The 72089-nt window shown below is 32.7% G+C and overlaps 1 protein-coding gene across 3 annotated transcripts; it reads left to right on the top strand.

Moving 5' to 3' along the window:
- The first annotated feature begins 12003 nt into the window (after positions 1-12003).
- Positions 12004-49604, top strand: LOC145247382 (uncharacterized). Of its 3 annotated transcripts, none has more exons than XM_080109067.1 (8): positions 12004-12382; positions 14753-15055; positions 15235-16957; positions 41452-41653; positions 43733-43822; positions 44346-44446; positions 45761-45889; positions 48914-49604. In XM_080109067.1, exons 2-8 carry the CDS (start codon positions 14993-14995, stop codon positions 49024-49026), a joined length of 2421 nt encoding a protein of 806 aa, XP_079965193.1. In that variant the 5' UTR covers positions 12004-12382; positions 14753-14992; the 3' UTR covers positions 49027-49604. The 3 variants fall into 3 exon arrangements, with proteins under 3 accessions (XP_079965193.1, XP_079965195.1, XP_079965194.1); XM_080109069.1 differs by lacking the exon at positions 12004-12382 and adding an exon at positions 12789-12913; XM_080109068.1 differs by lacking the exon at positions 12004-12382 and adding an exon at positions 13402-13751.
- The last annotated feature ends 22485 nt before the right edge of the window (positions 49605-72089 follow it).

Genomic DNA, 72089 nt, shown 5'->3' with positions numbered 1-72089 from the left:
TAATGCATGTGGATGTGTTATCGGCAGCTCCAGTAATTTTCGCTTCTCCTTTTTTGTCCTTCAGTCCTCATTTCCAATGAATGATTTTTCTGATAAAGGGTGAAGAAAAAGCTGCTTTCCAGGTCAGTAGTACTTTGTAAAGAGTAGCCTGAGATGTCAGAAAATTTCTGTTTCTATGTCTATCCTTGTGGTCATGTCACTAGTAAGGGTGCTGGAGGTAAACGTTTCATCTGGGCTGACGTTACCCGCCTGATAGTCAGGGACCCGAACCTTGGATTAACCACGAAGGAGGCTGTCATATCAGCAGGTGCAAAGTACCGGGGCTGCTGTATTGCCATTTGGTGAATGGATTCTGGACCATACAGTAGTTTCTGGTAGGGCCTCTCGAAGCCATACTAGTGGGTAATTGTTACGACTTTACCTTATCATGTGCTACAAAATAAAAAAAAACTTTCTTGTCTTTTTCTCTCTTATTTCCCTCTCTGTCCTGCTCCAACCAAGTCTACCGACCTGCTCCACAAACCCCTAAACCTCAACAATCATGAAAAATCTTCAAAAAAGAAACACGAATAAACCTAGAACCCCATCCTCCAACGTAGACCCCTACTACCAGGTCTCCTTCTCCAACATCAGCGGTCTATGTTTCAACCTTCCAGAGGTTGAAACACAATTACAGGAGACGAAAACGGACATATTTTTTCTAAGTGAAACTGGCATAGGGCCAACCACTTCTCTAAACGAATTCATAATTAAAGGATACTCTAACTTAACATCTAAATCTGACCCCCAAGATCGCCATGGACATGGAATATGTGCCTACATCAAAAATGGCTTTCCATGTGGTAGGGATATCTCCAGAGAAGAGCCTAATTTACCTTATATGTGCTTCTGGGTTGCACTAGCTTACACCACTGCATTTATATTTGCCCTCTATCACCCCCACAACAGTGGGGTTACTATCTTTAAGAGCATATCTGAGAAAATTGACCACATCCTGTCTGCTCATCCTTCGGCTAACATTCACATTTGCGGTGACTTCAATGTGCATAATGTGGAATGGCTGACCCACTCAAATAAAATCGATTACGAGGGGAGGTTTTTTGTCATGATTTTGCCATTGCCTATGACCTCACTCAGATTGTTCACAAACCCACTCGTGTGCCCGATACTACCGGTCAATATGCAAGCCTTCTAGACCTTTTCCTCACAACTTCCCCTGAGCTGTGTTCATGTTCCATTCTATCTCCTCTGGGATCCTCTGACCACTCTGTTGTAGCAGTTATGACAAAAATGAAGTGTAATAAGTCTTCAGACGTACCTCTCCACCGTACTGTATATCAATATTCTATGGCTGACTGGGATAGCTTCCGTACATTCATATCTGACCTACCTCTGCATTCCATGTTTAAAAAGGATGTGTCCTCTATAGTATCAGACCTGGCCGAATAGACCGATTCATACCATCCAAAAAATTCCAACAAAAACCTAACAGCCAGCCATGGTTCTCCCCTGAATGTGCTGCTGCCATCGCGCACAGAAATCACTTTTTTCATAGCTACCAACGTAGAACTGAGACTAAATGCTTTCAGGACTGCCAGCAACCACTGTAAAAGAGTAATAAAAAATGCAAGAGAGCTATATGCTCAGTCTGTTAAATCCAAAGTAACTGAGCAGTGGCTTGGTTCCCACCAGTTCTGCCAAATAGCAAACAGGATCTTGAACAGAAGCGTGCGTTCTATCCCAACTATCATCATTGGACCTGAGGTCATCTCGTCAGCATCAAGGCCAGACTATTTGCCAAGAACTTTGCAGCTAATTCTACCCTATGCGACAATGACCATCAACTCCCTGTATTTCCTCCTATAACAGACAACACACTATGCAACATACAAGTATCTGTGCGTGAGGTCGCCAAGCTAATCAAGAACCTTGATTCCAATAAAGCAACTGGACCTGACGGCATTCCAGTTATAGTGCTGAAAAAGCTCCAACCAGAACTTGCACTCATACTTACAAAACTGTTTAACCATTGCCTTAAGGAGAAGTGCCTGGAAAACCTCATCAGTATGCCCTGTATTTAAGAATTCGGGTGAAAAGTCATCTCCCTCTCAGTACAGACCAATAAGTCTCCTGTGTGTCATGAGTAAGTTGGAATTCATATTAAATAAAGAAGTAGTCAACCACCTCAAGAGAAACAACCTTCTTAGTGACATGCAATATGGTTTCCACTCTGCAAGATCTACAGCAGATGTGCCAACGATTATATCACATAGGATTAGTGAATCTCTTGACAAAGGTTTCCTTTCCAGGGCAATTGCTCTTGACATATCGAAGGCGTTCGATAAAGTATGGCATAAGGGCCTACTTCACAAAATTTCCAGCTACGGTATTACTGAAAATGTCTTCTCAAGCATTAAATCATTTCTCTCTGATAGGTTTATAAGAGTAGTGGTTGATGGGCAGAAATCAGAAACCCACAGTATTAATGCTGGAGTTCCCCAGGGGTCCATTCTGGGCCCAACTCTCTTCCTGATCTACATCAATGATCCCCCAAAACACATACTTAAATCATTCGTTGATATCTATGCTGATGACACGACCATCTATGGCAACACATCAAAGGCCGTAAATGACAAAGTTCTCTCTGATTCTCTCTTCCCTGATCTTGAGCGTGTGGTGCAATGGAAGAAGGGGTGGCTGGTCACTTTTAATGCATCCAAAACCAAGCTTCTATCTTTACATCATCAACGTTCTGATCCCCATCTGGCATCAATTGAAATGGATGGCTCTCATCTTGGGGGGGGGGGGCTCCATGTTTTGACAAGCTTCTGGGTTTGACCTTTACTCCTGATCTGAAATGGAACACGTACATCAAATCTGTTGCCAGCGACGCTGGGAAAATGGTGGGATCCTTCTACTGCTCCAGAAGATATCTCACTACTGATGTAATTCTCTATCTGTATAAAAGCCAGGTACGTCCAAGGATGGAGTACTGCTGCCACATATTTCACGAGAAACACCCGTCTGGCTAAAACTATTGTCAATAATTTTCCCCACTCTTTATCTGTGCCTAAATCCAAACGTAGATTCCATGAGCAGAGCTTCTTTCTTAGAAGTGTACGATTGTGGAACTCTCTTCCGTTTGCCTGTTTCCCACCTGACTACAACTTGGATGTCTTCAAATCTAACATAAACAAATTCCTGACAAACCGCCCCCTTAAGTAAGACACTCTATGAAATCTCCAATTTACTACAATACTATCTCATTGATTACTGTACACGCAATAATCCTTATCCCTGAGTGGCCTCCGGGCCTTGATAAGTGGTGACCCCCATGTAAAAAAAAAAAAAAAAAAGACATGTATCTAGGAGAAGGAAACTCTGATGTAAAACCTACAATCTACTGTATACTCTTTCCTGTGGCAGTCATCTGCACCGACAATGATTAGCAGTAATACCAAAAAGTCTGATTGGTTCTACACTATAAACAAAGCATCTGTTTGAACTTACGAGCAACTTAGTTGTTGTGGTGGAACCTCATACGTCGAAATTGACTGGAGAGTCCATCATATAACAATATATATATATATATATATATATATATATATATATATATATATATATATATATATATATATATAAGAGATCAACAAAATTATTATATGTAACATCAACAGAAATTCTTGAGTGCCTGTAAAAATATTTACTAATAAGTGACTTAATACTACTAATAAAAAAACTTATACAAATATTCTAAAATTAGTTTGGTGATGATGGATTCAAACAAATTTGAAAGTATTTGAATGAATGGAAATATGGCAGCTACATCAGTCAGTTCTTGCCTAAAGCAAGAAAATTAATAAGAACATTGGAAAGGATCCAAGCCAAAATATGTTGACAGGACAGGAATTATTTGTTATTTCATGAAATATGCCTAAAGGTAAGAATGTTGCCTAAATATACATATAGATGAATGTATGCATTTATATATATATATATATATATATATATATATATATATATATATATATATATATATATATATATATATATTAGTGGCCTAGCAAGGCCACAGGAGAGACAACCAAGCAAAAAACATCCAAAGCGAAATTCAGCTGAAAGCAGCAAAACAAAAGCTGGCCTGCCAGGACACTATATATATATATAAATATATGCTAATTTGGGCATATTTTATTGGTTTGAAAATATAGGTTCTTTTTTAGTAATTGTCATAAAATTTTAAGCATAGAATAGTATTATAATCTCATAAAAGCCTGTAAATTTTCCTGTAGTTTTGGCCCCATTGAACCAAAGATATGAGTATTTCAATATTCAATCTGGCGATGAGTATAGATATATCCATATAAAATTAAAAGATATGCAACCATGAAAACAAATTAAGATATGCGAAATTTTTAATCAAGGGCAATAAATAACTGCCAAGCTAAAAGAATCGCCTAACACCTCCCTGCTAATGACGGCTTAAACACGGGGGGGGGGGGAGAAACAGCATCCTCCTACCCCTCACCAAACTTCTGGCCTTGATGGAGGGAAGACTAAAACTTGCTGCTATGGTTTCAAATGATCTGAACTTGCTGCTATGGTTTCAAATGATCTGAAATAACAGTAAGAGGAGACTTCATTCCAAATATTTCTCATATGTTATATCCCCCCCTCTTTGGTTTTCATACATAAAGTAAATTTCACAGTGTATAAGGATTATTTGATATTGGAGATATTCATAATCGTACCCTATTTCCAAAAGAGGGGAGATATAACATATGAGAACTATTTGAAATCAAGTCTCCCCTTGCTCTTATTTCAGATGATTTGAAACCATAGCAGCAAGTTTTAGTCTCCCCTCCATCAAAGCCAGAGGTTTTGGGGAAATGCATATATATATATATATATATATATATATATATATATATATATATATATATATATATATATATATACACACACACACACACATATATATATATATATATATATATATATATATATATATATATATATATATGTTCTTGTAGAATATATTGGTTTTGTTGGGTGAATAAAAGTCCAATAGTGCTCAATCATTCTACAAGAACGTAATATTTATTAATAATTTTACAGAAGTATAGATTTCATGATGCCACATTCTTGTGATTAAAAAAAAACAAGCCTGGCGAAATATTTGCCAAGTCTAAGGAACATTCCAAAAGTAATGCCTCCTATTTTTTGTTCTGCCCAACTGGATCAAAAAGGATTGCAAATTGTATTATTATGCTGACTGAACACGCATTCATGGCCTGAAAGTTTCATCTTTCTATTACAGATATTGACGGTGTAAGATTCTAAGAGAGAAATCCTGTCATGGACGTGCGTCAGAAGTAAAAATGTCATTGAAACCATGCAGAAAAAATTGAACTGATTAACAACATTCACTTGTGCCTGTCGAACTGCACCTCAGGTTCTGTGACAAACCCCAGAGACACCGAAGACGCTCAAGGGTGGTGTCTGATAAGCATTCAAGTCCTCCCCCCCCTTTTTTTTTCAATTTTTATCATTTTGTTTTTTGCGGGAAATGAACATCCTACTAGATACCTGACATTCACCTTCTATTTTAGATACTCCAACCGGTGTCTTTTAAAGATATTAACTGTTCATTTAGGTGTAATTGCTTGTATCCCTCTTGCACTTGGTTCACCAGGTATATTCACCAGGTAGTTTTGGAAATTTTTCATGAGCCCAGTTAATTACTGGAATGATGAAGATCTTCCTAAGATTCCAGTTTCTTTTCATGCCGTACATAAGGTGTTGATTATCTTCTATCTCTAAGCTCTGTTCAATGCAAAATCATTGGGAACACTAACTTCTACTAAGGTTGCTTCTTTCTCCTTCTTGTCCCATATAACTATGTCAGGTTTAATAGTTCCATTTCCCATAGTCATAGTGGATGGTGTATAACTTATTTCCAACTGTTCTTTCTGATATATGTTCCCAGGATTTACTGCTATATTTGATATTCAACTACAGCTTCAACTATTTACAGATGGTCCAATGGAGATATTTACACACTCTACTGTGTTGCAATGTATAGTAACCGTCCCCCAGAAGAATCTTACAACTGGATGTCAAGTGGTTCACACTCTCTACTTTTGTCCAGCAGAACCGGCACTTGGTGTCATTGCTGAGACCACTCATTTTTTTTAAAAGCATTGGTCATCAAGCCTTAATCCTGAGCAACCATTATAATTCTGCCCTAGTGGATAACGGAGCTATCCTCTTTTTAGCCAGTCTATATAAAGCAGTGGTTTCCAACCACTATGCTGCAACACACCAATGTGCTGCGGAATGATTACTGGTGTGTCACAAAGAGATAATAGCTAGAAGTCATTTAACTTCATTTTGTTTAATAAAGACATTTGATTTCTTAACCATGATAATACCACTCAATTCAAAGCACCAAATTTCTGGAATCTAAACGTTTTGAACATAAATTTGGTAAACTTTAATGGTTTATATTAATGATGAGATGATTAATTGGAATAGCAGGAGTTTTTCCAAGTATCAGTAATCAGCATCAGAGTTGAATAATTCAGACCCAATTTCAGCACAGGATATGCTTAATTTATGGGAATAAAAAATCTCCTTAAACAAAAAATTGCATAATAAACACCTCCTCCTACGATTTATTGAAAAAACATCTCAATGAGATGTAACCACATATCCACTGATTTTCACAAAAGTATGGATCACGAGAAGTGTAATAATTTTGTTTAATTTACTTTTGTTTTAATAAAACAGGAAATGCTGTTATTATATATAATTACAATACTTTTAATGTACACAAGTAAAAATTTCTTTATTTTTCTCTAAAAAAGTTTCATATCTAACTTAGTATGAGTGTTTTATTCAATAAAACGCTAAAATTATTTATATTTGTATAAAAATGTTTTTCCTTAGATTTTGCAATAAAATGCTTGTAAAATGTTGCTTAAAAAGTCAATTGTAGCAATTACATACATTGATTTATTCTTAAATTGTATTATTCATTAAAATATAAGCTAAAACAATTCTTTATTAATGATTAAATAGAATTAAAATTTGAAAGAAAATGATTATTTACTCATGAAAGTTATAAACTTACTTTTTGTCCATCCATAATTTTTTTAAAATAAATTATTAGTACAACTTTTTGTGGTGTGCTAGCTAACCACTCCCATGTTTATAAACAAAAGCATGTCGTCAGCTAAAACCCGACAATTTCTAGAAATACATTAAGACCATATATGCTAAAAATAGCAACAACTGTTTTCAAACAACAAAGAGAAAATACAAAAAACGTCATCTTTCACAAATTAAACAAAAACAAAGAATTATTATTCCAAACCTAGATTAAAATAAATACGGTTAATAAATATCGAAGACACTTTTAACTGTAATACGGGGTGAAATTAATTATAGTCATTCGTTGTTTAGTGACACCATCAGTGGCCATGAAGCATGTAACATGAAAAGTTCTTCATAAAGTCCATGGCTTTCAAAGCAAATCCTCAGTTTAGCAGCACTCTCATCTCACTTGAGGAGAGTCAAGTCGGCGTTGGGACCATGGCAGCAGAACGCGATGCACACTCCACTGTTTATTGGTGCTTACCTCCTGGGTCTCCCCCTCACAACCTTCCACTCAAGTTCCTGAATTCCTGAACCTGCTTTAACTCCAGCTCACTTCTAGCGACTCTAGCTTACTTCTACAGCGCCTACAGCTCACTCCTGTGACTCCATATCTCACTCCTGCAGCTCACTTTCAGCCACCAGCTACCTGTTCCAGTGCACACTGACGCCAAGCTACCCGTACCAGTGCCCACTGACATCCTGCTATCCGTACCAGTACCCATTAACGTCCAGCTACTTATACCAGTGCCCACTAATGTCCAACTACAGTTCCCACTAACGTCCAGTTATCCATACCAGTGACCACTGACATCCAGCTACCCGTACCACCAGTGCTCACTGATGTCTGACTACCAATCAGATACAAGAATCTCAACCTCGCAAGATGCCTGTTCTCGCTCCAGCTAATCCTCTATTTTTTTTTTATTGCCGTACATTTTAGCTTTTTTTTTCTTGGTAAAAATAAAGCACGATACACATCGGCTTTAACTGATCATCCATGTTTGCTATCGTTGTTACCTGTTTGACTCATATCTACTTTATTAACTGTACAATCGGTTGGCACCTTACATCACTTCTTGGCCCTCTGCAACAAAAGTATACCATTTTATAAATTATTTTTTCTTAGTGATCCGAGATTTCAATTTTTTTTACAATTTATAAAATATTTTAAGATTATAAAAATAAATTCTCATGCTCAAGTTTCATGTGTGCAAGGGAAATATTATATTTAAAATTTCCGTGTTACAATTAAACAATTATTATTTCCATGATATTAAAACTACACAAAATATTTTTCTGCGATTATATTATTATTTATTTATTTATTTATTTATTGGTGAAAATATTGAATGCTTAATTCAATGATAATATTGTTAGTTCGAGAAATTAATTTATTTTTCGAGTTATATTGATTTCCTTAACACGGACTTAAAAATGGCTTTTTTGAAATATTCTGGAAGTATTTTTTTCTTCTTTTTAAATTAAAAAACAAAATAAATTCATGTTTTTAGGACTTAAAACAATAACTTTAGTAAAGGTGTTTTTTGACATAAAATAAATTTTCACTAAGACTTTAAAAATAATCAGTTCATTATATTCTGGTATCGTTAATTAATAAATACTGAATGTTTCATTAAAATTGTTTGATTCCCTGAACTTTGGTGAATTTTTAAGTGACGGGAAGAGTCAAAATAGTTATATATGTTAAGCGGCCATTCATTTCGAAATGTACCTATAATTTTATCTTCGTGTATCCGCTGTAACGAAATGTTTTTAAATAAAAAAAAAATAGGATCATTTGTACTTGAGATTTAAAGTTCCGTGAGCCGGATTGCTAAACTATTATTTTTTTCATTCAAAATGTCCAAATGAAAATGGTGAATGTTATGCCCTATTTTGGCTACCTTACATTTTGTCGACAAGACCGAGAAAGATATGTTTTTTAAGACGTTGAAGTAAGTTAACTGCTTTCATTTTAAATTCTCCGATTTAAAAGAGATTTGAAATATTTGAAGTAAATATGTCCCAGGTCGATTTTTATTGTAGGGAAAATTATAACGCCCCAAAAACTATTATTTTCAATCCTCTCATAATGTTTTTCATCATTGACCTATAATTTGTCTCAAGTGATTTTTTAGTACTTTTGGAACAAAATAAAGTTGCCTCAGTTTAGAAAGATTTCTCTTTCTTTGACCAGAACAGATATTACACTTTGACGTGTCTCCTAATATATTTTAAGTTTAATTAGTAATAGTGTTATTTATAGTTGAAATGCTAGTATTATTGCTAACATTAATAACCTAATAACCAATAAGTGTACGATCGTTTCTGAGATGATAAAGACGTTCGCTAGTCCGAACGAAACTGACGAAGCTCATTCTTGGTAGTTTATTCTTGTTTAATTTGTCTTTTTTTAAACGTTCTGTCTTCTCCACGACATCTCATTTTATGATATATCGTGTATTTTATCCTCATTATATATATATATATATATATATATATATATATATATATATATATATATATATATATATATATATATATATATATATATATATATATATATATATATTATTTGAAATTAATCCAACGAAAGTCTGGTTTGTTCTCTCACGCACACATGCACGCCGATCTCATCTCCAGAAGGTGACTCCTCCCAAGGCAGCACCCTCACAAGGGGGGGGGGACTCAGGGTCAATCCCTTGTGCTGATTTTTACCTCCACCCACATGAGAGGGTGTGCCAATATGGTGCTACGGCATTAAAAAAAAATAACCTATCCCTGTAGTGTCAAAGTGTAGTGCTCTAAGTAAATCGATCTTGTGTCGCATTTGTGTTTACCCGCCGACTCCGGCTGGAGACAAGCGCACCACGTGAATACTCTTTCGCGCTCTTTCGCGCGCTTATCCACGTGGGTTGTGCCAGTGAGAATCATCGCGCCTTCAAACGTACAAGTGTCTATTGTGTAAGGCATAGTATGACAATAAATTAACAAAACCAATTATTTGCCATATGGCATCCACATAATGATAAAAATGATCTATTATTTTTAGACTTAGCCTATAAAAGTTATCACAGATAGATATTTTCTCATATTAAACCTAAGAAGATAATAAGTCTGTTTGGTAAATGGAAATAGTAGCTAATTAATATTTTACATTTTTTTTTTTTTTTTTTTTTGTGAAAAAAATGAAACTCATCTCAACTGTGAAATAAAAATGAAAAATATTACTAATTCGACATTGCAAAACAAAAGCTAGGCATATTTTTTCTGGTTAGTCTTTATGAAAAAAGCAGTAAACGGTTTTTTTTTTTTGTGTTGTCTTTTTTTTTTTTTGAAAGTGCATTTAATAGAGAAATTTAAAAAATGAAATATGAATATTTAAATTAGTTTTAAAAATGTAAATTTTGTTGACATTTTTGGCATGAAATAACGTAAATTAAAATGTATAAACGTAGTCGTTACGACCACGTGGTTACAATTTAATTTGTTCTCAATAGTTAAGATTTAACATTACGGAATCGTCATAATTTAATTTAAATTAACGTTATAATATCGTCATAATTTAATTTAAATTAACATTATAATATCGTCATAATTTAATTAAATTAACGTTATAATATCGTCATAATTTAATTTAAATTAACGTTATGATATCGTCATAATTTAATTTAAATTAACATAATATCGTCATAATTTAAATTAAATTAACGTTATGATATCGTCATAATTTAATTTAAATTAACATTATAATATCGTCATAATTTAATTAAATTAACGTTATAATATCGTCATAATTTAATTTAAATTAACATTACCATGTCATTACAATATAACTTAACGTTACCATGTTTCAATTTAAATTGAAATATTTTTAGTCATGTTCTTTTGAAGTACATCCAAAACATTATAAAACAATATTCTTAATTTGCAATCATTAAGTGACTGCTGCTACACTCACTGTAAAAAGTAATGATAATCTAAAGTATTTAATATTGCAAAATTACCTAAAAAAATATTAAAGAATTATCTTTAAATTATTGCAGAAGTATCTAAAAATTATTTAATTATTATCTAAAAAATATCGCAGAATTATTAAAAAAATATTGCAGAATTATTTTTAAAAATTGCAATTATTTAAAAAATATTGCAGAATTATTTACTCATAAAATATTTTGTTTAATTTAAACAAAATTAGTTCAAATTCAATTTGTACAAAAGAAAAATTGTCCACTTGTATTTAAAAAAATAAATTTAGAATAAATAAACTGAAGTTTAATTGCAATCAATTATGCATAATATGAATTCATATTAATTATATTAATATGAATTCATATTAATTATATTAATATTCCTAAACCTCACTTTACTTGCCTTCCCACGAGGGTAGAGTTAGACACAAGGTCGGATAAAAGAAGAAGCACGTTTGATTGGGATATTAAAAAATACATCAGTCTAGAAGGATTTTTCCTTTATTGACCAACTACAGAAAGTGAATGTACTTATTTCTCTTCTTTTTTTCGCGAGAAATGTGACACTACGGTCGGGAGGTGGGATTGAAAAATTATATTTATATTTTAGACTTCAAAAGATCACAATTTGTCCCCTTTATTTCAAAATATTGTCAAAGCTAACAATGTAATAGGATTATTTAAAAATACTATTTTACTAAAAAACGGGTAAAAATTTTTTTTTTAAATCAAACAAACAAATATTAAGATATTTCTCCTAATTAAGTTAGGATATTTTTAAATTTTAAATATTGATTCAATTTTTCCCCCGTACTAAAAAAAAGATTCGGTTTTGTTTTCTTCTCCAATTGATTTTACGCTCCATGAGAGATCGAAGGGTGTGACAGGCAATAATCACCGAAATGAAATTGTTATATGGTTAAAAATTCATCTTGTAAGTTGATTAGTTTTGTAATCGATTTACTAAGAACAGCATACAAAACCCCCAATAATATCCTATTTCTTTGTGTTTAGCACCCCCTCCCCAATTTAAAACGTCGTGCATAGACTATGCACTGCATAGTTGAAGTCTACATATATAAGCGCACACACAATCATAACAGAAAACATGACGATGACGCTCTTTCTATCATCTTCCTTGTGACTTTGTCTTCCTACTACACAGCCATTAACTTCATTTACAACTACTACTACCACGACTACGACGGGCTTCTCACGATGGCCGATGAAAGAGTAGCGAGACGTGTTTAGTAAGTACCCGGTGGTATTTTGTTGTTTTATGGTTTTCGATGTCGACGATTTTGAGGGTTTATGTCTTAAAAGGTTTAATAATAAGTTTGAAGACAAGTGCGTGAAAAAGGCGGCCGAGTCCAACCCATATGACGGCCGTCTTGGGGTAGAGGAGTCTGCACCGCCTTTCGCTTGGCTAGCCACACCAAATGGGCGTTTTAGCATTTATGTGCCAGCCATACCATTTAATATTTGTAGTAAACTTCTAGAATCAAGACGCATTTTCTCAACTAATTAACAACTTCACACATTTTTTCACACCTCTAATCCATTTCCCTTAGTTGTTGTTTTCATGGCGTTAACTTGCCGCTACTCTCGAGTCTAGTCTCGAACTCAAATCACTTCCATTCTCAAGCAAGTCACACTCAAACTCCTAAATAGAAATTTACAATAGCTGTACCAACCACTCCTTTTTAGTTCGTGGGTATTAAAAAAAAAAAAAAAAAAAAAACACCGAGCGAGAAAAGGACGAGCGAAGGACTTGATTTAGAGTAAGTCTTTTCATACGCCCCTAGTCAAATAAGTTCGAAATTATTATGCAATACTATTCGTGTGTGTGTGTGTGTGTGTATATATATATATATATATATATATATATATATATATATATATATATATATAATCTCATTACATTCCATCATGATTAAAAAGACTACTAACATTTTGTTGTATCTCCTCTTTTTTATAAATAGTCACACTAGACACATTTTAGTGTGAAGTTCAATTCGGTGAGTTTGTGAATAATAAAATCGATCTATTGTGTCTGGCTAAAAGTTGGAAGAAAGAAATTCACTTTTAGCGCTGACATTTGTAAAGGGAAGTAAGAAATTCTAAAGGAGAAAAAAAGAGAGAGAGGAGGGGAGGGCTAACTTAATGGCGAGAAACGTATATTTAGTAAGAACAACAACAAAAAAAATAAATAAAACAATAAAAAAAAAAAAACCAGTCTGTGTCATGAGTGTGAAAACAGGCGGGGGACGTAAAATAAGGGAGGAGAGGAATGAGAAAGGGCGGTACACACGGAGAAACAGTTCGATTTTCTCCCTTGAGTTTTCCCATTTGTTCACAAAAAGCCAACATATGGTAGCCATTGTCTTATAAACACACTTGTTATTTCAATGTCCATTAAGCGAATTCTGGACTTTACCCCTCAACGATTTGTGGGATCAATACAAAATTGGAATATAAAATATCTACTCATCGTTGACTCGTTCCACCGAATGGTACATGTGTGATGGTATCGGAAAGGAAACGAACCCCCCTCCTGTTAGAATGCTTTTAGCAAGAGAAACTCCTACTAGGCCTGCCTTTTAATTTTGTACACCCTTGGTACTTATCTTAAAAATATTTCGTTCTTTGTTTTTCTTTGAATTTCAATACAATTTATGTTGAAAAGTATTCATGGCTGATATTAAATAGATAGTTAACAACGGCCGATCTATCTATCTATCTATCTACACACACACACACACACACATACATATATATATATATATATATATATATATATATATATTCGTGTCGTTTTGGTATGTATTTTACTAACAAAAAGGATGACATAAAAGGATTTAAACTTTGGTTCGAGATTTTGTTTTATTTTTCTATTTAGTAGTGAATTTTATATACTTGTAATTCGAAAAAGGAAGAAAGTAAAACGTACAATTATTTTTGTCTTTTAAAATTATAATTAATTTAGACAAAAATGCTGTTGTTGTGAAGTTCAAATAACTTAAATTTTATTGTTTTCGGATGAGGTAGGTAAAAGTGCTGTAAAAAAAATATGCAATTAATTATACATATTTTGTGTTTTCTTGAATATTGATTTTTATTTTATTCTTGTTCGTGGCATCTCTTTCCGCCTCCATGTCTTCTTTACCCCACCCGATGGGTTGCAGTTGACCAATAGAAACGGAGAGAGAGCGAGTGGTGTACACGCCAATACACACACACACTCACACACAAACAATAACATTAACAGCAAAAAAGAATATCTTTAATTATTTTTTATGAAATCTGAATTTAAAATTGAACGACTGACAGCAATTTTCTCGTTTTCATCTTAATATGATTTCATTTATGTTTTAGAAAAATATCTTATAATCACAATCTGTCAGCGTCACCTCATTATATTCCGCCTTTAAAATCATCATCATCATCGCCATTTTGTTACTACTTCCATATACATCATCATCATTGACAACAATAACAAGGCAGTTTTATTCTTCCCACTTTTTCTTAAAAAAATAAACATTCTTTTTCGATCTATTAGAATTTTCTGTTTATTCATAGATAAAAAGTTTTGAAATCCTACACGTTTGTATTTATTTCAGGTAAATAATCTTCGTGCAATGCTGTATTAACTGTGTAAAGTCCAATTTTGATGGGTTTTAGTTATTCACGCGGAATTACTCTCTTTCAAGTAGGCGTGATTAGTATGTTGGCGTAGTGATCTCCGCTTGTGCAGTGTCCTCCATGGCTTCCGAATGGGAACGTGGACTTCCCATGTATGGTTGGCAAATACCTTTTAGATTCAACCCAACGACCACCCAAATGTATTGTTTTGGTATTAAATGGTTACACTTGTTATAAAGAGATCGAATGAAGACTATGTGATGCCGACAAGTTCGACTCAGGTAAGATTTTTCCTCGACTTTTCTTTTACAATATTTCTCTATTTTTTTTTTTAAATGCCTCCTCCTCCTCTTTCTTTCTTTTACTCTTTCTCTCATTTCTGAATTAGTTCCTTGTGGGATTGAATATTTTGAATGGCCTCGTGTATTCACACCCCTTTTTCTTTAACCCCGCCTTGCAGGATAACAACCAGCCATCTCCCTTGGCTCTGTTGGCAGCAACTTGCAGTAAAATCGGAGCACCCCAAGAAGACGGATTAAATAACCCGAATAATACACAACAAGTTCGCATCATCGGTTCGAATCCGGTTTCGAATCCAAACGAGATCGTGGCAACGCAAAACTGGGTTCAAGTGCCTGGTGTTGTTGACCCCTCAAAGCCAACCGCGCAAGGCACAGCGTTGACTAGCGCCCCTCTAATTGCCCAACAGTCTCCACAACTGATAGCTTCCACTGGTCCAGGTGGAAATATCACCTATAATGTCATACCTCCTTTCCAGACGTTCTCTTTGGAGGGCCAGGAAGCCATTTTCATCCCGGCTAATGCTTCTAATGCAAATGGGGGTCAAGCTCTTCTTGCGGGAAATCAAACCATCTTGACCCCCTCCGGACAACTTGTCCGTGCTACGCAAGGTATTCCTGGAGCAAATATCATACCCAACAATGTTGGGTTTATGGGGAACGTACTCAACCTCAATGGAAACTTAGTCAACTTAGCCGGAATGCAAAACATGTCTATCCGGCAACCTGTGATGCAAACACTTCAGTTACCTTTGTCTCAACTTCAACAATTGTCTAATTTCATCCAAATCCCTGTATCAAGTGCGACGGGACAAACAACTTTCCAGACAATGCAAATTCCTATCCAGGCTTTTTCTGCTGGTAACCTCGGATCTCAGGGAATGTTGCCGGCTGCAACCACTCCTGCCCTTCAATCATCAGCAGTAACAACCAACCAGGCTCAGATGAACAATGAGGCAATCCCAACAACCCAGGTACTTGAAATCGCCACACAAGAGATAAACGTTAAGTCTGAGATAAAAAGCAACTCCAACACACCGCCACCACTGGTTACCACAGCAACAGAGGTTAGACCTCCATCAGTAAATAGCATCCAACAACAGTTACAACAGCAACACCAAACAGGAGTGACCAGCAGCCAATCAGTGTCCTCGTCCATTGCAACCACAGTCAGCTCCCCTGTAGCCACCAATAATGCACCTTTTGCAACTCAAGCTCTCCAAATCCCAACCTATTTTTCTCTCACTCCAGCCCCAGGCACCCAAGGCATGGCCTCATCCGGCAACCAGAACATTTTGTCCCTGGCTCTACCCCAGAATGCCCTCAACGTTTCTGGGGCACCAACCATTACATCTGCAGCAAACCAGGGCAGTATGGTATCTAGTATTATCACTCCTCAACAGTTGCTCCAAAATGCTGCCAATATTCAAATTGCAGGGCAAAACCAGGTGATGCAAGGCAATCCATGGATTCCCACGCTGAACTTAGCGAATCTCCGGCCAACTAACATCCAGACCATCCAGCTACAAAATATCCAAGGATTCCAGGGTTTGCAAGGCTTACAAGGTTTTCCCTTGCAGAATGTTCAGAATTTGGCAGGCTTCCAAGCCATCACCCAACAGGGACAGATAATTTCAGCCGCACCTTCGCCTATGCAAAACATGGGAGTGACCAGCACAGTTTCGACCATGACAACTACTGCATCGGCAGTGGCCAGCTCTAACATGACAGCCACTCTGAGTGGTGGTACTACAACTCAGAGCCAGAGTCAACAACTCAGTCCACCCCATACAATCCAAACTGTAACTCCAGGCATCAATTCTACCCAACAACAGATTAGCACTACCCAGACAACCCAGGCCATAAATGCGGCACAGATTTTAGGTAAGTTAAAACTTTTTTTTTTCTGCATTTGCATAAAAAACATCAAAACCATTTTTATTTACATTAATTTTTCAGAAAATGATCAATCTGATATACATATTATAGTTAACAATATTTTATATGTATTATATAAAATTAATAACTTTTTATATATAAAGTTAGGTATGTATATATGTTTATATAAAGTTTTTTGTTTTAGCGGCAGCAAACTTTAAATTAAAATAAATCACAGAATATTTTTATTATACAAATATGTGGTTTATTCCAAACATTAATTTTTGGCAATTATAATTTAAATACAATGTATATGGCATAATATTTTCATAAAGTCTACACATTAAATTAGATTGTATTTCAGCAATAATGTGTCCTTCTAAATGGTTTATTGTGTCTAGCTTATCAGTGTAAACATGGAATTTTGCATATCCCCAAAGAAAATAGTCTGATGGATTAAATCGTATATAAGAGTTGGCCAGTTGACAGGTCTGTTTTGTGAATTATGCAAATAAAATTTGCATGATTCGCAAACGCTGCTCAAGTGTCAGTCTCTTCATGATGAATTACCAAATTAAGTTAAATTCAAAATAATCGATAGTTGGCAAATCTGCAATTAAAAAAAAGATGTCAATGTTTGGCGCCTCTAAAAAAACAAAAAAACATCCTGTATATATAGGGTAATATAAACTAATGAACAGATCATTATTAATTTTTTAATATATATTCTAGGCAATAGGGTAAGTAACACTGGCACATTATTTTCTTTTTGGTAAATTTTATTTAAATTGCATCATCCCCCCACCCCCAGAAAACTTTTAAATAAGTTAGATACAAACATTTAATAGAAAAAATTGCTCTACATCAAATTTTAAGTTCTATTATGTAATGTATTTTTAAAATGATCAGTGCACGTGTAGCAGTGTCAGAAACCGACAAAAAATGCGTGATAAAATAGTGAATAATTCGACCTCCTGTCTTTCCAAGTTTATAACTACTTGAAAAATGTAATTCAAACCCTAATTTTTTTTTCAATTAAAGGAGCGAAGACCAAATTAAAAAAAAAAAAATAACTGGTTTAATAGCAAATCATGCAATATTTTTTTTTTTTAAATTGGTTTTTAAAAAAGATTTAAAGAAAATCAACATATTTTAACTTGCTTTGATAAAATATATGCATATATAAATGCCAAAAAATCACTTGCCTATAAAAAATACTATTCAATGGGTACTTTCATTCTTCATTGTTAAGAATTTACCCATATTTATATTTTAAATTCCATGTATTTTTTAAATAAAAGAATTTTTGGTGCTAATGCACTTACTGATCCGCATTATTTTTTTAATCGTATTTCCAAGTTTAATTAAAGTTTTATGTTTTTTTATTCAATTGTAAGGTTAAAGTACAGAATAGGTACAAAACATCCTCCCCTCCCCATGTTAAGAATGGCTTTTTAAATAATAACGTTATTATTTCAGCACGGATCAATAAGGGCATTAGTACCAAATTTGTTTAAACAACTATTTGAAAATGCTGCCATTCGTAAGCATTGTTACGGTGTTAGCTAAATGCCGAACCGGTGTTTCTTTTTGTTTTGAACTACGGATGAACAGAAGGACGTAAAACCAGACGTTCGCATTAGCCGTCTAGCCTGGTGCGTGAAGAAATATGTGTCTCCATAGGTAAAAAATACTCAGTTTACTTATAAGTTTTTGCCTTAAAAAAAAACACCAGTTGAGGAATTTTTTATTTTATTTTATTTTATTTTATTTTATTTTTTTTTTTTTTTTTTTTCTCAAAGAAATACATGAGTTTTTGATTTAATATATTTTATATCCTCTTTATGGAGTGATTTTTTTTTTTTTTTATCTAAAAAAAAAACATTGAATGAAATAGAAATAATTTTCGTAATAAAACGAAACTTTCTGTGCAATATAAGAAGATTATAAGGTTTCACTTAAAAAAAAAAAAATTCAACGTGGGTTAAAAAAAAATGTTTTAAACTTTGGACTTTACAGGTAAATTTGCAAATAACTATTTTTTTGTTTTGTTTTAAATTAGCTTATTTTATTTATTGAGCTCTTATCTTCAATTTGTGATATATAAATTATATTCGGTTTATTGGAAAGAGCATAAAATTTCACATTGAACCTGAAAATATCGTAAAAATTGAACCAATAGAAAAATTTTGATAGATTTTTAAAGTTTAAAAATTGGAAAAAATTTAACTTGTAAAATTCAATTGATTTCATTATGTAAAAAACATGGCTGCATGAATGCGTGCAAGCACTTTATAAACACTTTAAAAAAAAAAAAATATTTCTATTACTTTTCAAACGACTTTAATAGTTTATTTTGGAAGTATATTCCATGAAGAAAATAAACAACCCACTTTAAGAATAGAAATTATGAGTTTTTTTATATTTTATTCGCAGTTTTGTGTTAGGGGTGTCAAAAATTCACCCAAAATTCTGATACACTTACACATGCACTAGGTGCATCAGAATTTTGGGTTAATTTTTGACACCCTTAACACAAAACTGCGAATAAAATATAAAAAAAACTCGTAATTTCTCTTCTTAAACTGAATTCTAGACAAGCGTTTTTCTTTTCTTTTTTTTTTTTAATTCACGCCCCCCCCCATTTTGAAATGTCTATTAAAATGAAAATAATTAATTTTCTCACCTAAAATTTATATATCACAAATTGAAGATAAAAGATCAATAAATAAAATAAGCTAATTTAAAACAAAAAAAAAAGAAATTATTTGCAAATTTATCTGTAAAGTCCAAAGTTTAAAACCTTTTTTTAAAAAACCATGTTGAATTGGTTTTTTTTTTGTTTTGTTTTTTTTTAAGTGAAACCTTATAATCTTGTTATATTGTTCAGAAAATTTTGTATAATTACAACAATTTTTTTCTATTTCATTCAAATTTTTTTTTTTTTTTTTAGATTTAATAAAAAAAAAATCACGCTAAAGAAGAAATAAAATATATTAAATCAAAAACTCATGTATTTTTTTTTTTTTTTAATTTTTAACGGCAAAAACTGATAAGTGAAATGGGATCATTTTTCATATACGGTGGGCTATATTTACTAGCTTTTGTTTACAGCACGCAATAGAAAGAGACATTAATTCTGGCGCTTAAAGCCACCGAAGATTTATACTTGAAGAAAAGTAGATGTCTCTCTTTATTTTAACTGTGAAAAACATCTGATGTCGTGTTTTTTTTTTTAACTCTTTGCTTAAAAAAGTATTTTATTTAAAAAAGACATGGAATATAAAATATAAATATGGATAAATTCTTAACAATGAAGAATGGAAGTACCCATTGATTAGTATTTTTTATAGGTAAGTGATTTTTTGGAATGTGTTGTGTGTGTGTGTATATATATATATATATATTAAATGAAAATTCGTTGATTTTCTTCAAATCTTTTTTAAAGAAAACCGATTTAAAAAAAAAATATTGCATAATTTGCTATTAAACCTCTTATTTTTTAAAAATTTGCTCTTTGCTCCTTTAATTGAAAAAAATTAAGGTTTGAATTACATTTTTCAAATAGTTATAAGCTTGGAAAGATAGGAGGTCGAATTATTCAAGTTTTTATTGCACATTTTTAATGGCGATTTCTGACACTGCTAGTGCACGTGTGAGCATCAATATGTGCTTGATAAAGCCATCAACTATTGAATTATCAAACATAACATTATTTTAGTTATTTTTAAATGTTAGAGTAGTTTCATGGAAACTATATCATGCTTCTCTTCATCATCATACTGTTGCTTTTACAGGTTGCCATGTGTTGGACGACTTTTAGAAATTGACTTTTAAGCTGATCTATTTTGTCCAAGTCTTTATTTATCCCTTTTTTCCTCAAGTCTATCACTTCCTCCATATTTTCCTTGATCTTACGACTAATGATGCTGCCTCAATTGTTCAAATTCCTGTCCATGCTTTCTCTGCTGGTAACTTTCAATCTCAACTACTCATGCCCTTCAATCATCAGTTGCATAAATCAACTAGGCTCATATGACAAAAGAAAAAAAAATTCAAAACTAATGCTATATTTATTGTCTATGCCTGTCCTGTGTATTGTACTACTTATATATTAGACAAGTATTAAATATATTATTGTATAATTTCTTTATCCATACAAACCTTATTGGCTACATATGTCTGTACATATTTCAGCTGTTATTTCTTTCGAAATCCAGCATACTAGATCACTAGTCTCAACTGATTTTCAAACGTGAATGAAAACTATACAATAATATGCCTCTATTTGTTATTGAGCACTGTTTTATAAACATGCAGATGTGCTTACAGTTATATCTCATAGGATTAGCAAATCTCTTGACAGAGGCAACCTTTCTAGGGCAATTGCTCTTGACATATCTAAGGCCTTTGATAGGGTATAGTATAAAGGTTTACTTCACAAGATCTCCAGCTATACCATAGCTGGAAATGTCTTCTCAATTATTAAATCATTTCTCTCTGATAGGTTCATTAGAGTAGTAGTTGATGGGCAAAAATCAGAAGCACAGTATTAATGCTGGAGTCCCTCAGGGGTCCATCCTGGGCCCAACTCTTTTCCTAATCTACATTAATGATCTTCCAAATCACATCCTTACATCATTCGTAGACATTTTTGCTGACGACACTACCATCTATGGTAGCACATCTAAGACAGTAAACAACCAAGTTCTCTCCGATTATTTCTCCTCTGATCTTGATCACATTGTACAATGGGGAAAGGAGTGGCTGGTTACTTTTAATGCATCTAAAACCAAGCTTCTATCTTTACATCATAAATGTTCTGATCCTCATCTGGCATCAATTAAAATAATGGCTCTCATCTTCAGGAGGCTTCAAGTTTTGACAGGCTTCTGGGCTTGACCTTTAATCCTGATCTTAAATGGAATACGTACATCAAATCTGTTGCCAAGGCCGCTGGAAAAATGATGAGATCCTTCTATCGATCCAGTAGATATCTCACTGCTGATGCAATGCTCTATCTATAGAAGAGCCAAATACGTCCAATGATGGAATACTGTTGCCACATATGGGCAGGAGCTGCTAGAAAAGACTTGTCCTGCCTTGATAGGGTTCAAAATAGACTTCGTGGCCTGGTGGGAGATGTCCTTTTCTCTTCGCTGCAACCTCTATCTCACAGAAGAGATGTTGCGAGTTTGTCTCTGCTTTATCGTTATTTTCATGGAAAGTGTTCGACTGAGCTTCAATCTATGGTCCCCCCTCACCAAACTTTCACAAGAAACACTCGTCGAAAACACTATCAATAATTCTCCCACTCTTTATCTGTGCCTAAACCTAAACATAGATTCCATGATCAAAGCTTCTTTCTTAGAATTGCACGCCTATGGAATTGTCTTCCATTTTCCTGCTTTCCAGCCATCTATAATATGGTTGTCTTCAAGTCCAACGTGAACAAGTTTCTGATGAGCCGTTCCACTTAAGTTAACAAATTTACCGAACTTCCATTACTATCGATTACTATATTGTCCTTTTGACTACTGTACACTCTTTAACCCTTATCCTTGAGTGGCCTTTGGGCCTTGATAAGTGGTGATCCCCATAAAAAAAAACAAGAAAAACGGTATCAGAGCTGATATGCTGGGTCTGATCTGAACCGACATTGTATATCCATTTGATCAATGCTGAAGACTGATGACTAAGTATCATAAAATAAACCTGAGCTTACCACATGCACAAAAAAATGAAAAAATAATATCAAGCAAATATAAAAGCCGTAGAGCTTAGAAATAAGAACTACTCATTATGATAGCCAACATGAAGGATCTGGTGAACATTCTACAAATTTTTGTCCTTAATTCAAGTAACAGAATACAATAGACTAAAATATAGTTCAGTAAATGTGATCAATACAAACCAAAATCTGTTGACATGATCATATGAAACTATATACTGCTTTCACACCTATCTGACCGGTTATTCCCCGCAAATTTATTACTTTGAGAAACAAGGATGGTATTCCAATACCCCATTAAAACTATGCACTTTAGATCCATGAAAAACCTCTCCAACTGCTGAAAAAAGGAAACCCTCTTTGCCAGCAGAATTGAGCGCATAAACCACAATGGTCTGAAACACCCTGTTATCAATGACGACATTGGCTATGGCCAGCCATCCTACGAATCCACATGAACAATGCTCACAGTTACAGGCAGGATGCCTCTTACTAGTAAGGAGAGATACCACAACTACGAATAAAAGGCCAAGGAGCCATAAAAATATCTTTCTAGCTAATAATTTTTAATCTATTACATTATCTAGTATTGGGGTGGGCAATATAGTATCAGTTCTATTGTCATAAAACCATTCACCCAGGTATTACCTCTTTCTATTTTAAGGGAGTTAGGTTAATCCTTCCAGGTATTATATCCTCCTTTGAAAGTTGTCATGAAATGATTTATTTTTCGGGAAGAGAGTAATGTATCTTTTCTATTGCCATGATAACATACTCTCAGGCATTCTAGTTTTATCGGAGGATCCTCTCAGCTATTACCTGTTATTTTACCAGGCATTACCACCTCCCATGGGGGATAATGTGAATCATCCTAGGTTTTACTATTTACTTTGGTAGCTAGTATTATGTCATTCATTCATGATACATGCTTTCCAAGCATTACCTCCTGTTAGGGAGGGGCAGTGTGGTATTACATTTCCTTTTTGGGAGCGGGTGAATAGTGTACTATCTATTCTGTTGTCAGAGGGAAGAATCAGTTGATGTAGTTTGAACACATTCTTCAGAATAGTAAAAACAAACAAATTTTGTAATTCATTTTGATTAAGAATTCTAGATATAAAGTTTAGTATCATTATGATATATTTTAATTTTAGGAAGCAAACAAAAATGATGCAAAACTGTTCTATCCTGTATTCTAGTGTGTGTGTGTGCACGCACGCGCATTGAGGTATGTTGCAAAGAAATAAAGTGTTTTCATTGTATGAATTAAAGAGCTAAATTCCAAATATCTATTTAAAAACTACATATAACAGATGGATCATGATTTCATTGACACTAGTACACTTTTACTGTTCATATAAGGCCTTTACAATCCATTTTAAATCCTCATCAACTCCTGGAATTATATATAATTTTGATTCTCAAAAATGTCTAAAATTTAAGGCTGAAGCTTAAGGGATATTAAAAAATTGAAAGTTGGGGAATGTGAAGGATTTTAATTTTTAAATAAGAGTTTGTGTCAATATTATGCCTTCTAAAAATGCCAGAAATTCAGCTGCCCAAAATTGTTGATAAGGACAACAATTTAAATTGCCTTAATCTAGAAGTATTGTTTTTTAAAAAAAAGTTGGACCATTACTTTTTCAACTGAGCAGCTTTGTTCCAAACCTCATAATGATCAGTTAAATTTAGGAATGAATCTATATAAATACACTTAGAGATATTGAATGCAACAGGTAAATTGATATATATATATATATTAGGCAAGCCGCCTAATGTTGCCCATTTGTAAAATACACTTTTACGATATTTTAATTTATGCAGATTTCATATAGATCCAATTCTCTATTGATTATTAAATTGTACCCAATATGTAGTGTTGATTTCAAACGTTAAAAAAAATCTATTGCTTTGATGACATCAGCTAGAATCTAAAAATCTTCAGAAGAATTCACTACAATATATAACCTAACGATAGATGGATATCAAAGCTTTAAAAATGAGTGCAGTTTAATATATAAATGTATATTTGCACATACATAGAGTAATTTGCAATTGTATTTTGAATATCAGTTGCAAAGACTTGGTGGTGCAGTACTTGGTAAAACTCAGTTGTAAGTTACACTCTTTTGGAGGTTGAAAGTTCAATTCTTAGTCCAGGCGATAGAATACAATTGCAAATTATTTAGGATTTCTACAAGATTGACAGAACGAGAGCATGCTATCCCCGTTGATTAAATAAAGTTTAACAAGATACACATGAAGAAGGTCAGAGATTACATTGACCGAAATGTGAAAATCACACTTTAGATAAGAACAGTAGTCTTAATCCAAGTAACACTCTATTTCTCATGCAGATTTAATACTTTACATTGTTTAGACACTATTATTTACACATAGTTGCCACAGAATGGCAATTTATGATAATTTAGGCATAATTTGTGAAATAATGATTGTAGATATTGGGTAATAACTTGTTTGAAAGTTATCACCAGCAACATTGAATTGAAGACAAGAATTTAAATTTTCATATTTTTAGATAATCTGAGACCAAATTTCCATATTTGAATATTTTTGTCCAACATTTGAATTACTATAACTCCGGTTGGGATAAACATAGAAATTATTGATGGCTTGTTCAAAGCTGAGTAACAGAATTCATTGAAAATCATACAATTTCTTTTTCTTTGGTAATTTCGAAGGGTGGATTGGGAGTGTCAAACTGAAAGTCTATCTTTATGTATTTCAGCTCCAAAGTACAAAAATTGTATTAATTTTGTTTAGATAAACAAAGGACATTTGTAGAGAGCTCATTGGAATTGTATGGACAGAACAAATTAGTTTTGATCAAGAAAATATTATGTCCAGTTTTTTAAGAGTCTGGCAGTCCGATTTTCATGTTTGTATACAGGGTGGAACGATAAAGTTGTTGCCCTAAAAAAAACAACACTACAGCTTTATTTTAAAACTTTTATTGAAAAAAATCAATTAAGGTAACTTGATTATGTAGTAGAGCTGACATTTATTCAATGTAGCCGCCTTCAACCTCAGTCACCATCCCAAGATGGGTCCAGAACTCGGAGCATGCTTTTTCCATAAGCGCCAGTGGGAGAATACTTAGCAGATAGTGACCAAACAATATAGTCCAGCAGGTTCAGGTTAAGGTAGGAGGGGGGGGTCAGTGAGAGAAGGGTACAAAGTTGTAGCACTCCTTTTGAAACCAAGCGTGGGTCTCTTTGAACGTGGGCTGGTGCTGCGTCTTGCTGCCACATCCGGGGTCTGCCAGCGACCACCTGATTGCATGAGGGGATCACCACACTGTTCAGCACATTCAGGTACACTTTGGTGTTGACTTTCAAGGTGAGGTGGCATGATGTGACCCTCACATACAATGACCATAACCATGGCAGAAAACTCCGTTTTCATTACCCTGGATATGTCTTTATTATTTGTGGTAATCCAGCGATTCATTTTGAGGGTGCTGGCAATGGTCCTGTTGTCATAACTTGGATTGATAGAGAGCTTGAGTTGTACAGCTGCACATCTCCGATCTCGCTCGTTGGACATTGTGTCACTTTCAGACATGATAGAAACCTCCTATTGCTCTTCGGATTTGTACACAACTGATCAAGTAGTAGATGGTTTGCAACAAAAAAAAAAAACAGTTTCCATCAAACAGAAATGAAATCATGTCATCTTTTTTTAGGGTGATAATTTTATTGTTCTTCCCTGTATTTGGGTCTGAAAATACAAGGATTGCTATAATTTCAGTTTGGACAAAGATAGAAATAAGCCATTTAGTAGTTTTTAGAATTTTTCAGAGATGTAGATTCCCTTCTTTTTTTTCTTTTTTTTAAACAGAATTCCCTTTTAAAACTAATTTTTTTCTTAAAGATGAAAACTCTGATTTTTGCTATGGCTTGATTTTATTTCTTTCCTGCCCACTTGCTTTATCTTTCTCCCCCCCCCCCATTTTTTTCTCTCTTCCTCTTCATCTTGTTTTCACTTTCCATCTTTTTTATATCTTAAAGATCTGATACAATTTTTGTATATTTGTTGAAATATGATTCTAATTACTAATTATAAAATAAAAGATAGAACTTAAAATGTAACATTTCAATAACAATAAAAAACATCAAAGGAAGCACATGTAATTGTGCATGTGTGTGTGTTATCACCAGTGAGCAATCAAGAAACCAATAAATAAAAATCCTTTTTTACATACTGTCTGTTTTGAAACTCTGTTCCAATCCTTGAACACACGACGCAATTTCCATCAACTCAACACCTACTTCTAGTGTGTTTGTCTGGGGAGCTGATTCTTGACTCCTATTGCCTCACTAGCTGTGCTGGGTTTATTTCCATTCACTGCCAGGCCATCTAACATGTACTTAATGTAATACTTCTGAAATTCATACTAGTTAACATAATCTCTACCTGCAAATGTAGGGTCCCAATAACAAAAATAAATTAATAATAATCAAATGTGCACTACAAAATTGCATTTTCTCAGCAGAATGGTAAAATGTGTACAATGTTGGTGAAGATGAGAACAGTGATGATCATGTGTCGGTATTGTATCATTCTTTTGAAACTTCCACAAAATTTTGATGACAACCAAGAAATTCTTTGGCAGAACAAAGTACCAAATTCAGCATACTCCTTGAGGCATGTATACCTAATCAGGGAAACCTGTGAACCTATGAGTTTTGATCAAATGATTCTGCTTGAAATGACTTAAATGCAAATGGCTTGGCTTTGAAAATTGAAGTGTTTCCTGTGTCAGTTCAAGAAGTTTCTCTCAGCATGAAAATGCAAATTGTATACTATAAATCGATGGTTCAACTAACCTTGACAAAATCCAAAATGGTAGTTTCAACCTTCATCATTCAGCTGTGGATAAAGTGTGTACATCAACATTGAAATTAAATCTAAACAAGATGCCAAAAATAACAAAAATTAAAAGAAATATTTTTTTCATTCCGTTTATTTGTAATTTGCTGCGAAAAATCAAAGAAGTAATTCCTAAGTTTTATTAATAAACATTTTCTCAAAATTAGTTTTCTACATAAAATATTTAACAGAAATTACTTAAAACTCTTACAGTTTTCTTAAGAATTTAGAAATGATGATCGAAACTATAAATAAAATATCAAATGAAAAAAAGAGAAAACTAAAATTCATAGAAAACATGACAACAATAAGAAATAGTAATAATTCTGATAAATTAGAGTAAAAATTGGGGCAGACTAGGGAGAGATTACTACACAATAATTTTTCAGCCAAAAGCATAATCTACCATCAAATATATACCAAAAAATTTTATATGGGAGATACAGTGCCAGATTTTTAAGAGATATTTTAATTATAAAAACACATATAGTACATGGTTATGAAACAATTTTGAGGAATTTAACGATGGCAGATGGTCACAGGGGAATGAAAAAATCTTAAAATGAGCTAGAACATGTAGATACTAGCAGTTCAGCCTGGCTTTTCTTGGATCCTATGTACTGTTCATAACTTTATGTGCATATGTGTATATATATTAAAAAGTTTGACTCATGTCGAAAATTTTAAGTGTTTAAACCCAAAATTGGCAGAGGAATTTGGTAGTTTACAAAGGTCAACTCTTTCAACTTTGACCTCTTGACAGCCAAATGTTCTCCCAAAAAGTGATTAAAAAGCTTGCTGTATGTCTGAATATCCTTTATGTAAAATTTCAGATGTTTAGACCCAAAATTGGCTTAGTAGTTTGCTAGAGACTGTAAAGGTAAAATCTTTTGAAGTTTGACTCCTTTGGCAGACCAATTTTTGGCCAAAAACTGATTAAAAAGCTTGCTCGATGTGTAAATGCACTTTATGTAAAATTTTAAATGTTTATACCAAAATTTTGCTGTGTAATTTGGTAGAAACCGCAGAGATAAAATTTTAAAAGATTTTCTCTAATTTTGACCCCTTAAAATTCATTGTTTTGGGCTCAAATCAAATTAAAAAGTTTCATCCATGTCCACATAACCGACATCTAAAATTTAAAGTGTTTAGGCCCAAAATTGTCAGAGGAGTTTGGTAGAGTTTTCAAAGGTCAAATTGTTGAACTTTAATCCCTTGGTAGCCAAATTTCTGGCCGAAAATTGATTAAAAAGATTTTCCCAAATGTCAAATCGCGAGTCTGTAGACTGAAAATCGACAAAGTAGTTTGGTAGGGAAATGTACACACACAGACAATTTCACTTTTATAGATATATAAATTTAGACAATCTGTATAGTTTATGTTTGAGTGAAAAACTAGAAATTTAAAAAACGACAATCAAAGAAATAAAATAGCCACTGACAGGCCTAGCAGGGAATAAACTTAACATTAAAACTAAAACAAATGAAAAGTATATTGGGGAAGAAAAAATCAAAAATTTCTTATTTAGTTATCATCATCACATTCAATGTCCGTTTTACGTGCTGGCTTTTAGACATAGGACGGTTTTCAGAGATCAATTTCCTGAGTAACCTATCTCTTACCAGGTCTTTATTTATCTCTCTTTCTTTCAAATCTATCCTTATCACTTTTTATATTTTCCTTTACTTTTTTTCTAACTGGCCTGGTATTTTTTTTGCATCTAATTGAAGCACTTTTATCCATTGTTTCAATGTGACCAAACCAAGACTACTTTTTTGCATACATCTCCCTATATTGACCACATTTAATCTTTATTCAAACTTATCAAAGCCTTCCTTTAAGACTTGAATTACACATCCTTCATATTGTCCTCATATTATTTCTTTCTATGCAACACATATTCTCAATACTCACTAGCCAAGTTTCACTTTCATACATAATCACACAGCACATACGTGCCTGATAGATCTTGGTCAACAGTTGTGATACTTTGCTGGTTAGTAATAACAAAAGTTATCTGAACTCATTCCATCCAGTTCAAACTCTTGCTATTCCACCAGCACCAGACTTCACAACAATTTCAATAGCCTTACAATCCAAATATACTTTCTCCACATTTGTTCTTATTACTGTCCATTGTCTTATTATCTATACTTATCAGTAATTCCACTGCATTTCTTCTGTACCTAATGCTGACAAGTATCATAAAAAATGAGTTGCTCCTAATGCCCTTTACACAAACTGAGCCAGGGAATTTGCCAAGTCTTTAACTCCACTATCTTATTACATGCAAATACTAAATCATCAGCATAATTCAATTATGCAAATGAAAATCTCTGGACAATGCTTCTAGAACAAAGTAAAAACAACAAATTCAGTACAGATTCCTGATATACCCTCACGTTAACATAAAAACTATGCTGTTAATTCTTGGTACTCTAAATCCACAAACGCAAACTACAGATTCTTCTTACATTCGCCTTGCTCTAAATATAATATCAGTAGTACCTTGCTCAAACATAAAGCCAAGCTGTATCTCGTCTATGTTTATCTGACTTCTCAGTTACTACTCAATTATACACTCACTTTTTGAACCTGGTTCAGCAATGTAACAATTGTAAAAAATCTCATATATTAGCTACAAAAATTAAAGATGTGGTAACTAACAAAGAATCATGCGATTGCAACCTATGCTTTGTTACTTTGACCCTCTTAGAAGAACAACAGAAACTTTTTAAACAAAGGGAGGAAATTCATAGGCTTAAAAAAAATGATTAGGTGGTGAGAGGTTTCTTATTGGTTCAAAATTGGTGTATTGACAGCTTAACTAGATAGCTAAATACATCAACTACTTTCTCATTTTAACAATTATATTGATATGAATCCAACTCTGAAAGATGGCATAACATATTGGAAATAAAGGTGAATGCTTTACCTACATGCCTACCAATCGAACAAAAATATTTTGTCTGTTTAATCGGTTTATAAGTTTGGTGTAGGGATACAAATTCTGCATAGATCTTAAATAGTTTGTTTATTTTAAACAAATGTTTCATTTTTAATAAAGAAAAGATTGATCTGTGCAATGATGTGACTACAAAAAAAATTTATTTTAACTTATTTTTATTTATTTTTTATTAGTAATACACACAGACGAAAAAACGCTTTGGATAATCAGATTTCAAGGTAGTTCTACTAAAATAGCCATATTTTTCAAACCAAAGCACTTCAAGACTTCAAATTACTACTGTTTTGTTCAGAAATGAATATACTTTCAAATGAATTAATAAATATGAATGTACATTATATATTTTAAGAGTTTTAAGCAAATAAAGTGATAAAAATGTGAACGTCATAAAATGGCGTTTTCGGTAAGGTTTTGTAATGACCCTCCCTGTTTTCTAAAAGCCTGTACCATGATTTTATGAAGAATTTCATCATGAAATTTAGGAAACAATCAGAAGAGGTGTTAATCTTAATACTGTCAAGTGTCCGAAATATTTTTGACCATTTCTTTTTTTGTTGTGTTAAAAATAAGACTTTAATATGACGAGTATCGAACATTTTGAAAAAAAATTTCATCGGACACCCACTAGTAAATAAATCATTCTTTTTACTATCTTTATCAATTAAAAGTATTATTTTTATGTTGAGTAGAACTGCGGTAATTGATAATAATTTAAAAGGACCTATCCGAAAAAAAATGTTTCTGTTTCTCGAGTTTGGTCAAATTAATTTAGTATTAGCAGGAGTCATAGCACAGTATAAACAACACGCGTTTTTTAATTTTTATTCACAAACAAATTAAGAAAAACATGAAAATATGAATATAAATGTACTGATGTGTTTAATTAGAGCTATTTTGTTATCAGAATAACATTAGTTCAGAACTATTCGGTTTTCAGGATGTATAATAACAATCCCAACCAATTCGGCATTATGAATTCATTATAATTTTTCACATTTCTGGTCAAATTTAAAAACATGGTTAAAAAAACAAAATAAACTTTTGTAGATATATAGCTTGCATGCACTTTTATTCATTGCATTAGTTTTGAACAACGAATTAAAATGTTTTACTGCGAACAGCCACAAATGTTTTTTTCAAAATCAAAAGATGTATGAAAATCTCGTTTGTATTACTATACACATAGATTTGAAAAAGTTGTCCAAAAACAAATATGTAACAAATAAATGTTATCAAAGGCAAGATAAGTTACTTTTCTACCTAACTGGATATGTTTTTAGTGTTTATATTTAATGTAACATGTTTATTCAGCTCGAAAAAGTGTTTACCTATGTATTCGAAAATTTAAAATGGCGGCCGACTCTCTCTTTGGGAAAATGAGTTATAAATAAAAAAAACTAGACAAAATACTGTTTGAAACTCGCTCAATATATGTTACTGTGACATAGGCGGATATATATTCGGTGGGTTTTTAACAGTAGTTTGACTAGTTTTTTATTTTTAAATCATTTTCCCAAACTTATCGTGTGAAAGAGATAGTCGGCCGCCATTTTTAACTTTCCAATACATCGGTAAGCACTGTATGTTTTTCGAGCTGAATAAACATGTTACATTAAATAAAAACACTAAAAACATATCCAGTTAGGTAGAAAAGTAACTTATCTTGCCTTTTGATAACATTTATTTGTTATTTTTTTGATAACTTTTTCGAATCTGTGTACAGTAATACAAACCCCGTTATTTTTTTTCTACTTATTAAACGAAAGGTATTTTTACAACTTGCTCCAGCATAGTATAAACAGCCTATGGAATAAACACTTTCAACCTCGAAAATAGAAATCAACAAGTTTATGGCATTTTCTTCGAAATTTCGTAACGCAGTTTTTTATTAAATTAAAACTAAATATAACATTTGCCGACTTATTTACCTGTCGAAAACACACAAGCACACACATATATATAACTTTCTGTTAAGATATTTATTTGAAATTAAATTTTTGTGAAACTAACCGCCCCCCCCATATTGTTTTGTTGTTTTTGTTTCTGTCAAGTCTTCAGTATGTTCAAAATTTTCCTTAGCCCTACAATTAATTCAAAGTCCGAATGGCAACCCTCCCCATATTCTCATTGCATAGAAACCCTCTTAAAACCGCACATAATCGTCTTAAAAAAAATAAAGCAAAAAGCATACAGGATTTATCTCCCATAAAAAAAAACAGTTAACTGCCCTAAAATGCTAGAATGACTTGTAATGGGAATTATTTTACATTAAATTCTAAAATAATTTGTTTATCTTTCATTAAAGTTTTTCATGGCATTTCATACATAATTGCCTAAAAAGGTAGAATCACATTTTGGGGGGGGGGGTAAACAGAAGGTGTTAATCTACAATAATACCAAAGAAATATTGCAATGTATTCATTTTTAAATGGTCCTATGTTTAGATTAAAGTTTTTTGTACATAAAGCACATTACAATTCAACTTTGAGTTCTCCAACTTCTTTTCTGTTCATGGATACATGGCATTTTTAAGGAATTGCAGCATATTTATGCACATTTACTGCAGATTATTTGGAAACCATGAAATTTTGGAGATTTTCAGTCACATATTCTGATTCCTTGTGCAAAAATACACTTATATGGTAAATTTCATTACTTAATCTTGTGTTTTAACAAAGATATGACAATTTTACTGAAAAAGTAGTGTAAAAAATGTGACAAAACGCATATGGTCTTAAAGAGGGAAAAATATCCAAACGTGTGAGGCACAAAAATAGTCATAACTTCCTTAATTTTAATCAGATTTTTAAAATTTAAAAAGATTCTTTCTTAGCTCATCAAGCTCTTTCTATGTATACCAATATTGAAATATTTTAAGCTATTTCAATTTTTTCATGTGTATTGCTATTTTTATTTTTCTTATTACTAGTGAAAAGGTTCTAAATGTGCTTGTTCAATCGACTTTAAAAGGGAATAATCCATTACAAACAAAAGGGAATATCACCGAGTACTATTTAACTTGTAGCTTTAAATATATATAGCAAACAGGCAGACTAATACGGGATTTTATCTTTTTATATTTTATTAGTTTTTCTAAATCTATTTTTAAAAGAAAACCTATCTAATATAAGCTATATTGTAATTAAACGGATTGCCTTTTTTATATTACATAATAATATAATTAATAATATAATTATATAATATACATTGTGTTCACAATTTAATTATATATATATATATATATATATATATATATATATATATATATTGTGGATTTGTGCTGTTATGAACGCGTTTTCATTTTAAAAACTGTACAACCGGCGAAGCGAACATCTTTCTATTTTATGTTCTGTGTATTTGGGATCGTTTTACTTTTATTTATGTTGAATTCACCTATTCGTAACAACCATCATCGTCGTCGTCATGAACGTTGAGGATTTGTGCCGTTATGAACGCATTTTCATTTTAAAAACTGTACAACCGGCGAAACGAAGTCTCTCTATTCTATGTTCTGTGTATTTGGGATTGTTTAACTCTTTTATTCATGTTGAATTCACCTATTCGTAACAATCATCATCATCGTCATCATAAATGCTCCTTCATATATATTCTACATGTACGTGTATGTGTACATGTATGTACATGCGTGTATGTATGAATGTTTGAGTGTATGTGCATGTTGTCATGTGTGTTCTTGCGTATGTATGTTTGCGTGCATCTGTTTGTATGCATGCTTGTATGTGTACGTGTATATCTTTATTTCGATATGTGTGTGGGTGTGGAGAGAACTCCCAAAAGCCCTGTTAAGGCAACCCCTCTGGGTTAAGCAAATCTCTGATTTAAAAAAAAAACAAAAAAAAAAAAACACATAAAGCGGGAGACCAGTACCCGCATTAAGCTGGTCTGCAGTTTGATTTGTTGCTGGCTATCTTGCTCATGCTTGTTGCTGGATCTCAACATTTTGAACCGAGAGAGAGACTTAGCTGCCGTACAAAGCTAAAACTCTGTAACATCATCTTTGTATAGATACTTTCTCAGGCATTTGTCTATAAAAATTGTCCGTGGCGATGGAAAAAGTGTCATGTGTGTAGCCCTGAAATGCTGGAAGCATGTAATAATTGATCTGCCATCATTCTATATATGCATATGTATGTGCATGTATGTATGTATGTATGTATGTATGTTAATATATGTACTAGTGTATGTATGTGCATGTATACCTATTTGTATATGTATGTATATATGTATGGGTGTATATATTTTTTATTTATTTATTGTGTATACATGTTTGTGTGTTTGTATATACGTATATATATTTATGTATATATGCATATAGGTGCATATGTATGTGTAGGTATATGTAGGTAACTTTATGTGTATGTATGTATATGTGCATACATGTGTACGTATATGTATGTATATGTGTGTATGTATTTGTATATGATAGTATATATGTGTATGTATATGTTTGTATGTATGTGATATATGTATTGTGTATGTATGGATGTGTGTATGTATGTGTGTATATATGTATGTATGCTAAGGACCGTCTTCAATGTCGTGTCTGCTTGAGCGTGTGAATTCGCTGGCAGGACTAAAAAAAAAAAAAAAAGGTTATCTTCGGTCTCATGGACTTTCAGTGACTGAGGGAGTGGCACTCGTCTGACAAGACGTTGCAATCATCATCATATACATACTAGCTGTACCCGGCCACGCGTTGCTGTGGCTCAGTTTGTTAAAATGGAACACATTCCTCAAGAAAAATTGCATTTTGTTCGTTTATTTACTTTTATTATTTTTTGCAATTTTTTTTATCAATAAAGGAACAACACAATCATTTGTGTAAAATAATTAATATTCGAGAAATTGTAAACAATAACAAAAATACCTGATACCAAATGCAGTAAAATTCAAGTATCTTTTATACATGCTGAAACTGTGCTTAAGTTATTTTTATTTCATTTCTTGTATTAAAAGTTGTCTTTCCAACAATTAACTGGTTGCATGTCGTTTAACCATTGGGGACTTTACTCTTGGAAAATTGTATCAAAAATCTATGATTATCACTAACTCTAAATTTTGGAGTGCAACTCGAACTTAGGGTTAGTGGTAGATAAGTCATTTGTTAGGTGTGTCAGAAATTTCGTGAAAAATATTGAATAATTCTACCTCATTTTCCAAGCTTATAACTCCTCGAAAAATGTAATTCAAGCCCTAATTTTTTTTTTAATTAAAGGAGCAAGGACCAAGGTGTCATTTAAAAAACAAAACAAAACAAAAAAACAAACATGTTTTTAAAAAAAAGAAGGTTTTAAACTTCGGACTTTACAGGTAAATTTCTAAAAAACACTACTTTTTTTTTTGTTTTAAATTTGAATATATTATTTATTAATCTTTTATCTTCAATTTGTGATATATAACACTTTGGTGAGTAAATTAATTATTTACTTTTTAATAGACATTTGAAAATGGGGGGCTTGAATTAAAAAAAAACGTTTGTCTAAAATATTATATTCGGTTTATTGGAAAGAGCATAGAATTTCACATTGACCCTGAAAATATTGTAAAAATTGAATCAATAGAAAAATTTTGATAGATTTTTAAAGTTTAAAAATTGAAAATACTGAGCTTGTAAAATTCAATTAATTTCATTACTGTTTTTTAAAAAATAAAAAAAATAATATTTCTATTACTTTTTATACAACTTTAATAGTTTATTTTGGAAGTATAATCCATAAAGAAAATAAACAACCCACTTTTTTTTACATCGTGTTTTTTTTAATAATATTAAAACAGTCACCCGCTCCTACATGCACACCTCCAAACATCCGGGCTTATATATAAAAGCGAAAATGTGTATGTACGTTCACTTTTTGTGTATGTCCAAGAAAGGCTTTTTTCAGAAAAGCGCTCAGTCGGTTTACAACTTCTTAAACCTTTTTATATCTATCTATATATATAAAAGGCAAAATGTGTGTGACCATTTCGTGTATGTCTTCAAAAGGCTTTTCTCACACACGCTCCCGGGTTCGTTACTATCGCTTACAACTGTTTATATGGGTCCTATATCATAATATGTAGGATTTGGGAACGCGGGTCGTTTCTAGATTTATTTACGTCGACTTTTATGAGATTCGCGCTATTTCGCTTTGTCCCCGGTTCGTCCTGCATTTTAGTATAAATACAGTGAAAAACGTTGGGTTCTCGGCTTTCGCTCTGCTTTCCCCCCTTCCCACAATCATCTGGGGTGAAGTGAAAACTAAAAATAATGATCGCGTGATGACCTCATTTAGCGTCGTCCTGTCAATCAAACCTCTTTTAGCTTTATAAGCTTTAACTCAACACGCTAATCAACTACTCTCACTCGTGGTCGAGACCGTTAAGTAGTTGGCATTGGTTTCCACCTCCGCGTCACAGCTTCCGGGTTCCATCCCTCCTCCCGAACAAACGTTTGTTTTTTTTTTTTTGTTTTTTTTTACTTCGCTTATTCTTTAGTTTCCTAACCCCCCCCCCCCCCCATACACAGATTTATTTATGCCATTTTTTGGATTTTTTTTTTTTTTTTTTACATCGTCTTTTTTATAATATTTAAGCAGGATTATTAATTCCCCCCCCCCCTTCCATACACACACCTACAAACACCCGGGCAACGCCGGGTACCCCCCCCCCCTAGTCTATATATATAAAAGGCAAAATGTGTGTGACCATTTCGTGTATGTCTTCAAAAGGCTTTTCTCACACACGCTCCCGGGTTCGTTACTATCGCTTACAACTGTTTATATGGGTCCTATATCATAATATGTAGGATTTGGGAACGCGGGTCGTCTCTAGATTTATTTACGTCGACTTTTATGAGATTCGCGCTATTTCGCAATGTGCCCGGTTCGTCCTGCATTTTAGTATAAATACAGTGAAAAACGTTGGGTTCTCGGCTTTCGCTCTGCTTTCCCTCCCTTCCCACCATCATCTGGGGAAAGTGAAAACTAAAAATAATGATCCCGCGATGACCTCATTTAGCGTCGTCCTGTCAAATCCTGTCAATCAAACCTCGTTAATCAATTACTTTCACTCGTGGTCGAGACCGTTAAGTATTGGCATTGGTTTCCCGCATCAAAGCTTCCGGGTTCAATCCCTCCTCCCGAACAAATGTTTTTTTTTTATTACTTTGTTTATTCTTTAGATCTTCGGGTTCATTCCTAACTACCTACCAAAACTTTTTTTTTATTTAAGTGCACACACACCTCCAAACACCTGGGCAACGCTGAGTACCCCTGCTAGTATATATATAAAAGCGAAAATATGTGTGTGTGCATTTTTTTTCTGTATGTCTGCCAAAGACTTTTTCAGGGTGGCTCTTGGGTTGGTTGCTCATTCTTATAACTTTTTATATGCTACCTAGAATGTACGAATTATGAAAGGGGGTGGTGTGTATCTTTTTTTGGGGGGTGACTTTTACACGCTATTTTCGCGATATTTTTTATACTCCGCGTGTTTCTTTGGCTTTGTCATATATAAGTGAAACTGAATCGTTGCAAAATTAGCCTCCCTGGCACTCGTGCTCGGGACGTCCAGAAAGCAACGAGATTTGATCAATGCGGCCAAAATTCGTCATATCAAACAATTGCTATACATTATAACAGTCCTCTATAAATGGGAAGCTGGTTTTCCCAAACATCTTTGGGGGAAGCAAACAACCTTTGCAGAAACTAGCTTTCAGCCAAAATTAAGTGCATTCCATTCCCTATGGCATGATGGTTGACCTCATTTAATTGACGCACCTGTCACATCACTTTTTAATTGTTTGACTTTTTAATCGTTTCATTTCACACATTTGCAATTCTCTGCCAGCGTAGCGTGGCGGTAAGCCTATTAACCTCAAGGGTTCAGGTTCGAGCTTACTGTATCAAAACTTTTTTCTTTTACACCTCCAAACACCGGGCAATGCTGGGTACCCCTGCTAGTCTCTATATATATATAAAAACAAAAGTGTGTGTGTGCGTGTGCATTTTTGTGTATGTCCGCAAAAGGCCTTTTTCGCTGGGATTCTCGGGGGGGGTGTTACTATTTCTTATAACTTTTTATCGAGATCATCATATGTAACGCTTACGAAATGGCGTCATGAAAGTCTTTTATTTCAGCGACTTTTATCTTAAAAAATTTGCGCTGTGAATTCGTTTTCTCTCTGCTGCTCCTCCTGCTGCTGCTATTGCATGAGATTTGACCTAGAAAACCACCTGAGTTTATAAACACTTATTTTCGACTCATCTAAAGTGACTCCCTTTGCGGTGTTGTGTTATGTCATCAGACTATTAACTTCAAGGCTTTGGGTTCTGGCCTACCTTCATCCTAAAACTGTTTTTTTTGTTTTTTTTTGTTGTTTTTGTTCGTTTTTTGAATATTTAAACAGGGTTATTACTTTGCTTATTCTTTTGTTTTGATTTACCCACCCTCCCAACACACACACCTCTAAACACCCGGGCAACGCCGGGTACCAACACTAGTCTAATATACAAAAGGCTAAATGGACGCGTGCGTTTGTGTATGTCCACAAAAGGCTTTTTGGGTGGTGTTTCTTGCATTGGTTAGATTCCAGGAGAAGTTTTCTTATACTTCCTAGATCGTAATATCTCAGATTCGCAAACAGACATTGTCTCTATCTTATTTTTTATTGCGTTTTAAAAAATTCCCTCGTTTCGAGTGTTAGTTTTTGTATAAAGTGAACCTATTCCGACCAGGTAGTATCTGTTCTGAAATTGGTCCTTGGTCAATGTAAGGGAAACCCTTCATACTGAGACAATTACTATTTATTTCGATTCTGCCAGAGTGCCCCCTTTTTTGGGGGGGAGCTGCTTTTCCACACCACATTAAAAACGACCTTTGTGAGAGGTTTAAAAGCAACGCCATTTCTGCAAGTCATCTTTTTGATTGACTATGTTTAATATGAATGCTTTACACTTCCAGTTGTGTCATGACGTAGGGGTAAGACGTCAGGCTTTCTTTCGCTTTCTTTTCCGCCTTCGCGTCACGGGTTCGAACCTGCTTGCCTACTACCACTTTTTTTTTTTACACTTCCAAACACCCGGGCAACGCCGGGCAACGAGGCTAGTATAATAAAAATAAATAAAAAATCTGCATCAAAATATCATATTTAAGCATATTTTACAACTGGGCAATGCTGGGCGGCCTGCTAGTATAGACATATTGTTTCCATTACACTTGCTTTTAAGTTCAGTGTTTGAATTGAAAATTAATCAATACTTGCTTATAAATATATAACAGCCTCAAAATACAAGAATTTATAACTAGTGTTATGAATTTTAGGGCTGCATTGGATGGGGAAAAGGTGAAAAACAAAAATGTTTGTTTTGTATATAACTAGCATTTCAGCCCGGCGTTGCCCAGGTGTTTGGAGGTGTGTTGAGCAAAAAAAAAAAAAAAAAAGTGGTAGTAGGAAGACAGGCTCGAACCTGTATGCGAAGGAGGAAAAGAACGGGGGGAAAAATCTGACGTCTTTGCTGTTACGACCACCACCAAATCGGAAGTGATGTAGGTTTAAATTAAGGCTAGACAATCACAAGAGGATGACTTTCAAAAATATCAGCGAAAACGCGACCCCCCCCCTGTAGAAAAGTGGCCAGTTGAAGGTGAAAATATTAATGCTTTTAGCCAATTTTTTTATATTTGTCGTCTGAAAGGTTGAACTTCAAAACGATACTGATCTTGATAAAATCCGTCGCCTCTGTCGAAAGTTTTAGGCAGACATACAAACATACATACATTTATATATTGGTAACTAAAAATTTTCGACCCAAACACATTAAAAAGCTTGCCCTATCTTTGAATACCCTTTACGTAAAATTTCAAATGTTTAAACCAGAAATTGTCTGAGTAATTTCGTAGAGACTGCAGAGGTCAATTTTTTTTAACTTTGATCCCTATTATGACCCCTTAACATTTATTGTTTTGGGTTTAAATCAAGTTAAGTTAGATCCATGTCCAAGGAACCTATATCTAATATTTCAATTGCTTATACCCAAAATTGGTAGAGGAGTTTGGTAGAGTTCTCAAAGATCAAATCGTTTAACTTTGACCCCTTAACAGCCAAATTTCTGTCCGAAAACCGATTACAAAGATTTTCCCAAATCTTCATACCCTGTCTATCAAATTTCGAGTCTGTAGACTTAAAATTGACAGAGTTATTGCATAGGGAAATGTACACAGACAGGTTCACTTTTATAGATATATAGATTAGATAAAGAAGTAACATCTTTTAAAACTTCACTCTCTCTCTCTCCCTCTTTCTCACAACTTGTTTAAAGTAAAAGTTGACTGACTGCTGTAAACCTAATTTCAGTATTGTTTTTGAAACAACTATTAACAACAATAAAAAAAAATGTAATATCCGCCTCATGCATTAATTTGGTCCCACAAGAATGAATATTGCAGTAGTAGTAGTATTTTTTTTTTTTTTTTACTATAACCAGGTCAGAAATCATACTGAATCCAATGATGTATGGTTTGCAAATATACCTTATATAGTTTCTGAGTTTTAATCAGATATACGCATATATAGAATTACTTTATAGAAAGACTAATTTGTTATGAAAGCTTTTTAACTCTGTTTGTTTTATGTCGTTGCGTTATTAAAATATTTAAATAGTTTTTTTGTGTTTGTTGCTAATAATTATTCATTGATTGTTTTTGTTTTTTTAAATAAATTTCTAAGATTTTTATTTTGTAATTCAAATGTATCAATTGCATGAATAATTTTTCTTTTTATATTCGTAATAAGTTTAATGCTTGCTGGTAGTAAATTCTATTATGGCTACAAATATATATTTTTCAATTTCTGCTAGTTATTAACTCTTTCATTTTAAAATCACTTTTTTTTATGATTACATCTACAGGACCCCATAGTCATCTTCAACAAGATCCAAACGATCCAACCAAATGGCAAGTAGTCCAAACCACATCCCAAGCAGCTACTCCAATGAGTTCCCTTAGTCCTGCCGATAGTCCACAAAGCCAGGTCAATGTAGAAGTTCCCCCAGCAAAACGCTTGCGAAGAGTGGCTTGTACGTGCCCTAATTGTCGAGACAATGAAGGAAGGTAAGTAGACACATCCGACTTTTTTTATTTTTTTTATTTTCAACTTCTTTTTATGAAATGTGCATCCTGGGGTCATTACAATGACGAGCTTCCTATGATGAGGGGCTTTGGGGTTAGGGTTGAAGTCTTAGTTACCATTACTCTCAGGATCACTCTGAGCTAGAGGAGTGGTAGTACTCATTTATGCAATTTGTCTCACACATGACACTAAACGACCTCAGACACACTTTCATATCAAAGATCCAAGTTCTCTTATTTTTCACTAGCGAGGGGTACCCGGCGTTGCCCAGGTGTTTTTGGGTGTGTGTGAAAAAAAGAGGTGGGTTTGAAAAAAAAGGAAGCTTTTACGACGTGCAGTTGGAAAATAGTGTGAAAAAACAAACAAACAGGTGCTCGTTTTTTGATTGACGTGATGGCGATTTTGTGCGGGGACAGTTTTTAATGAGGTCAATTGAAAAACCCGCTCGCCCATCTGATATGACGAAGCTTACACTGGCTCTGGGCCTGCAATTAGAGTAGAGTTTCGCTTTTGTTTATACCGAAAAGTGAATGTAACGCGTGCCGATGCGGGAAATGTGGAATAATTAAGGTTTGAAAGTGAATAAAATTAAATAGGCAGGCGAGGTCTGTGGGTAACTCTGAGATATTACAATTTATGGATGATATAAACAGTTTTAAGAAGTTGCGAAGCGAGCGAGCGCTTTTCCGAAAGAAGCCTTTTGCAGACATCGCGGAAAAGCACGCACACACACACACACACACACATTTTGCATTTTATATAATAGATTAAAAGAAAATATTCCATCAAATAAAATGTTTTTATTATTCCTTATGACATTCTGTTTCAATCAATCTTTATTATTTTGTTAAAACATCTTGGTAAAATTATTTACTTTTCGTTTTTTTATATAACCAATTGATTACTCACTGTTATTAAATGAGAATGTGTTTAAAATGATAAAATCTCAAACATTATCAACATACTATTTAATTAAATGTGTGATTTTAAGACGTTCATATTTCTGTGATACAATAGAAATTCTGAAAATATCATTCTCATATTTTATAACGAATACAAAGCATAATGGATTCATTTGGATTATTCAGACTACTATTTAAAACGGTTTGGCTGATGCAACCTTTCGACCGTTATCAGGTACATCCATTCAAACAGTTTTATTTATTTAATCAGCAGAGGTAGATTGTTCTCATACTGTGAGCTATGACTCATATTAATTTATTTTATCACCTGTAGTAAAGTTTAAGTCTGCATCAGTTTGGTGTTTTAATATCTCATTGTAATAAAGTTTCCTATTCCAAAAGCTTCTTTCCAACATATAGTCGTAATAAGTTTTGTGGAACTCTCTTCCTGCTGTTTTCCTTCTACCTACAACTTTGGTCTTTTTAAGATTAAGGTCAATAGGCATCTACTTTGCAATAATCATTTTTCGTTTTCGTTGTTTTTGTTGTTTGGAAATCGCTCAAAACAAGACATGAAGCCATTTGATGTAATGGCTTCATGCCTTGTTTTGAGCGATTTCCATAAAAATTAAAAAAATAAACCTTTAATCTCTAGAAGACAAGTGATCATTGAACCATATATTAATGTTAGTTCAAATAATCTAAAAAAAAAAAAAATTAATCCTCACATAAAAATTCTAAAACAATGAATTAATTTACATTTTAAAGAAGACAAAACTAATTGAATACTTAGAAAATCGTTTTAAAATTAAAAAAATGTCTAATTAGTGTATATCATAATTAGATAATGTAACAAAAATGATTTTTAAATATTTTTTTAATAGAAGTTTACTTGGATTTTACTCCACTAATTTCTATAAATTTAAATCTTTTAGGTTTTAATATCAAAATGTTGTGCAAAATCCAAGAGTTATCTACCTTTGATAACATCTCCATTTTAACTATTTTGTGAAAACAGTAGTTATGAAAAGAATATTCAAAAAACAAAGTTTTTATGTTCAATTTATTTTTAGTTATAAAATTATGTTTAATTTAAAAAAAACGTTTATGATTTTATATTTTAATTGGACATGTCTTTCTTTTGGTTTTAATATCTAGAAACAGTGAGAAAAAAAAGCAACATATTTGCCATATTCCTGGTTGCAATAAAGTGTATGGAAAAACATCCCATTTACGGGCGCATCTTCGGTAAGATATAATTTTTCACTAATACTTTTGTAAAATACTTTTAACCTGGTATCAACTAATATACAATAGATATTCACAAAATGTTATTTTTTGTAATTTACATGCATGCTATCCTTATCTTCACAAGTTTTTACCCATTTTACTCTACATAGTTGATGTTGTCAACCTTTTCCTTCTTTTTGTCAATTTCTTTTTTCTCTGTTATGTTTATATTAGTAACGCCTTATTTTCACACTTTATATATCTGTCCTGTCTTTTGCATTTATTATTTTTCATTCTTTTGAAACTATTAGTGGTATCAAAAATTGGTTAAATTTGCTGAAATAATGTTTAAAATATGTTTAGATGTCTTTGCATCATTGTGACAGATTCTCAATTGGTCGATTTTCTTTTCCCATATCAGATGTGAGTTGCATGGCACAAAATGACTTTTCTCTATCGTTTATGCTAGTTTTGATGTGATATTGTTAGAAATAGCAAACATGCCGTTTTAAATAATTTCTGCCATCTTGTTTTCTTCTAGGTGGCATACTGGCGAGAGGCCGTTTGTTTGTAATTGGCTTTTTTGTGGCAAACGTTTCACAAGGTCAGATGAATTGCAGCGACACCGCAGAACACACACAGGTAATGGCTTAATAAAAAAGAACCTTCATAAATACTTAGAAGCGATCCCTGGAAGACCAAGCTGTAATGAAATACAGATAGCAGCCATAAAGGGAACAGTATCTATTCTTAAAAGAGCCCTCAGATATAAATTTAAATCATAATGGAATCAAGTGTTAGCTCGAGGAAGGAGCCCCTTGATCTCTTAAAGTTTATTGAAGTAAAATACAAAAAAAAGGGGTAATAATAATTGCAATATAATATAGATAATATATGACTATGACTTTAATAGAGCTGAACGCGAAAAAATAACAAAATATTAGGATCTAAAAAATTATTGTAAAACAACATGGTCTTTTAAAGAAATGCACATTATATTGGTTGTGATAAGAGCAACTGGCCTAATAAAAAAACATTTTAAGAAATAAATACTTGGAAACAATCCCTAAAATACCGAGCTGTAACGAAATACAGATAGCAACCATAAAGGAAACAGCATCTATTCTTAAAAGAACCCTCAGATATAAATTTAAATCCTAATGAAATCAAGTGTTAGTTCCAGAACAGAGCCCCTGGATTTCTTAAAATTAACCAAAGCAAAGTAATAATAATAATAGTAATTGCAGTATAGACATTTTTTGCCTATATTACTTCTGTTTTTTAAAGAAGTATTAAAAATACATTCACCATAATTTATTAATTGTGATTAAATTAAATTGTGATGATGGATAAATTTTGATTATTATTCTTTTATTACATTTTACTTTTTTTTGTAGATTTTTTTAATATTAATGAAAAAAAAACAACTTTTCTACATATCCCAAAAATCATTTTCAGTGTGTTTCTACAAAATTAATGAAAAATGACAAAACCGGTGAAATTGGTAAAAATTTAAATCTTAAAAACACTGTAATTTTTAAAGATATTATTCACATAAAATTCTTCTATGTATTGTTCTTGTCTTTTTAAATATAAAAAACTTTTAAAATTTTATTTTAAAATTAAACATTACCAATGGTGATTAATGCAAGTTGTATGGACAAAGAAAAATTGACAATAAAATAAAAAAAAGAGTTCATGTATGAAAATGTTATGAAAAGTTCTTGTTTGTTGGTTATAAATAACAATACTGCACATTTGAAAAAAAAATTCTTGAACAATCAGTTTTAATTTTCAAAAATGCAACTTAATTTTCAAATATGAATTTAAGTAAAATATTTTTACCTTTTAATGTTAAGAAGTATTTAAAGGACATAAACATGATTCATGTACATATTTTTGAAAAAAAAAATGTTGTCAATCTTAAAATAATAGAAATTTATTTTCTGTTTCCAGGGGAAAAGCGGTTTGCGTGTTCCGAGTGTGACAAGAGATTCATGCGAAGTGATCATCTCTCCAAACATTACAAAACGCATCAGAATAAGAGAATGGTTGCACCAACTCATCGAATGATGGCCAACCCTGGTAAGTGGGAGGCAAAATGTTACTTCTCTTCTTCAAATCCGATAAGTAGGAATTAAAAAAAAAAAATTTCTAATGCAGTAAACTTCAGAAAGAAAAATAACAAAGAAATTGCCTTTACATTTTTCTTTGTTTATTTTCTCTTCTTTATTTTACTTATGTTTTCTCCAAAAATTAATTTCTTCAGTATTTTAAAATGGTATAAATTTTGCTGAAACAATCATATTTATCTAATAAATTCTGTTTCACAAGTTTTTCTCATTATTTTTCTCCTGTATTTTACGTTTATTTTATATATTTTCATTTGACCTCATTTCATATCTCATTTCACTCAGGCTTACTCATCATTTTTCATACCAACATGTATAAGCAGTAAAAAGTAGTGCCAAAATTTCCCATTGTAAACAATCACTACTTCTGATTTTTTATAGATAATGCTATGGCCAATAATTTTTTTCTAAAGATTTTATTGTCTATGCCAATTTATTATTTATTTTTGTTTGATTAATAAAAATCTTTACCAAATAAATTTGAATTTCTCATTCAAATTTAAGTATTTCTGATATGTCAAAATTTGTCTTGTTAAAATGGCAACATAAAGAGGAAATCTAAAATATTAGTCCAAGAACTGCTATTTTTTCTCACTAGTATATTTTCAAAAGAAAAGTATAGGTATCCTCAAAAGTCTGAAGAAGAAAAAAATGACATTTAAAATAAATTTACTTTAAAAAAATTATTTTTATTTCCTTTACCTTTCTCTTATTAAAAAAAAAGTAAATAAACAAGAGTTTTTGTGAACATATGCCGTGATTTGTTAAAATTGAAAGTTTACGAATAACGTGCATAGAGTTATTCATAAAGATGCAACAATTTTTGCAGAGATTGTTAGAATAAATCACCATGCTTTTTGACTCCGCAACCATAGCTGCTACTGATTTGTTTTGGGCAATCTCGATATCTTGACTTAACTAGTTTTAATGTTTATATCCATCAGCGTTAAAAATATCAACAAGAAAGCCACTGTAATGGTTTCTTTTAATGTCTTCCATATTTAAATTCTTTTTTTTTAACATATGATATTTAGGAAACATGTTTTTACTTTTGAGTCAACTGGAATATTTTTTGTCTTCCACTAATTTTGATTACCCATAGAAAAAAAATTCATTAAAAATGATTTCATGTCTTATTTTTTGTAAATGTGAAACAGCGATTCAATGAATGCTGTCTTGTATAATCTTCTATAATCTTGTTTTGAGAAACAAGCATCATTTTCAGGAAGATAACAATTTAAAGTTAAATTTTATTTTACTTAACTAAATTGAACTCCAATCGTTTAACTAGAAAATTCATATTTCTTAATGCCTTGATTTCATTAAAAGTTTGATAATAACTGGTATCATCTCGTTTTTGTTTTGAAGTTATAACAAGAAAACGTAGACTTGAATAAAACTGATTCAAGGAATGCTTTTAACAGACATTATTTATATCATATTATTGAAGATTTTTTTTTTTTCTGTATATGTAAAGTTGACTTCTCTAAAAAAGTGTTTTCTGTTTGGTTATTTTTAATTTTTATATATATATATATATACTAGCATGGGTGCCCGGCATTGCCTGGGTGTTTAGAGGTGTATGTGTGTGTGTTGAGCAAAAAAAAACAAAAGTGGTCGTAGGAAGGCAGGCTTGAACCCATATCGCGAAGGAGGAAAAGAACGAGGAAAAAACGTGGCGTCTTGTTACGACCACCGCCAAACTGGAAGTGACGTAGCTTTAAATTAAGGCTAGACAATCAAAAAGAGGGGATAACTTTCGAAAACATCAGTGAAAAAGCAACCCCTCTCTATAGAAAAGTGCCATGTTGAGGGTGAAAAAATTAATGTTTTTAGCCCATTTTTCGGTATTTCTCGTCTGAAAAGTCGAGTTTCAAAACGATACTGATCTTGTGAAAATTCGTCGCCTCTGTCGAAAGTTTTAGGCAGACATGCAAACATACTTACATACATTTATATATTGGTAGCTCAAATTTTCGACCCAAACTGATTAAAAAGCTTGCCCTATCTCTGAATACTCTATGTAAAATTTCAAATGTTTAAACTAGAAATTGTCTGAGTAATTTGGTAGAAACTGCAGAGGTCAACTTTTATTTAAATTTGACCCCTATTATGACCCCTTAACATTTATTGTTTTGGGCTCAAATCAAGTTATTAAGTTAGATCTATGTCCAAGAAACCTATATCTAATATTTCAATTGTTTATACCCAAAATTGGCGAAGGAGTTTGGTAGAGTTCTCAAAGATCAAATCGTTTAACTTTGAACCCTTAACAGTCAAATTTCTGGCCGAAAACCGATTACAAAGATTTTCCCAAATTTCCATACCCTGTCTATCAAATTTCGAGTCTGTAGACTAAAAATTGCCAGAGTTATTGTGGAGGGAAATGTACATAGACAGACAGAGACACACACAGACACTTTCACTTTTATAGATATATGGATACATATATATAGGATTGAAAATTTATTTGTTCCTTGTTAGCAGGGGATTCAGTTTTTGTACACCCCTACTTCATTTTCTCACCATTCTTTAACCAAAATAATTATTTTTACAATTGCATTTGTTGAATTTTGAGCATGACTCATTTTAAGCGAAACTGAACGTCCTCTAAAAATTAAACAAACTTTCAAAAAAGATATTTTTTTTAATCTGAAAATCTGGTGTTCAACCTCAGTGGATTCAAGTTATATATTCACAGTTTTGTTTTCTGTCTTGTAATTTATTTGCAATATTTTCTGTCTTTGTTTTTGTTTTTTTTTTTCATTGCTTACAGTTGTTCATTAGTTAACCATGAAATAATTTTCTTTTCTGCAATAATTATCTTAATTTCATTATAATAAATTCTAAACCTTTTTGTTTGCAGTTTTAAATTTAATTTATTATATCCCACTACTAGAATGCTCATTCTAAAAAAACAAAAAACAATAAGACTTAATTGTTTTACTTCCAAAAACAACATTTTTTTCTTATTCAGATGAAGACAGTCTGGCCGATGGCAACGTGATGACAAAGGAAGAAGATTCGCCTTCAAGCTTCAGTGTTGCGTCACCTTCTGTTGTTGATGCGTCTTTGGCGGGGCAAGGATGAAACCGGACAAGAAAGAAACCGCTTCACCTGACAGCTTTTCTCCTAATGAAAGTGCGGGCAAACATTTAGAACAAAAAAATGACAAATGAAATATAAAGCAAGCCACTTTCAGTATAAATTCATCAGTTCACTTTTTTTTTACGAGACATCACAGCACTTAACCTACGCCATGTCAAGGAATGGCTCGTTGAAACTGAATGGTCAGTTGATGAACACTCATTTTGCATTCGATTTGATTATTTTTCTCGTAAAGCTATTCATATTTTTAAATCCTCCAAACTGACCCAGTAATAATTAATTCATGAGTGCTACATGTGTATGTATGTATGTGTGTGTGTGTGTGTGTGCATAATATATATATATATGTATGTGTGTGTGTGTCTGATCTTTGAACAATAAGAAAGTGACATTAAATGAAATATATGTATGGATGTATATTTTTGTGTGTGCATATAAACTTTTTATTTGGGAACATTGAGCACTTTATTGCAGTGTGCATTGAGCACTTTATGGCAGTGTGCTTCTCTCAAAGCAAGTCTGGTTGATCAAGATTAATAAAATTTTATACATATTTCTTATTAGGTTTTCATTACTTATTAAAATAAGTAAAAAAAACTTTCTATTCATAAAAATGTATTAGCATTCTTCTGAAGATTTGTTTGGCATGATTTCTTGGTTGCTTTGACACTCATACTTATAATAATGTCAGAATGTGATCCGTTACATATCACGTTTAAACAGTCTCACATGATAGCTCTTGAAAACAACTGATACGGTTAAAAGTTTTTGTAAAAATAATAAAATCTCTAAATATTTAAAAGAAATTCTATAGGTTTTTAATCTGAAACTCAAATCGCATGTTTGCAAGGAAAGCTAAATAAGAAATGCTTGTTTCGTCTTGTTTCACCAAACTTGCAGACAAATCATAGGTTTGTGTAAGAATATGTTAGTAAATGTGAAACTATCTCACTTGTTCATATAGATTTATAATTTTTTGTTGGCTTACATTCAGTGACAACTCTTCAATCTATTTGTTTCTTCAGATATTTTTTCCACCTCCCTCAAGATAATCAGTTTGGAATTCATAGTTAAATCAATTCACAGATGAGTCATGCAAACAGTGTTTAATGCAGTTAAATTATTCTTATATGCATATATATATATGTATATATATATATATATATATATATATATATATATATATATATATATATTGCTTCACTGGGAACAGGTACTCAGTTTTATGCTCATCCGAAAATGGTTTAGTATTCATTAACGCTAAAAAACAAAGAACAAAAAATCACATTGACTTCACAGATGATAATATATTTATTTGATGATCAGGTGATTCCATCTTTTAAAAAATGCGATGACAGGTGAATTTATTAATGGCCTGGCAAGGCCACAAGGGAGACAACTGAAGCAGCAAAATTGAAGCTAGCCTGCAAGACACTATATATACAAATGTAGAAAAATTTGGACATATTTTATTGGTTTGAAAATATAGGTTCATTTTGCCAATTGTCATAAAATTTTAACTATAAAATAGTATTATAATCTTCAAAAAGGCTTCAAATTTTCATGTAGTTTCTTCCCATAGAACAAAAGATATGAGCATTTCAATGTTCAATTTGGCTACCAGTGTGTGTGTGTGTATATATATATATATAGAGAGAGAGAGAGAGAGAGCAAGATACCACTTTTTGGCAATTTTATAAGTTAGCGACTTAGCGTCTATTGATCAGAATGTAAAAGATGATGGCTTGTTGGAAAGGTAATGACCTGAATTGTGCAATGGGCTGTGACATTAGCCATTAAGGTCGCACATGAAGAGGACCATGCTTATAGAGCCTATTTTTGGCACTTTTTAACAGCTATTAAATGTTTCAATCATAGTCATTAGTTTTCCTAGCTTTGCTTATGAATTACAACATATCTGATATTTCCCCAAAACCTCTGGCCTTGATGAAGGAGAAACTAAAACTTGCTGCTATAGTTTTAATGATCTGAAATAACAGCACGGAGAGACTTGATTCCAAATATTTCTCATCTGTTATATCTCTCTTCTTTGGTTTTCATACATAAAGTAAATTTCACAATATATAAGGATTATTTGATATTGGAGATATTCATAATCATATCCTATTTCCAAAAGAGGGGAGATATAACATATGAGAAATATTTGGAATCAAGTCTTCCCTTGCTAATATTTCAGATCATTTGAAACCATAGCTGCAAGTTTTAGTCTCCCATCCATCGAGGCCAGAGGTTTTGAGGAAATGCGTATGAATGTAGTGCAGAGATTAATGAATAAGGTTGGAGAGTCATATGTTTTGGTTTTGATTCAAGCTGATCATACCCAAGTCATATATATATATATATACACACATATACATAGTTTGTATCTTGCTACCATATCTATGGTTCAATCCAATAATCGATAGTGAATTGTCTCTATAATAAATATGTAATCTGCATGAATTATACTTTTGTATCTAACGACTGGGCAACACCGGGCGACCCGTATGTTTGTGCTAGTTGGAATCATTTGAATTTTCCAGATAACGCAACTAAGTACAAAAAAAGTGAGAATAAATCATTAAAAAGCATTAATTTTTTCAACTAAATAATTAAAATATTTGTTTAAAAAACTGTTTAATACCATTAAAAACTACCATAGTCATGGATTAAAAACAAAGCAAAAAATACTTATTTTAATATAAATATTGAAATTTAAAATTTAAGAAAGAATTTATTAAAATGTTCATTTTATAATAAACTGAATCAAAAAAAATATACACATATATTTTTTGTGCTAAAATAATGGTTTTTAATGATTGAAATACCATATGGATTATCATGGTTGAATTATTGCACTTAACTTCATATGAAAGGCATATTAAAATGATGAACATCATCTTCCCCCCCCCCTTAGAATCTTGGTGCACAAAACTGTTTTTTGGTTATTTCTACTGCACCAAATTGGGATTAGCTTTTTTCTATAATCTACCTTTTTCTAGGATTTTGCCAATATGAACACTGCTTTAATAATAAAATAGTTAAGTATATAAACCAAACTTATTAAATAAGTTATCTTGTTATAAGAAGTAATCTACTTAATAGAATTGAACATGTGTGTCCAGCTTGTTTCAGTAATCATAAATGCAAATTTAATATTTTATGTAGATCTAGGGGTCTTAATAACTTATAATAATATAAAAAAGAATATAAAGAATTTCTTTTAAAATTATTTCATTACTGGTATTAATAGTACTGTTAGTGAATAGTAATTGAATTGCAAAGTTTATAATTTATTAAAAACGTTTTCTGATGAAAAAGTAATTTTTTAATTTAAAGTAAAATCATTTTTTATCAATCATATTGTTCTAGAGAAAAGGATTTTTTTTTTTTTTTTAGAATTACTTCACTCATCAGCTAACCTGTTTTTATTTTGAATTAAGATAGATTGATTGAAGAATATTTTTAACTAGCTGCTTTTTCCCGGTGTTAAGTTTATAAAAAAAAAAACAACTAAAAATATATTTATGTTTACAATTTTTTTTTTACACAGGATTTTTCAAAATACATTTTAGTTTTCCCTAGTATAAAAATAGATAAGTTTTGCAGTTAATAAAATGTTATTCTTCAAAACTGGTATGCAAATATCAAGAAGTTTCATTGGATATGCTGCTGGCTTGGCAGGTCAAGAACAGGTTCAAGCTGTTTTCCATGAACAGTGGCAATGGAGAAGCACTTGTAAAGCCAAGGCAGTTCACAAAAGCCTTCTATGTGGCACGTCTATGTCCCCCAACAAACCATGGCCTATCGCTCCACTTAATCAATTGGAACACAAATCTATAAAAGAGCAGCATATTTTGATTGCTTATGTTCCTCTGCTGATGCATGTCCACAGTTTGTTGCTAATTCTGTTACAAACAAAAGTATTTGCACAATTCACATACGAACTACGTATTAGGCTGTTTGTGTGGTCAACTGGTTTGAAGATCAATGGGAAGCAATATCTAGGGTTTGTCAGATGATATAAAGAATGTTGCGCGGCACTCTTTTTACATGAAAGGATGTGACTTGCAACAATGAATCCTGTGGGTGCTACATTCATTCAAACTTGTGCATAGTGACAACGAATTTGAGAATCTGCGTCAATTAGGTTCCCAATTGCTAATGATAACAAGGTTGTTAGATACACATCATTGTGTGGTGAACTTGCAGCTTGATGATAAGCCAGACAATGTTGATCACAGGATGTTTTTAGGGATTTAACTAGTCTTTGTTCTGATCATGTTCCAGTAATTCTGTCTCTACATTTACTCCAAAATGATGATGCCAATCCTAGTTGGTGACAAGCTATGGATCAAATGGTTGAATGATTTCGATACTGATGTAGAATATGCTTAACAAGATCCTGATTTGGAAGAAGGAGATGTAAGCTGGTAATGTAGTCTCAGTTAAGTTCAAGTTCACTAAAAGAGAACAATGACCTGCCGATGGTTTACATTGTCAAAATAGATGTTGCAGATGATTGTTGACGCACCCCATATTACGTAATCCAGTCTAGGTTGATCAGAAACTGGTAATGGCGCACTTATTTTCTTTCTTTTCTATTTTTTTTTTTTTTTTTTCAATATTTGATTTATAATAGATAAATTTAAACAATAATTTAATATTTATTTAGCAAATTTACGACCAAGAAACACAGACACAAGATCTTCCCGATAATTTTAAGAATACAGGAATTATTTAACTAGTTTCATATTTACTCAAACTGTTTTTACACAAACTGAAAGCAATATTTACTTCTGAACTAAAAACTATGCGTGTTTTACATCTGAGCAACTAAGTTTGCTTTTCATCCGTTAAATTTTTGGGAATTTGCTGCTGACTGAGCGTCTTTTATCTGGATGCTATGATTATTGACTGTTAATACAGAAGGATTTAAAGAAACAAAACAAGGATTTTAGGACAAACAAAAGCTGTAATGGCAGTGTTGGCGGGGGGGGGGGGGGCTGTCATCTTATTTTTCTTGTAGATAAAAATTAGTGAAAAATAAAAAAAAATTGTTCCATAAAAAATTGATAATTGACAACATAGAGATTCGTTCAATTTTATTTTTCACTTCTAGTTTTCTAAAAAATGGAGAAAAGAAAAATGGAACTAAAGGAGCTGGTCTCCTTCTCCATTATGTGAAAGAAAGAAAAATGTCAGAAAAAGGAACAAATGAAATGTTGCTTTTTTCTATGGTAATTCATTTTCTTACTTACAATGGTGATTTAGAAAAAAAAATTTATTTTAACTTTTTTTTATTTCTTTTCTATTTTCTTTTTTTTTTTTTTAATTTATGTTTGTATTTAATTTTTTATACTTAAAAAACTTATTTCTATATCTTTCTTGAATTGCCATTTCTTGTAAATTGAATATTCAGATATTCCTTTTTCGCATCACAGCTTTTTTCAATGGTTAATCAGCCATATTTATCATACAACTTTAAAATAAACACATGCATTTGACTAAACAAAACATATACCTGAGTTTTAGTCTCTCCATTCTTGTGTTTTTATATTTTTATTTTTTATTTATCCATATTTTATAGTTAGGACAAAGATGAAAACTATTTTGAAATGAACATAACATTATATATATATATATATATATATATATATATATATATATATATGAGACATGCTGCATGTTTAAAAGTTGTGTTTTGAAATGAAATTTAAGTGTATTTTCTAAAGCTGCTTCAATTTGTGAAATCATCTTGGATAAGCATTCATTTATTCTTGTAATTTCACTGCAATCTGAAAATCATTTGTATTTTCTGATTTGATATTTAATTTTAAGATTTAAAAAAAACAGTTATGATCTTTGTCTGTTATAACTTTGGGTTTTTCTTCTGTTTGTACAGATACACAACCTTGGTTCCAGATTACCTCAATAAAAATTAGCAATCATGTCTCTTGTGTTAGTCTGTGTGACCAATGAATGGCAAAAATATTTTCAATTGTCATAGGAGCAACAATTTCTTCATTTATATAAACAATCTCTCACTTTTAAAGTCGATGTTGAAACAAAAGGAGAAAATAATGAATATCAAATATAAAAAATAAAACAAAATTTTATTCATGTTGAGGAGTTATTGCATATATAAAAACAAAATTGGATAACAAATTTTAAAAAATATTTTATTTGAAAAAAGAAAGAACACAAAAATGTTAATTTTTTTAATTTTTTTTTTTTTCAAAAATCAAGATTATTGAGAAGATTTCCTTTCATTTTTTTTTCTATCAAAAATGAATTGTTAATGTCATCATGGAAATCTCAAATGAAATGTTTATTACTGAGGAAAGCTGCATGGCAGTCAAAACCTTTTTAATTAAAAAAAAAAGACTTGAACAATTTGTGCTCATCATCAATTAAATGGTTTTATGCAAATTTAAGGAATCTCTGCATGCATATGTGCATAGATTAAAAAATATTGAAATTTTATCATTTATCATGTGATCATATAAAAATCCTTCTTACATAAATGTGGCAAAAAAGTTGTTGGTAATCTGCAAGATTTAATTTTCATCATAAAAAATTATTTGGAACAAAATATTTGGAAGATCTAAACAAGATGAGCCACAAAAAAACTAATTGTTTTGTGCATGTGTAGCATTCTATGATTTTGTATCATCTGTTTCATGTTAGTGCAGAATTACATAAATTTATTGTTCTTTTACTGTTTCTAACTATAAATCCATGCACCCATGCATTCCATTATGACATGCATGATTTGCTCTGCTTTTATTTTATTTATTTATTTTTTTAAATCACTGACATATTTTAGCAAATTTACTTTGTAATAATTGCTAGAAAAGTTTTTTGTTTTTTTTTTACAAACCATTTGAATGCCTCCATGCTCCATCCCCCCACACCTTCTGCTAGCTAATCTTTTCTTGTACATCCGTGTGATTTGAAACTTAAAAACAAACAAAAAAAACCCAACCCATTTGCCCTAAAAAAAAATCTTTGTTCTCATATGGACCGGTTTTATACGTGATCATGTAATGAGAACGTTTGATGGACAGGAAAATGGAGGAAGTTCAGCATAGATGGTGGTTGTACAAAGACTTACTCATTCCATTTTCTTGTGTGTTAACAAAATCAAAACCATTTCATTCACATCCATTCTGCCAATTTCCTCCCATTTTCCCCAACATTAGTCACATACTTCTTTTGAATCTCACACAACATCAAACACTTTTTCTTTTGTAATTTTTCAGTTGGCATTTATTTTTAAATTATCATAAAGTTTTTAATTTTTCATTTATTTTTAAATTATAAAGTTTTTAATCTTTCATTTATTTTTAAATTATCATAAAGTGTGTAATGTGATCCTGTGTTTCAATTCAAATTAAAAGTTAATTTTAAAAAAAGACAATTTTCCTTGGTTGAAGAAAAGAAATGCTGTTGAAGTCCTGTGATTGCATCTGATATACTTTAATGATTTTTTTGTCATTTTTCACTCATTCTGACAAATTTGTCTAAAAAGATTAAAATGAAAAGCGAAAAAGAATACAAACTTTCATGTCTTGTCGTTTTTAATTTTTTCCCCCACTTGCAGATATTTGGACAGCAATTATTATGAGTTTAACCTGTGTAATTTACATGGGTGTCTTTTTTTTTTGTTGTTCTTTAACTTTGTATATTGTTATATCCTTGCCTGCTGTGGATGTCGCTATATTCTTTGGAAAAAAGATTAAAGATATTTTTCTCTTAATATTTAAAAATGTTCTCCAGGATTTGAGAATATTTTATGTAAGAATTAAACAATATGTTTAACATAGTAAATATTTATACACTAAAAATTAGATTTAAAAATGAAAAAAAAACAAAAACATTAACGATGTTAGATTAAATGGTTAATGTTTTGTTCCTATCTGGATGAGTCTATGATTTCAAATAAGTTTTTTTTTTTTTTTTTTTAAATTGGTTTCATTAGATGCATAATTTTATAATTGGTTTCATCAGATGCATAATTTTATAATTGTTTTCATCAGATGCATAATTTTATAATAATGCTGTCATGTACTTAAATTCTAACACTTTGATGAAGATCTTCAGAGACAATTTTAGGGGAAAAAAATATTGTTTTTGTATCCATTGTATTTAATTGACGGTTGAATGTTATTTTCAGTATAGATACTAAACAACTTGTTAGCCAAATGTTGGTACATTGTCTATTCGATAAAAACAAGTAAAAGGTTAAACATGTTCAACAACATTAAACAAAGAACATGCATTTCATAAAGTTAAAGGATTTCATATTTCTCTGATCTTAAAATCATTCCATTCCTTATTTCACTTTTTCTATTTTTATCCGCTCTTTATTTACATCATTCACTTTTCTTTTCACCATCAAAAAAACATGTATAAATATTTACTCTCCTGACTATTATTAGTGTTAAAACGATAGCAGACAAATTCTATTTCCTGTAATGTTATTTCTCATTTTTTTTATTGAAAATATCCATAAAAAAGAAAGGAAACAATCTTTCTTCTAATACACCTTTCTATTTTTTTTTTCTCCCATTTCTTAATTTTTCCTCTGAATCTTTCCTCTAGTTAATATTAACTTGGATCAATATTTTTTTTTACTCTTAATTTCAGTGTTGACATCGACTTACAAACAAATCTTTATTTAACTATAGACAGTAAAGAAACCAGGCATTGCCCAGGAACTTGAAAGCTTGGGACATTTTTAATCACATATCCTTCCTCCCCATCCTATTAGAGAGTTACTTCAAAATATATAACTTCAAGCATTTGGTTTCTTATAGTAAATTAATTTAACAAACTTTTGTGTCTTCATTGAGATGTAATCTGTTTGCACTGAACACTATCTTCTCTTATTTCAAGAGTCGCTTTTATGATTCTTTAAACAAAATACATGTTTGATTCTGATTATCCACTCTTAACAAAAATATTTTTCAATTCAATTTCTTTCAAAATAGATTTTATCCACATACATTTTTCAATATATGGCAGCAACAACTGTTTCTTAAGTACAATTACTAAATGCTTAATGTTACAAGAGACAGTCAACCGAAATAGATGAGTTGATTGAGTATTAATCAAATGGCATAGTTTAACAAAAAATTAAACCCATATAAAAGTAACAAATACCCCCGACAATTAGCCTATATAAATAAAACAAATGTGTGTGTGAAATTTAACCAATAAACTCTTAAACTACTGGTCGCATAATACTGAAATTAACAGGAAAAAGGATTCATACACTAAGGATAGTTTATAACAAGTAAAATCTTTGTTTGGATGAATAAAGTGTACAAAAATATGCTGTCAAATAGAAATACAAAATGTTTATTTCAACTTGCCAACATATTTTTATTACTTTCTGTGCATTCATTCATAGTTTGAAGTTTAATTTGAAATCTTTCTTATCTATTTGTTGATAGCTCAAACAGTAGGGAATGCAGCTGAAGTGCTAAATGTTTTGGTCTTGATTCTAGATGATGGTACTCAAGTTATTTTTATTTTTTAAATCTTTTAAAATCAGTACTAGGTACAATATAATATTCAATAGAGAATTGGCTCTAATAATAAATACAAAATCTGCATGAATTAAAATATGCTAGTCATATTTTATGACTAGACACAGCTAGTGTTATACATCTATATATCTATAAAAGTGAAAATGTGTGTGTGTGTCTGTACATTTCCCTACCAAATAACTGTCAATTTTCTGTCTAGAGACTCGAGATTTAACATGAGTATTGAGATTTGGGAAAATCCCTATAATCGGTTTTCAGCCAGATGTTTGGCTGTCAAGGGGTCAAAGTTTTAATGATTTGACCTTTGAAAACTCTACCAAACTCCTCCACCAATATTGGGTCCAAACACTTAAAATTTTCAATGTAGGTTACTTGGACATCGATGAAATTTTTTAATTTGACTTGAGCCCCAAAAAATAAATGTTATGGGGTCAAATTTGGGTCAAAGTTTAAAAAAAATTTGACCTGTGGTCTCTACCAAATTACTCAGCCAATTTCTGGTCCAAGCATTTGAAATTTTAAAGGGTATTCAGAGATAGGGCAAGCTTTTTAATCGGTTTGGGTTGAAAATGTGAGTTGCCAAGGGGTGAAAGTTCAAAAGATTTTACCTTTGCGGTGTCTAGCAAACTACTCAGCCAATTTTGGGTCTAAACATTTGAAATTTATACATAACGAGTATTCAGACATGCAGCAAGCATCTTAATCAGTTTTAGCTGCGAAAAGGTCAACGTTGAAAGAGTTGGCCTTTGCAGATTCTACCAAATTTCTCTGCCAATTGTGGGTTTAAAAACTTGTAATTTTAGATGTAGGTAACTTGGACATGGATAAAACTTTGTATTTTGATTTGAGACTAAAATAATAAATGTTAAGAGGTCAAAATTGGGGTCAAAGTTAAAAAATCTCTGCCAATCTCTACAAAATTACTCAGACAAATTTTGGTCTAAACATTTGAAATCTTACATAAAATGTATTCACATGTAGGGCAAGTTATGAACAGTACATAGGGCCCGAGCAAAGTTAGGCTGAACTGCTAGTATATCTATAAAAGTGAAATTGTCTCTTTTCTTTCCCCCCCCCCCCTGACCAAACTACTCTATCAATTTTCAGTCTATAGAGACTCGAGATTTGACATAAGCGGTATTGAGATTTGGAAAAATCTTTTTAATTGGTTTTCGGCCAGAAATTTGGCTGTGAAGAGGTCAAAGTTCAACAATTTGACCTTTGAAAATTCTACCAAACTCCTCCGCTAATTTTAGGTCTAAACACTTGAAATTTTAGATGTAGGTTACTTGGATATGGATGAAACTTTTTGATTTGATTTGAGCCCAAAACAATAAATGTTAAGGATTGAAATTCGAGTCTAAGTTAAAAAAAAAAATATATATTGACTTCCGTTGTCTCTACCAAATTACTCAGCCAATTTCTGGTCAAAACATTTGAAATTTTACATAAAGTGTATTCAGACATAAAGTAAGCTTTTTAATTGGTTTCTAGCCGAAAATTTGGCTGCCAAGGTGGCAAACTTCAAAAGATTTTACCTTTGCTGTCTCTAGCAAACTATTCAGCCAATTTTAGGTCTAAACATTTGAAATTTTACGTAAAGGGTATTCAAACATGCAGCAAGCTTTTTAATGAGTTTTTAGGCAAAAATTTGGTTGCTAAGCGGTCAAAGGTTAAAGAGTTGACCTTTGCAGATTCTACCAATTTTGAGCCTAAGCACTTGAAATTTTAGATGTAGATAACCTGGACATAAGTCAAACTTTTTAATATATACATATGCACATAAAGTTATGAACAGTACATAGGGCCCGAGCAAACCCAGGCTGAATTGCTAAAACGCAAGTTGATTTTGATCACTTTCAGTTTCCCTTTTTTATATTTGCTGTAATTTTTTTTATTGGTAATACTATTCCTTGAAAAAAGGAGAAAAAAAACCTGGTGTACCATGATATAGTTGGCTTAAAATAGCTGATCTGACTCCGATTTTTAGGTAAAAGTTTTGTTGAATCTTTAGACATAGTTGAAAGGACTTCAGAAGTTAGATCTCAAGCTTATAATGTGATTTGATTAGCATCAAAATGATTCCAATATGTAAAGATTGAGACTCAATGAGTTTCTTTAACTTTCAAACAGATTCTTCTCTCCACTGCATTTGATCATCATAAAAATGTAGAAAATGATTTCTACATTTATATTATTCCAATCATTTGAATATAGGTGTTTCAGACGATATAACACCCAATTTTCATCAGGTACATCCTGTTGAACTTTGAAATCTGTATACAATCTATTCTCATTCCATCAGTCATAAGTAATTGATATTGAAAGTTGCTATATTTAGTACAAATCATGTCAGCCGTTCTACCTGGTCATGACTAACAGGATGAGAAGCTATCTTTGTGAATTAAAGGGTTCCATTTGAGATTAAGTACAGATTCCAGAGTTTGACACGATGCACTTAAAGAAACATTGACCAAAATGTCAGAAGAACATCCAAGGTAAGAAGAGTTCAAATAATCTAAAAAAAATTCTGATTTCAACGTTTCAACAACAAACTGCTTTTTGTCTTTTTTTGGTCGAATCCAACATATAAAAAAAAAACTTGTGCTTGAAAATATATATTTGACTTGGAGAAAGTTTTATTCTTCTGTTTGGTGTAATTATTTTGATGCTAATATTTGCTTCTGCTCTTTTACCCTGTGTTCGTACCATGTGAATATAATCAGAAAGCATGCAAACAAAAGTTAACTAATAAAAATCTCAAGTCTAAAAATAAGTTGGAATCCATAGGTTTAACTATACTCTGAAACAGGATATTAAATTCACATTAGGAAGACATTAAGTTTTTTTTTTTTTTTTTTTTTGAAAAGGTTTATTTATGTGGCTTAATTAAATTTATTTAAACGTGATATTGATACAACAAAGCAAATATTGTATAAAAAGTGATAATCATGACATGTCATGACCACCTCAGCTGATATTGTCCGAAATGTTGAAGGCATGAGATGCTTATTAATGAGGACAATTGTCTAAATTGGCTAACATCCTATAAAAAGAGAACTGTCCATCCCAAAGGCAAAATCTAAAATAATTTCTTCTGACCAAATAGTACATTTTAAATATTGGTTCAAAGTAATTCATAGAGTTTAAAAATAAAGTTTTTCCTTCATATTTTCTCACAGTTTTGTTGATAAAAAAGAATTCCAAACCTATAACTCATAAGATATTTTGTTCTAATTGAGCATTTCACAGCAAATGACTATAAAAATGGCACAAGCGTAGAAATTCTTAAAAAACTGGAAGAATTTAAAAAATAATGATAACGATGAATGAATTTACTCAGACAATTTTGGGGTCTATCTGAAGAAATATTTCAAGTGTATGTATACAGACACAAATCCATCAGAGTATATCTGACTAATTGCTCATGACTTTAAAGCATCTTCCATGAAAATTTTTTTCTCAAACATTCTGGTAGAAATAGTTTCTGCAAAAATGGATAAAATGGCTACCAGTGCGATATTGGGAAAGCACATGATTTGCCCACAGGCGATCATATGCAAAATATGCACAGCTTAAAGTTGAAATTGGAAGCAACGTGCGGGGCTGGGAGTGGAGAGATCCTTCAAAACTTCACAGTTTATCTTGGAAATTTTATTAATGTAATTCAGTTTCACCTCATTTCGGTATTGTTTTTGAAGAGCGTTGTTTTCGATCAAAGGTTGAGAATGTATGATGCTGATAAACTTGAAACAAACAATGAAGCCAACACATTGCTGAAGGTTGTTCACTTCAGTGAAAAATTTTAAGAAATTTATTAAAAGTTGAAATGAATAAATCATTTGTTTTGTGAATCTAATGAAGGATGTAATTCACCTCTAACTCAACACAAGCAACTATCTCAGCTAGTATTTGTTATAAAGTATATTTTTAAAATCTCTTAAATGAATCATTTTTATAACTCCAATAATTTGAAACTTCCATTCAATGGAGGATTAAAATTCAAAACAATTCTTTATTCTCTAATAGAGAAATGTATTTTAAATAAATCAAAATCAATCCAAAGTGACACACGTACAAAGAAAATACTTGATCAATAAAAAAAATCCAAAGATTATTAAAATACATTATTTTAAAATAATACTAAAAAAACTTCATTTCAATCTAAAACATTGTTTTATTTGTTATGATTTAAAAAGCTGAACGTAGTTTGTTTACATGCTAAATTCATCTTTTGCCTATAATTTTCTCATTACGTCATTTATGCTTTTTTTTATTTTTAAATAAAAATTAAAATTAGATCTGTTTCTGTGAGAAAACAAAGAACCATGAGAAAAACATGATTGTTTTTTTTTTAATGTTGAATTAAATGAATTTTTCTTTGAATTAAAGTTTTCAAAGCAAAAGTCGAGTCTTATAATTCATTTAGAATCCTAATCGAAAGTAAAACATTGTCATGTAACCCTGTTGTATCAAAGAACATTTTTCATATTAATACTGTGGACGTGAGCTAAGGATTCCATTTAGTCATTTTTTTTTTTTAAATGACTAAATGGAATCTAAATATGGACTAGCCATAAGTGTGAGTTATTGTGTTGAAGAAACATCACCTGTTGAACTCAATGGTTGATGCAGAGCTAGTATCACGTCATGCATAAAAAAGCGACAGTAAATTTACATATGAATTTCAAGTTCCGACAGCCTCCTTTGTTCTCCTCATTCTACCTGACAGTCCTACATCAATCATTTCTGGAACATATTTTTATAATCAAATAAAAACTATTCTGCTGCTCTGTCTCTGAACCATTTTCCCAACAAAATACATTTTTTTCTTGAAATAGAATTCTATGTAAACAAAAAATTAATTCATCTTCATCCCTCCTCACCTTCCCTTTTTATTTTTGTGTGTGTCTTGGAGCAGCAGTGCTTTTCAGCAAATGTCATTTGTCCAAGAGTTCTTCAAATTCTGTAAACTTGATCTTATGATTATTCTGATTATTGTATAAATTATATATATATATATATATATATATATATATATGTGCATACGTAATTGTATAATATACGTGCATACGTAATTGTATAATTCTATCTTCGACCAGAGAAAAATCTCCAGGAATGGAAATAAAGATAATTTAACCAAAAATTTGATATTCTTAAGTGTTTTTCTATTGTTTTCTCTTTTTAAATTTGGGATTGTCATCATCATCATCATCATCATCATCACGCAGTCCTTCATAGCTGGAGATGACTAGTCAGGATTTTGGTACTTTATCCTATGGTGTTGTAGCATTCCACGCTCAGTGTGGAAAGCTTCTCCGCAAGTAGTGCATGGTTAGTTTCCAGGGTTGTGCCGTTTGGTAATGTTTTTGTTCAGATCTGGCCTTTATTTTTGCCTCTATTTCTGCCTTTCTTTTGTGAAGGCTACTGTGCTACTTCTGTCTGCTGCCTGCTCTTCCCAATTTTTTGTGTTCATTACCTTTAGGTGGCGCTTTATCACATCCTTGTAGTGGAGTTTCTGCCTACCAATTTTTCTGTATCCATTTTCCAATACAATAAGATTTTTGGGATGTGATTGCTTTCCATTCTGACCACATGTCTAGTCCATCGCAGTGAGTACGGCTTCTATGCTGTCCATGTTGGCTCTGTTGAGTACTTCAACATTTGATATAAGATCGTTCCATTTAATTTTCATAATTTTTCCTAGGTGGTACTGCTGTATTGCTTCCAACCGCTTTATGTGGTCGTATGTACAATGTGTAGGTTTCTGCTGAATATAGTAGAGCACGTCATACCATTTTGTTTCTAATGCCGTTCTTTGATCATAATCGTTTTTCTAGTTTTCCAAAGAAGCACACGTACTCTGAATGTGGCAGCTTATCTCCTTGTCTGCACGGCCATTGACAGTCTGTACTTTCCAGATTAGTGAAAGATGTTAATACTGGCCTCAGTAGGCTTGCTAAACCTTGTGATGGGATCGTGCTGGTGCAGCACCATTGGGTCTCCACCCAATGGTGCTGCACCAGTTCACCAGACTGGATTAATGGCCAGGACTGAACTCTGTTTAGAGTAACTTCCATGCATCCGTGACCAGGGCGAATCACCAAGTAGGAGGACCTCAGAGTAGAGCTCCGTAGGCAGTTGGCTGGCATACTTGTCTCCTTCTGGCAGCTCCTGCATCCCTACCTGACCCCCAACTGTCTCAACCCTGTCTTGTTGCTGGATCAGACTGGTTGGGATGAGAGAGTGAGGCTAGCTCTGTGCAAACCAGCTTCACTTTAAACAAACTCCAAGCTCATGTCATCCATCATTCCTTCCTCATCCCCTTCAAGTCCTGTGGTTTTTGGTGAGTGACAAAACGATAGGTGTGGGCACACTGGAAGTTATAGCTACAAACCTGAACACAGGCGCCTCAGGCGATAGGATCGTTCTCCACTAATGGGAGCAGAAATGGAGTCCGGCAGCTGTCTGAGTGTCTGAGCAGCCGTCTTTAAGACAGCACTGCTCCCCTCCGTGGTATGGGGAATAGGTCAGAAAAGGTGCCCCAAATATTGCCTGCTCCACTACATTCTGGCTGGCTTACCGCGATCAGCGGGAACTCTAATAATGCAGTCAAAATAAAGAAGCAAAAAAGATATCAAGATTGCAACATGGAGCATTCATACACTCTTGGACAAAAATAACTCAGGCCATAAAGATGCACTACACTCATACCAGGCGAACTTGCCAGGTACAATATTGACATTGCTGCTCTCAGTGAAAGTGAAATTAATGAAAGAGGTCAGGGCTACACCTTCTTTTGGAGTGGCAGAAGACCTGAGGAGAGGCGTGAGGCAGGGGTTGGCTTTGCAATGAAAAATGTGCTTGTGAATAAACTGGCTGGACCTCCAAAAGGAGTGAATAACCGTCTAATGACACTGAGACTCCCTCTCTCCAATGGAAAGAAGTTTGCTACTCTTGTCAGTGCATACGCTCCTATGATGACAAACATGGTATTGAAAAATGTAATAGCAATGGTCTTCTTCTTCGAACCTGCTCTGAACATGACCTGCTGATAACAAACACTGTGTTTCGCCTCCCTATTCACAAAAGGAAATCATGGATGCACCCTTGCTCAAAGCACTGGCATCTAATGGACTATATTATCAGGAAATGGGACAGGCAGGACATACGTATCACTAGGGCCATGTATGGAGCTGAGTGCTTGACAGACCACCGACTAAGTGGCTAAACTCAATCTGCATATCCAACCAAAAAGAAGAAGACCCCAAGGAAAAATAGCACCAAAACGACTGAATGTCAAAAAGTTGAAAATAAAACCTTCAGAAATCTTTCTCTGGAACCCTATCAGAACACCTTGAACCTACTGGATTAGACAACCGAGATGAGGAAAAAGCATGGGAAACACTCTGCAAGACATGGAGATAACTACCAAGAAACACAAAGAAACACAAAACCTGGTTTGATGAAAACTGCCTGGAGGAGAAGCACACTACATACAAAGTCCATATTGAAGATCCATCCTCCAAACTAAAGAAGGACACATGGAAAAGTTTGCATAGCAATGTTCAGTTGAAGCTCAGACAAATGCATGATTTTTGTCTAAGAAAGAAAACTAAATACTAAAAAATAAACTATACTAAAAGAAGCATACTAAAAAAATCTAAATTATACTGAAGGAGTCATACTAAAAAAGTATACTGAAGGAGTCATACTAAAAAAACTATGGTGAGTACACAAAAAACACAAACACATTGTGGATGCGTTATCTCATAACTCTCACTTTTCCTAATTTGTTCCTCAGTCTTATTTATGAGCGATTTTTCTGATAAAGGGAGAAGAAAAAGCTATATTCTAGGTAGGCAGTATTTTTGTATGAACAGTAGCTTGAGATGTCAGAAATTTCTGTTTATATGTCTGTCCTTGTGGCCATGTCACTAGTAAGGGTGTAAACAATTTATCTGGGCTGACGTTATCTGCCTGATAGTCAGGGACCCGAACCTTGGATTAACCACTAAGGAGGCTGTCCTATCAGCAGGTGCAAAGTATTGGGGCTGCTGTATTGCCATTTGGTGAATGGATTCTGGACCATGCAGTAGCTTCTGGTGGGGCTTCTCGATGCCATATTAGTGGGTAATTGTTACAGCTTTACCTTATCATGTGCTACAAGAAAAAAAAATGTTTATTTGTTTCTTTTTCTCTTACTTTCCCTCTCTGCCCAACCAAGTCTGTCGACCTGTTCCACAAATACCAAAACTGCATCATGAAAAGTCTCCAGAAAAAATACTTGAAGTCCAATGTAGACTCCCACTACCATGTCTCCTTCTCCCAAATCAGGGTATACGTTCCAACCTTCCAGAGGTTGAAACCCATTTACAGGAGACTAAACCAGACCTATTATTCCTAAGCAAAACTGATATTGGACCAACTATTTGCCTAGATGGTTTTCTAATTAAACTAACTTAACATCCAGATCTGACCCTCAAGATCAGCATGGGCATGAAATATGTGCCTACAGTAATGTAGTAGGGACATCTTCAGAGAGGACCCTAATTTACCCTATATGTGCTTTCGGGTTGAACTTGCTCACACCACAGCGTTTATATTTGCCCACTACCGCCTCACAACATAGGAGTTACTATCTTTAAGAGCATATCTGAGAAAATTGACCACATCCTGTCTGCTTATCCTTCGGCCAATATGAGTGAGTCTTTTAACCCACTCAAACAAGACAGACGATGAGGGGAGGTTCTGTCATGATTTCTCTATTGCTTATGACCTCACTCAGATTGTTCGCGAACCCACCTGTGTGTTTGATACTGACAGTTAATATGCAAGTCTCCTAAACCTTTTCCTCACAACTTGCCCTGAGATATGTTCATCTCCGATTCTGTCTCCACTTGGATCTAGCAACCACTCAGTTATATCAGTTAAGATAAAAACAAAATGTAATAAGTCCTCAGACTATCGTATTGCATATCAATACTCTATGGCTGACTGGGATAGTTTTCGTACATTTATATCAGATCTACCTCTGCGTTCCATGTTTAAAAATAATGTGTCCTCTATAGAATCAGACCTGACAGAATAGTTAATTGTAGGTATAGACCGCTTCATACTCTCCAAAATATTCCAGCAAAAACCTAACAGCTAGATGTGGTTCTTTCCAGAATGTGCTGCTGCCATTGCACACAGAAATCACTTTTTCCATTGCTTCCAACATAACAGATGTACTGAGACTAAAGCCGTGTTGTATTAAAAAACTGAGCATATAGAAGGAAAAAAGTGACAAAAGAAAAAGTTGGGTTTAAACTTTTTATTTAAAGTTAAAACGATCGTGAAACGAACTGTTTGGTGTCTCAGGATAATTCGGCAGCGGCAGCGGTAGGAATGCTGGTCGGGTGTTGATATGAACTTAGCGATGATCTAAGTTATTGTCAGACTGAGGTGAGGGGCGGTGATGGTAGGAACGTGATTTATGTGTTCTGGCGTCTGGAATATGTGTGCGGTAGCGGTGATGACAGGAATGTGGCTTAGTGTTCTGATGTCTGGGATACGGGTACGGCGACGGCGGTGGGGAAGAGAAGTAGTCTTCAAGGCTTGCTGTCCAGTATCACGAGTGAGATAGTGGCGGTGCAACGGCGGTGGTGCAGTTATTTCAATAGCTGGTGTTGCTAGCAAGGGATTAACTGCTGCTGGCTGCTGACAGAGCGAGATTCACAGTTTGACATGCAGGGGCTGATCTGCCATTTTTATACTCGCGATGCGGGCGTAGTTGTAGACAAAAGATGGGTTTTATCATTGGGCAGTGCTTTCGCTTTTTATTTGTGTTTGCTTTTTGTGTTTTAATGTGTTGTAGGAAGTCGCCTGTTTGGCGTTTGTATACATCTGATATATCGATTTAAGCTAAGAAAAGTGTGAATGTGTTCTAGTCGGTGTTGTACTGTTGCAGTGTTTTTTGAGATAATTATTTGTGTTTATATGCTACTGTGATGTTTGTGTTTTGTATTTTGATTTTTTTTTTGATGTGCGGCTTCCTCTTCCGGTTTTCTTTGTTGAAGTGTTGTGTGAGTTATTCTGCTGATGTGTGTGTATAAAAAAATGATGTTGTCATGTGTGTTTAGTGTGTTCATTTACATTGTATCGACGAACGGGTTCGTCTTAGCGCCACCATTATTATCATTGTCGCTGCTCCTGCTGGTTTCTGGTTTATTCATGTAAATATGGAGGGATATGCGATATAACAGGACTGCCAGCAACGACTGTAAAAGAATAATAAAGAACGCGAAAGAGTTGTATGCTCAGTCCATCAAGTCCAAAGTAGCTGAGCAGTGGCTTGGTTCCCACCAGTTTTGGCAAATAGCAAATAGGGTTCTGAACAGAAGCGTGTGCTCTATCCCAACCATCATCAATGAACCTGAGGTAGTCTCATCAGCATCAGACAAAGCCAGGCTGGCCAAGAACTTTGCAGCTAATTCTACCCTATGCGACCATGGCCGTCAATGCCCCTTATTTCTGCCTGTATCAGAAAACACGCTAAGCGACATACAAATATCTGTACATGATTTTACCAAGCTAATCAAAAACCTTGATTCCAGTAAAACAACTGTCCCTGACGGAATTCCAATTATAGTGCTGAAAAAGCTTCAACTAGAACTAGCTTCCATACTTACAAAGCTGTTTAAGTGCTGTCTTAAGGAGAATTGCTTCCCAGCACCCTGTATGCCCTGTATTTAAAAATTCGGGTGATTGGTAATCTCCCTCTTAATGCAGACCAATAAGTCTCTTGTGCATCATGAGCAAGTTGTTGGAATCTGTGTTAAATAGAGAAGTAGTCAACCATCTCAGCAAAAATAACCTTCTTAGTGACACGCAATGTGGTTTCCGTTCTGCTAGATCTTGATCATGTGGTACAATGGGAAAAGCGATGGCTAGTTACTTCTAATGCATCTAAAACCAAGCTCCTATCTTTACATCACCACTCTGATCCACCTCTGGCATCAATTGAAATGATTGATTGGAGAGGCTCCATATTTTAACAAGCTTCTGATATGACTTGACTCCTGATATGAAATGGACTTGATATGACTTGACTCCTGATATGAAATGGAACACGTACATCAAGGTCGCTGGAAAAATGGTAGGATCCTCCTACCGCTCCAGTAGTTATCTCACTCCTAATGCAATTCTCTACCTATATATGCCAGGTACATCCCATGATGGGGTACTGTTGCCACAACTAAACTGTACTAAAAGAGTCATACTAAAAAACATAGTACTTGACAATGGTTGATCCATGCATTATTTTAATTAATTACCATAGGAAGAAACTCTCTTTTCTCTTATTCAAGCAAATTTTGTTTCAGATTAAACTTCGGTATTCAGATTTTAATTAAACATATTTAAAGATTTTCATTGTATGCTTGATTGAATACATCCTATTAAAACCTGATTGTCACAACTGGTGAATTTAAAACATGCAATAAGGTAAGGACACTTTAGAAGAACGATATGCAATAAAATTCTGTTTTAAAGTTTACAAAATGCTGCAGAAATGTATGGAATGCTTCAGACTGCTTTTAGATCATCTTGCATGAATTGAGCATCAGTTTTTGAGTGGCATAAGAGATTCAAGGAAAGCAGGGACTGTGAGGGATGATGAGGTGTGGGAGGAATAAGGAAAGAACACCAGAGTTGATTGGCCATCATGTGTCTATGGAGACAATGTGCACAGTTTGATGTTGATGTGGGAACTGTATCAAAATTATTTGCAAGAAGTGAGAATGCAGAAGATTTGTGCAAAGTTTGTGCCAGGGGTGCTCAGAGAAGATCGGAAAAAAAAGATTTTGTCACGGACATCAAGACAATTCTGCACCCTCCCTATCATCCATATCTTACTCCCTGTGGCTCTTGGCTATTCCCTAAGCTCAAGGAAAACCTTAGAGGCTGTCGTTATGAGACAATTGAAGAGATAAAAGGGCTGTGACGAGGGTCATTGACACGCCAACAGGTGATGACTTTCATGGTGCATTCCAGAAATTGTTGGAATTATAACCATTATGGTACAGTTAGAAGTTCCTCCATTGTAAAGTCACACGTATCAATATCGAGTTCCTGTACAACAATCGGCTAAATTGGTTGTCCTGTCATTTCTGGTTTGTTTCCAAGTAGCTTTTCAAAATGTGCTTTGCATTTCGAACATGCATTGTGTTTGCCTTTAACTTATTCTTTGCCAACTTTTAAGTTTTATCTGTTTAAGCAATTCAAATCGCCATTTAACGACTTTAAAAATTCATCTGTTTACGAAATTCTAATAACCATTTAACTGGCTTTAAACATTTATCTGTTTACAAAATTCTAATAACAATAAAACCGGTTATGAAACTTTATCTGTTTATTAAATTCTTATAACTATTTAACCAGCTTTGATGCTTCATTTGTTTAGCATTTAACCAGCCTTAAATCTTTATTTGTTTACCAAATTCTAATAAGCATTCCACCAGCTTTCTTTGGTTTACCAAATTCTAATAATTATTCCACCAGCTTTAAAACTACATCTGTTTACAAAATTCTAATAATCATTAAACCAGCTTTAAAACTTTTCCTTTTTACTGAATTTTAATAACTATTAAACCGGCTTTGAACACTTAATTTTTACCAAATTCTAATAACCATTTAACCAGCTTCAAACATGTATTTGTTTACCAAATTCTAATAACCATTTAACCAGCTTTAAACATTTATTTGTTTACCAAATTCTAATAATAATTAAAACATCTTTGAAACTGCATTTCTTTACTAAATGCTAATAACTATTTAACTTAAAAATTCATTTGTTAATAAAATTCTAATTACGATTCAACCAGCTTTAAAACTTCATCTGTTTAATAAATTCTAATAACAATTTCACCAGCTTTGAACTTACATTTATTTATCAAACTCTAATAGTAATTTAACCAGCTTTGAAACTTTATTTGTTTACCAAATTCTAATAATCATTTAACCGGCTTTAAACATTTATTTGTTCAATAAATTCTAATAACAAATAAACAAATTTTGAAATTTCATTTGTTTACAAAATTCTAATAACAATTAAACCAGTTATGAAACTTTCTCTGTTTACAAAATTCTAATACCCATTTCATCATCTTTAAAACTTCATTTGTTTTCAAAATTCTAATAACAATTTAACCAGCTTTGAAACTTTATCTGTCTATTAAATTCTTATAACTATTTAACCAGCTTTGATACTTCATTTGTTTGGCATATTCTAATGACCATTTAACCCCCCTGGAAACATAATTTGTTTACCAAATTCTAATATCCATTAAAGCAGCTTTGAAACTTCATCTGTTTTCTAAATTCTAGTAACTATTAAACTTGCTTTGAAACTTATTTGTTTACCAAATTCTAATAACCATTAAACCAACTTGGAAACTTCGTCTATTTTCTAAATTCTAATAACCATTTTATAGTTATTAAACCTTA

This window comes from Euprymna scolopes, chromosome 25, assembly GCF_053919585.1.
Source record: "Euprymna scolopes isolate OS-2025 chromosome 25, ASM5391958v1, whole genome shotgun sequence".
NCBI classification, from domain to species: domain Eukaryota; kingdom Metazoa; phylum Mollusca; class Cephalopoda; order Sepiida; family Sepiolidae; genus Euprymna; species Euprymna scolopes.
The sequence above is the reverse complement of the archived record's forward strand: the minus strand, read 5'-3'. Positions and strand labels throughout refer to the sequence as shown.

Bases quoted from the DNA above. Each gene is read 5' to 3' on its own strand.
- LOC145247382 (XM_080109067.1), top strand. From the start codon at position 14,993: ATGGTTACACTTGTTATAAAGAGATCGAATGAAGACTATGTGATGCCG. The intron at 44,447-45,760 runs GTAATGGCTTAA...TTCTGTTTCCAG, and splicing joins ACACCGCAGAACACACACAG to GGGAAAAGCGGTTTGCGTGT. The intron at 45,890-48,913 runs GTAAGTGGGAGG...TTTCTTATTCAG, and splicing joins TCGAATGATGGCCAACCCTG to ATGAAGACAGTCTGGCCGAT.